Source organism: Molossus molossus, unplaced genomic scaffold (assembly GCF_014108415.1).
Source record: "Molossus molossus isolate mMolMol1 unplaced genomic scaffold, mMolMol1.p scaffold_m16_p_1, whole genome shotgun sequence".
Lineage (NCBI taxonomy): Eukaryota > Metazoa > Chordata > Mammalia > Chiroptera > Molossidae > Molossus > Molossus molossus.
The window spans coordinates 26,265,173-26,337,261 of NW_023425344.1; positions in this window are offsets into that span (position 1 = coordinate 26,265,173).

A 72,089-nucleotide genomic window follows, 5' to 3' on the forward strand; every position below is an offset into this window, starting at 1 on the left:
CAAGACAAGGGATTAAATATTTCTAGACTTTTTCCATCTGATGATCTTGTTTCCTTTTATATTTAAGTCTATCAGTTGGTTTGAGAAAGACTAAATGTTCTAGTCAAAATTTTATGAATCCCTAGGTCCACTGGGTTGTTAATTGGATAGTGTATTGCTATAAAGGAAATGAGAAAAAGTGCCTGGCATAATTGTGTAAAGTTTGTTTTCTCTGCTCCGTGGGAATTCTCAGGGGTTTCATTAGCAGATGGTTACTGAGAGCGGGTATCCTGGAGTCTGGACTGGTGAATATCACTCTTCTTAATTATTTAGCAACTAGCCTGCACAGATCAGGTCTAAAGCACAGACATTAAATTCAGAGAGTGCTGGAAAATAAATTGCCTTATCTTGAATTTTAAGTTTTTATTCTTTTCAATTAAGTAATGCTAGAAGAGTATAACACTAATTAATCAAAGACATTGAATTTTATTTACTTGTGAGTCTCCATTAGGTGAGATTTATAAACTGGGTCTTTTTCAAAAGCTATCTAGTCTTCATGTGTACACGTAACTCAGTAAATACACTAAAATACTAAACTAAGGCATTTCTCCAAAAATCTTTTAGAGACAGGTTCTTCTCCTAGGGTTGACATGATGATTGATTAAATAAATAAGATAAAGCAGCAAGTAAATGGTAGCTATCAGAATAAGCTTCTTGATGCTATTCAAAACCCTAGAGTTCACCTAAACTGATGGGTGTGCTAGACCTACCCCAACCTGACAAGATTATTATGCCTATTGTCATATTCTGACTCTTTATACATAAGAAAAAGATACAATAATTCTATAAATAAAATTGACCATGTGTTGGTCAATGCGGAAATGTGGTGATAGTTACTTAAGAGTTTATTATTCTGTTGTATTTTTTTGTATTTTAAAATTGTTCCTATATTGTCCGGCCAGTGTGGCTCAGTAGTTGAGCACTGACCCATTCACCAAGAGGTTACTGGTTTGATTCCCAGTCAGGACTCATGCCCAGGTTGTGGGCCTGATCCCCAGTGTGGGGCATGCAGGAGGCAGCCGCTCAATGATCTCTCTTCATTGATGTTTCTATCTCTCTCTTCTTCTTCTCTCTAAAATCGATAAAGGAAAAAAAATAAAATTGTTCCTATATTAAGTAAAGGAAAATATATTTAAAATGTATTATATTTATGCCCTGGTTATATAAAATATAAATAATAAATGCAGTAAAGGGTAGTAAATACTTGTGAATGTTGAACATCTAATCCAGGTCTCAGATGTCACATTAGATAATGACAACTTGAGAGTGCTCTGTTCCTGGACCTTAATCACATTGATGCTTAAGGTGGTGAGTCTTTTCAATTGGCATACAACACGGCAGTCCTAAATTCCTGAGGTCAAGGGATTCACCTCTCAGCCTCCACTGTGTCAAACAACTGTACTGCAATCACTTTTACCCAGGTTCATCTGATTGCACCAACTCTCCTGCTTCCCACAAAGCAGCAATCAGCTCAATGATGTATCCTTACATTGCTTATTCCTCTTCCCCTTCCTCATTCACTTGTTCCCACTTATGCTCTGTGGGAGTAACTCCCTAATAAAGAGTAGCACATAAGCTTTGCCTCAGGTACTTTAGACCCTATTCACAACTCTGTTGAAAATTTAATACAGATAGAAGCACTAAAGAAAGTCATTGTTAAAAAATATCCTTTTTGGTATTTTGAGGGGATATTTTGGCAAAGGTTATACTTTATCACCCAGCTATGGAAAGAGAAATAATAAATATGAAAAAATTATTGTGTCTCATTGAGAAAAAACATGTAGTTTCAGAGTGTCATTCCTACTATGGTTTATAAATCGTTACAAAGATAATTATTTAGCAGTTTTTTTCAATATATAATCCTGAACAACATCAAAATAGCCAATATTTCGAGCCATAAAAACATCTTAACCAATTAAAAAAATAGTAATCATACAACATATGTTCTCAAACCACAAAAGAATTAAACTAATAAATGCTCTCAGACAATATTGGAATTAAATTAGAAATAAATAACAAACAAAAAATAGCTGGAAAATCCCAAAGTATTTAGAGATTAAGAGCACATGTCTATGTATTATATAAATCAATTAAGAAATTTCAAGAAGAATTAAAAGCTATTTCAACTAAGTGAGAAGAAAAATATGACATCAAAATTTATAGTGTGTGATAAAAAGCAGTGCTTAGAAGGGAGTTTATAGCATTGAATGCATATATTTAAAAAGAATAAAGATCTAAAATTAATAATCTAAGCTCTAATCTTAGGAAATTAGAAGAGTAACTGAAATCCAAAGTAAGCAGAATAAAAGACTAAACATGAGAAATAAAATTGAAAACAGGAACTTAATAGAGAAAATCTCTAAAACCAAAAGCTGATTCTTTGATAAGAGCAATAAAATAGACAAACCTCTAGCCAAGCTAACTAACAAAAGAGAGAGAGGATATAGATTATTAATGCCAAATGAAAGAGGGGACATCACTACAGATTCCATGGACATTAAAATGATAATGAAGAAAAACTATGAACAACTTTATGCCCACAAATTTGATAGTCTAGATGAAACAGATCTATTTGTTGACACTATCTGTCAAAACTCACAAAAAAAGAAGAGGCCTATATCTATTTTAAAACTTGAATTAATAATTAATACCCTTCTAAAACAAAAAGTACCAGGACCAGATGATTTCTTTGGTAAATTCTACCAAACATTTAAGGAAGAAATTATAGCAATTTTTGACAATCTATTTTAGAAGAAAGAAGCTGAGAAAATACTTTGTAACTCATTCTATGAAGCAGTATTACCCTAAAACCAAAAGCAGCCAAAGAATTACAAGAAAAGAAAACCTCAGACCAATATCTCATAAATATATAGATGCAAATATCCTCAACAAAATATTAGCAAATTAAATACAAAATGTATAAAATAATTATATACTATGACCAAGTGCGATTTATCACATGCATACAAAAGTAGTTTAATATTCTAAAATTAATGAAATCCATTAAATTGGAAATCTAAATAAAAAATCACATGATCATATCAATAGATGCAGAAACAGCATCTGACAAAATTCAACACCCATTCACTATAAAATTTTTCAGTAAACTAGGAATAGAGGGTAACTTCTTCAACTGCATAAAGAATATCTTTAAAAAACCCTATAACTAATATCATACTTAAGTGTGAGAAACTTGAAGCTTCCTTGCTAAGATCAGGAATAAGGCAAGCATGCCCACTTTACCACTCCTTTTCAACACTGTAGTGGAAGTCCTAGCTAATGCAATAAGAAAAGAAAAAGAAAAAGAGGTATAGAGATCGAGAAGGAAGAAAAAAACTGTTTTTGTTTGCAGATGACATTATTGTTTATGTAGAAATTTGGAAAATTAGACCAAAAAAAACCCTGAAACTAATAAGTGATTACAACAAGGTTTCAGAACACAAAGATAATATACAAAAGTCAATCACTTTCCACAGCCAGACAAAGAAGAAAGTGAATCTAGACACCGACCTTACACCATTCATGAGCAATGAATAAATAAAATTGGAAATAAAAGCAAAATACCATTTGTATTAGTAATCCAAAAAATAAAATGTTTCTGTATAAGTCTAATAAAACACATGCAAGATCTATATGAAGAAAACTACAAAAAGTCTGACAAAACAAATCAAATTAAAACTAAATAAATTGTGAGGTATTTCATGTTCACCGATGGCAAAACTCAATATAGTCAAGATGTCAGTTCTTCCCAACTTGATCTATCAAGTCAACACAATCCAAATGAAAAGCTCATCAAGCTAAATGAGTTTTCCAGTTATGATTAAAAATTTTGTTTCTTTTTATGACTTCTGTGGATAATGAAGAAAAATATGCCTTTTTATATTTTGTTCTTTCCAGCATTTACGTATTTAGCCACAATGGAGTTAGTACTTTCTATATGGATGATCTCATTCATTTTTAACTCCCGAAGTAAGTGAAGAGTGAAGTACTCAGGCAGGGCAGGGCGGCGGTGAGAGGGGAGGACATGGTGTAGGCGTGTTGCTCCTTGACATACTGCTCTGATCTTAAGATGAAGACTGCGGGATGAAAAACTGGAGTCAAGCAGTGTAAAACGAAAGCTAAGGACCATATCACAGAGCAGCAGTTTTCCATATTTCATCCTACTGAATCTCTATATTCATGCCTTTATTTCTCACAAGACATCACTGGGAAGTTAAACCCAAAAGTTTTATATCACAGCTCTGTATCTACTGCCTCAGAAAATAATTCTCCCATTCAGCAGGTTTAATGTATTCAACAACAGTCTTCACGCGGGAATTTATCTCACCCTCAACTGTCTCAAGTTTGTCTGTGGTGACAAGTGAGAATAACAAGTGAGTAAACATGCCACTTTCTCAATCAGCCTGCCCCTGAAGGTGTCCTGAGCTTGGCAACACATGGGTATTTTCTGGTTATATGGGATCTTGCCTATACTTTATCAAGGTGAGGGGTATATCTTCTCTTTGCATTTTGCATGTTGTCCAACAGAACCCAGACATGAATCCATATACTCAAGGAATTCTGAAAATTCTTGTGTCCAAAATATAATTGCATATATTCATATTGTCTGTTATTCTATGGTCAATTGCAACATTCCAGAGAGGATATTTTAAAATATATATTTTTTTTTCCTTTATTGATTTTAGAAAGAGAGGAGGGGAGAGGGAGAGAGAGATAGACACATCGATGAGAGAGAACAGCGACTGGCTGCCTCCTGCACGCCCTGCACTGGGGATGGGCCCACAACCTGAGCATGTGCCCTGACCAGGAATGGAACCAGTGACCTCTTGTTGCATGGGTCGATGCTCAATCAGTGAGCCATACTGGCCAGGCTAGAGAGGATACTTTTGATTCTGTTTATGCTTTTATGTCTCTAACCTCGATTACTTATATGAGCACCAAAGGTATGGGGGAAGTAGTGAATAGAAGCATTGGCTCCTATAGACTTAGCTATTCATGCTCTCCCCACTATTGACCCATAAGAATGAGCTTGCCACATCAAATTTGACTTATTAGTTATTAAGTAACTAGTGTTGATTTGAAGATCTTACATGGTAGAGCTTCCTGCTATCCATTGCCCCTGGGGCTTCTCTTAGGAGAGACTTTTCAAGGGTAGGTAATTTTTTTGGATGATAGACATCTTAAAGAAGGGAAGCAGGACATTATCTGTATCCTCCATATTTCCTGTGTTTGCCTGCCTGAAACCCAGGCTGATGAATCAGAATATTCTATCCTGCTGGCCACAGTAAGTAGTTCAGGGATGGGCAGCTAACTTAAACCAAGAAGACGAAATCACGATTTGGCACTTTTTTCTAGACCATTTTCCCTAAGGTATAGGCATAGGTGGATCTCTTCTTACCTGGGGGAGAATCCAGCTTAAAACAAAGGACACAAGAAGGAAAATCAGGGCCAGACATGAGAAGGGAACAGGTTTCTGACATCATTGGGGCATCTGAATCAGCTGTGCAGAAGGGAAATAGACCATTGGAGTTTTCAGTTACTTTATTCAATAAATCCCTTTTTTGTTTAAGCTATTTTGAGTTGGGCTTTTGTCACTTGCCACTAAGACCTGAAATACATAGCACCTACTCTCTCCAGGGATCAAAGTGGGTGGGCACTCAAACATTCCCAACTTTCAGGAGTCTGGAGTTTAGACAGGGACTGAAGATCATCCTGAGTGTCCTGCTGGTGTGGCTTAGTGGTTGAGCGTCAACCCATGCACCAAGAGGTCACTGGTTCGATTCCCGATGAGGACACATGCCCAGGTTGTAGGCCCAATCCCCAGTGGGGGGCATGCAGGAGGTGGCCAATCGATGTTCTCTCTCATTGATATTTCTATCTCTCCCTCTCACTTTCTCTCTAAAATCAATAAAGGAAAAAAAATAAAAAATAAAAAAAGATTGTCCTGAATAAATTTCCCAAGGAATAGCCTCCTCCTATCCCATTCTATCTATGTTCCTCTGATGGGGGAGATTTGATGGAGGGGGGAAGCATCCAGAAATGATGCATGTGAGGATCAGCTGAATACCTGAGCTTCTCCTAAATCATAATATGTAGAAAGGGTAGAATAATAGGTATATTAATAGTGAGGGGGAAAAAAATGACATGAGGGCACTCAAATCCAAATGAATCTTGTCTTCCTGTCAGGTGATTTTGGAAAATGCATTTTTTACAATAACACTTAGTGAGAGCTTTCATTTGTCAAAGATTGTTTTAATTCATTTAATCCTGTTAAGTGATTAAGCAAGGAGGCCATTAGACTGAGGTGGCTCTCATGCCGCTGCAGCCCACATAAACAAACCAAAATCTGTCTGTAAATACCACAAAGTGACAAAATCAACACACTTTGGACAACCAATAACACCCAACTACGCTTTAAGCTGTAGCCAATCTAATAATTTCCATACTTTATATAAGTTGTTTCCCTGGCTTCTGTCTGTGAAGCAACCATTTCTGGGTTTGGAGCTGCCCTATTCCAATAGATTTTTGCTCAAATAGACTCTTAAAATGTTTAACATGCCTCAGTTAATCTTTTAACAATCTTCATATAAATTCTTTGAGATAGGTACTATTATTATCCTCAATTTGTAGACAAGCAAATTAGGGGCTTCAGTAACTTGCTTAACATTATGCAGACAGTACATTGGCAGACTCTGAGTTGAACCCAGTATTGGTCCTGTGTATGAATGTTTTTGTTCTCACTACTAAAATTAATAAACAGGAGAGGCCCAAGCCTTAATATCAGTTGAAGAAAAGAAATGGATCTCAGTATTTGTGTACACACACAAAAAAAGAAATCCTTTAATAATTGTAACAAGTCTATGTCAATGATCTTATATATGTCGTGAAAAACCTATTGAATGAAATTATTTTGCATTATAATAGGAGTATTCACCTTTTCCAAAGCATTCAACTGAAGGGCTCTTTAAAAATATGTTTGCAGCCCTGGCTGGTTTGGCTCAGCAGTTGGAGCATCGGCCTGTGGTCCAGAGAGACCTGGGTTTGGTAAGGGCATGTACCTCGGTTGCAGTTTGTCCTCAGCCCTGGTTTGGTCATGCGGGTGGCAGCTACTCAATGTGTCCTTTTCACATCAATGTTTCTCTCTCTCTCTTCCTCTCTTTCCCTCACACTCTATTTGAAGAAAAAAAAAATGGAAAAATGTCCTCGGGTGAGGATTAAAAAAATATATACATATATGTTTGCAAATGTATTAACTTTTACAAATTTATTTATTTATTTATTTTTTCTTTTTAATTTTATTTTTTATTAATTAATTAATTTATTTTTGTTACAGATGTTTCTCCTTTTCCCCCCACTGATCCCCCCTCTCTCACCCTCCCCGCCCTGTCCCCAGCTTTGGTGTCCATGTCCATTGTTCATGCATACATGCATATAAGTTCTGTGAAATTGGATATAAGTTTTTGGTTTCATTCTCATGGAAAGAAAATCTTAGATAAATGCCATTGACATAATGCCCAGTGAGATATCCTTTAGCCACTGCATTGTAGCTCCTAATAGAAAATAAAAGTCAAAGAGTACACAGTGAAAACTGTGAAAATAAAAGTACAACTCCAACATATTTGTTTCTATTCATTCTTTGTCGGGTTTGTCCTTCTCACTATCATAAAATATTTTTGAGCTGCTGGTAGCATAAGCAACTCTTTTTCCTTTCTCATCTCTCTTCCTTATTTCCCACCTGTATTCAGTTGTTCTACAGACTCCTCCCTTAAAGACTGCTTGCTTGCTGAAAATGACTTAAGAGCGGGTTCTCAGAGAAGGGGCCTAGTCCTTATTGTCTGTTATGGGCTAACACTGTTTCACATGCTTTTTATGTGCTGTATCATTCAGTCCTGTATCGATCCTATCAAGGGATGATTCTCAGTTTTTAGAAGAAGAAATTGTAGCTCAAATGTATGCTGAAGTGACCTTTCACTGATGCCCAAAAATATATGTTGTAAAAATTAAATGGGAAAAATCTATGTAGAGTATTTCATTGGCATGAGGTACATCACATAGTAAACCCTTAATGCCAGCTACCATGTTGACATTCTCTCTTCAACAGTTCTCATCACGACTGCCATCCTGGTGGAGGCATTATCTCATAGGCTAGAGTTAGAACTTGTATGCCTTTGCTCAAAACTCTTCAATGCCTTTCTATTCTACTCAGCCTGAAACCCAATGTCGTTACTATGTCTCCCAACCAACTCTCCAAACCTATTTACCAGCCTTCTTCCCTTTCTCTCCAGCCACACCAAACTTCTTGCTTCTCTTCCATGAATGAGCCAAGGTCACTCTGTACCTCGAGTCCTCTGCACTCAAGGCTCCTCCTTCTGGTTGGCATGCCTTTACCCCAGACATCCGCATTAACACATTCTCCTAATTCGTCAAGTCTCTCATCAAATAATACCTCATCATAGGTCTTGTCATATCATCTTTTCTAATGAGGCAGCTTGTTATTCTCTGTTCTTTACCTGACTTCATGTTTCTTTATAGCATTTATAATACTCAACATAGTAGATAAACGTACTTGCTTATACATATACAGTTATGTCCTGTATGTAGTTAAAGGCAGGTGACTGACAAAGTTCTAGCCCAAATATGTAAACAGTAGTGATCTATACCACTTGAGTCTCTCTACCTCTTTTTCTCTTCCTGCAGGATAGAACTTGGAAATTATGGATGAATCAAATCTGATCCCATGGATAATGAAAGTTAGACTTCAAGAGTCACTTACCAACCTTGGACCATCAGCCATCCTTGCATTTGGGGGTCTCATTTTACCAAAACTTATCAGTACCTTAACAAATGCAGAGCATAGCCCTGGCCAGTTTGGCTCAGCAGTTAGAACGTCCGCCCGCAGAGCAGAGAGTCCAGGTTCGGTTCCCGCTAAGGGCACGTACCTCGGTTGCAGTTTGTCCCTGGGGTCGTGTGGGTGGCAACCACTCCATGTGTCTCTGCCATGTCGATGTGTCTCTCTCTCTTCCTCCCCAACTCCCTCTTGCTCTATCTGAAGTTAAATGCAAAAATGTCCTCAGGTGAGGATTAAAAACAAAACAAAAACAAAACAGAGCCTAAGCTAAGACAGCTTTATTTGGCACGGGAAGAAGGAAACAATAATTTTAGAGTTTTGAGGAAATTGAAATAACAAGACTAGGTGACTGATGGGTTCTGTCAGAAGAGGGAGATGAGAGAGTAGAAAAAGACCCTGAGGATTTTGGCTTAAGAAATGGGATTAGGGTACTGCCATTAATCAAGTGAGAGATGTTTATATCAGGGAGGAGGAGTGGAAGGATGAATCATGTTGTGAATATGTTAAGATGTCAGGGTGAAGATTTCCAATAAATTTTCCATTCCCTGCTTCAACTAGAACAACTACAAGTGGATCTGTGGTTTATACACTGGTCTTCAATGTAAGATTTCACAGAAAAGGTGGAAAGCTCTCTCATGCAATAAAAATTTGAAGATCATAGATGATATATAGAGATACACAGACATGTATCTTAAATTCATATACAAATAGGCAATTCAATAGCTACCCTATTTGCATATAAGATATGTACTTTGCCCCATCCCCCCTTTTTTTAGTGCAGACACTCATATTAGTTTACCACATCACTTGAATAAAGAATGCACATCTTGGGAGCCACAAGCATTTTGAAATGTCACTTAATGTCCACCACCCTGATTATAGGGAATACATAGCTTCCCCCCAAATTTTAAAAATCAGCATCTCTTCCTTTTAGGCTTTTACTAGAGAAATACCTCAACACATTTTAAACTGTTAGATCATGTTTAAATAATTTTCTAAAAGTAAAAGTTTTTCCTTAAGATAGCCTTTTATAATACAAACTTAGTAAAATATTTCTTGCTCCACAGATTTCATCCATAAATATATACATTTGTACATGTATACAAACATATGTGCATGCAAACACACACACACACACACACACACACACACACACACACACACACACACACACAGTATCTTCTGAAGTGCAGGAACTTCAGCCTGAAAGCAATATGTTAAAGTATCATTAACAGGAGAAAAAAGATCTTTGAAAAACGTAATTAAATCTCTCAAAAGTGTTATAATTCAGCATAATAAACCTGAGTTCACTGTAAATTTAAGGAGCCAGGTATGTGGGTTAATGACATTCTTTGTGTGCTACTACACACCTGTTAAAGGAAGAGGAATGATGTCATGAGGGAAGAGAAGGAGGCAACATGGAGAAAACAAAGTCAGGCCAGAGTAGATTTCCCTAGGCTACCAAGACCATCTCAGATGGAAAAGAGAATCTCTATTTCACATATGGGAAATAAGTTGCTTACAACTAAGTCACACCATATTCTCTGTGAAAAGGGTGTACCTTTCACTCCTACAAATGGAGCACAGGAATGCTTTTCTAGCCATTAGGAGTTCTTTTATAACTGGAATTCACTTTCAGTGTTGCAAAGGGTGGGGCCGTTGTGAAATAAAGTATAGCATCCTTCTTTTATTCCTTATGCTATTTTCCAATAAAAATGAAATTGGGTCGGGGTGAACAAGCAACACTGTTTTGTTTTAAATAGATATTTTTATTGATTTTTGAGGGAGAGAGGGGAGAGAGAGAGAGAGAGAGAGAGAGAAACATTGATGTGAGAGAGAATCATCCATCAGCTGCCTACTGCATGCCCCTACTGGGGATCAAGCCCACAACCCAGGCATGTGCCCTGACCAGGAATCAAACCAGGACCTCTCAGTCTATGGGATGACCCTCAGTCCACTGAACCACACCAGCCAGGCAAATTTCACTGTTTAAAGTGATTTTCCAAAGAAAGTCAACAGAATGCACTCAAATACGGGTCATTACTCTCAAGACATAGAGCCTGTTTTCAGAAATTGTAATCATAAAGCACAAATGAATTTGGTAATGCTTGACATATTGCTCTCATGAGAAAGTTTCTTCTCTGTCATTTTACTTCATCAGTATATTGCTTTGTTCACTTTTTCCAAGGTACAAATCTTTCTTATTCCTCACTTCTAAATAACAGACAACTTGACTGCCTCTCACATATCTTCCTGGAAATCTAGCTCATGGAGACATGTTACGTTTGAGATTTGAAATATAAAAATAATCCAAGTTAAGTAAGACAAGTAGTTTCCCCTTTAAAAAATAATTATAAAATGTATTTCAAATCAGGAATATGAAAAAAGGTTCCTCTATTTCTATTTCATTAGTTATGTAAGAAATAGCTATGTGCTTTATATACATTCTTTCTGTTGTTGGAAATCCAATGACTAAAGTTGTAAATTAATCTTCATTTTAAAATAAAACACTATATAGAGCAAGTGCAGAGCAGTTTTTGAACACCTTTGATACTTCAGTCTGGAGTCACTGTCAGCCATGACAGTTATGTCAAGTGCTAGGTCAAGACTGAGGTAATGGGATGTAATGGGAACACCCTTAGGAGGTGCCCAGAATTCCTAAAACTACAAGTCTGGATGAGTTGATAAGGATTTCATCTGGACACTGATATGAGTGTGGTCTTCCCCCTTTGTAGACTATGAAAACTCAAAGCCCTGGCCCTCCAACGCTCGTGTGGCTGTACCACAGGTCATGCTTGGAGTCCTGCTAAACTTCCACCCTACCAGACACCTGCTGCCACTGAAGTCTCTGGCTTGAGATCAATGTCTGCCTCTCCACCTGTGGACTCTGCCACTGAGTGGACTTCATATGGGACACTTGTTCTGCTGGCTTCTCTCATGTAAGCTTCCCCTCTCTGTGTATAGCCTACGAGTGACTCTGCTGGCTTGTGGAGGAAGTCTTCCCTAGTTAACTTGCATTGTGGAAATATGCAGATGTGTGTAAGTGACTTTTTTTGTGGGGGGGGGGGCACTCCCTTGCTCATGACAGATACACAGAGAACAATAATAAGTAAATGATTTCTTGTTCCTTGTCAGGTTTATGTCAAAATTTAGCATCAATCAGCCAGTAATTATTCATTCGGGGGTTCACAACCACCATACTGACAAATGTCAGTGGTATGTTGAGACTGATGATGAGACCACACAAAGAATCCAACTGGCTATGTGTATCAAGGCTTAGTTACTTAAATGTTATGGAAGGAGCAATCAGGATACATGGTCAGTATTTTACACTGTCAAATAGAGTATAAATGTTCAGGTCACCATAAAAGGGGACACACAAATTTGTGAGTTAAGGGTGATCTCAGAACTTCTGGTTGCTCAGTAGGCCTTCTGAGTCCATATCTACATACGTACAAGGTAGGAGCATTTCTGTGTACAGGCTAATCTGAGTATGTTGGGGACCAACTCATTGAGGCCAGTCCTCCCTCATCTATTTTGGGATTATGCAATATACAATGTAACTACAGAATAAACTACAAACATTCAGATAACCCAGTTCTCATTTATCACCCTCAGCTTCCCAGGCTAACAAAGTCTCCTACAAGGACTTACTTGAGCTAAAAGCTGCAGTATTATAGTGAAGGTCAGTTATGAGATATTCTGGAAGTTGTGTTAGTGGAGCCGTTTGCTCACCTTGAGAAACAAACTTGAAAAATAAATACTATGTGGACAGTTATGTGCAACAGGAAAAGCATAAATGTAGGAGCCAGGTCCAAATCTTGGGTCCATCACTTATTTAGCTATATGACTTAGTGAAACATTCTTAAGTTTCCGAGGCTCAATTCTATCATGTTTTAAGGGTCATAATTGTATTCACTACTCAGTTTAGTTGTGGGACTAAAATTATTTAATCTATGTAGAAATCCTGGCAAGAATAAAGTAAGCAAGCCAGAAATGATTGTTCCCTTTTATCGGCAATTTCTTCACCTGCGTTAAGGTGAAGTCACCACCTTTGTCCTCAAGTTACTTACTATCTAATTGTGGAGAAAAGAAGTTTATCTTAATAATGATACTATGTTTAGATGACACCATTACTTAGGAGGTTTTATATGCCAGGCATTGACCTGAATATGAGATATAGAATCTATCATTTAATCTTCACAAAACTTTAGTGGTAGATACTTTTATTGTTTTGGCATTTTATAAATAAAATTTGTATTGTTTAGCTTTGCTATATTAGCAAAAGAAACCCCTGGATTTTGGTGGCATTCGACAATAAACAACAGAGCATTTCTTGTTTACAATTATTGTGTAAGCTCTACTCCACATGTTTTCTCCTTCTAAGAAAAAGGCTGAAACTCAGAGAGAGAGAGAGAGAGAGAGAAATCTGAACTACTCAATTGCTCTTAAAGCTTCTGCTGGAACTTTCATGGTATTGGCAGATCAAATTGTATGGTCAAGCTTGACAATAAGGCAAAAAAATTATACTCCACCTGCAGGGAAATACTGTAATAGGCAGAGAGATTTACTGTCTACCATGAGGTTAAATATATCCAAAGCTACACCCTAAAAAGTGAGAAAGTGTGCTTTAGAATATCAGTGCAGAGCCCCTACTCCTAACTAATAATTCTCAGCATCACATGACTGGTGATAAGTTAGTCCTACAGACAAGAATTTATAAAGAGACTAAAAAGGCAACTGGTCAAGAACTTTTCCCATCACTGTGACTTTTTTTTCATTAACGTAGAGAGATGGCAATACATAATTTTATTTGAACGAGAATGTTATGAAAGGCAGTAATGGAAGAATCAGAAATCCAACCTGAGTAGTTATCCTATGTCCTGTAGTTTCTGGTCAGTTATTGAGTAAGGGGTTTTATTAGCATCATTCTACATCTATCAAAAGAAATGCTTAAGTGACATTGGCTGTAGGAGAGGCATTGTGGTAATTCTCAGTGACACATAGAAAAAACAAAATCCATGTAGCAGAGGAAAGCCTCAGTTATGGTTATTGGGAGATGCTGAATTTCAGCCATTCACCTAATTTGTACAAGAATTACCTCTCTGCCCTGGCCAGTTTGGTTCAGAGGTTAGCGCATCTGCCCATGGTCCAAAGGGTTGTGGGTTCAATTCCAGTCAAGGGCATGTACTTCAGCTGTGGTTCAATCCCTGGCCCTGCCCTGGTCAGGTTCATGCAGGAGGTGGCAGGTTAATGTGTCTCTCTCACATCAATGTTTCAATTTGTTTTAATTTCAAAAACTATAAGATGAATTCTAGTTCTTCAAATCTGGTAATAATGCAGTGGTAATATTCATGTGTGTTCATTTATTTAAATAAATCTTTTTAACTCTTCTATTGGGGCTGGGGAGAAAGGTCACCATTGGTCATTTTCAGCTCAAACAGAAACATTTAAGAGACAGATAATTGGTGAGAACAACTGTGACTTTACGCACAGAAATATCCTTTCAACCTTAACACAGGTCAGTGTAGACACTACAGCCAACTACTTACTTTGCTCCCTCCCAGAGAAGAATTTTCAATTATACGTTTATTCACTTTGATTCAAGAAACAATTGGTATGTAAAGGGCTAAAACTTAGAATGTCTTGTTTTCACAGAATCATGATATTTAGCTGTGATTATCTCTGATTTCTGCATTATTGCCCTAATAAATATGAGACTTCCAAGTTGCAATTAGGAGTCAGTAAGTTATTTAGATCAAGTTTGCTCTGTGGCTCTGTGTTCCACACAAATTCTGTACCGACCTCCTTCCAACAAACAGGGGCAGATAGACCACTGCAGTGAGGGCTTGAGACATTTGATTCTAGAATCAGGCCAATCTGGGTTTCAGGAGCAGCTCTACCAGTTAATAGCTCAGCAGGTATCCTAAGCCCCAGTGTCTCATTTATAAACTGAAATATTAAGAGTATTCATTTCATAAATTTTGTAGCTTTTAATAAAATAATGCATTTTGCTGTGGCAATAATTTCTGATAAAAGCCTCTGTAATCACATCTTTTTTTACTTCTGAGGAAATTTACAATTTGGATTCTTTTTCTAGATAAGGATAATAGATTGAACCATTTCTCTTCTTCATTCAAAAGTCATGGACCAAAGGTCACTGAGACACAGCTGCTGGGGAGGAGGGGCCGAGGCGCCAGTGATCCCTGGCCTTGTGGTGGAGTTTTCAGTCTAGAAGTGAAGTACATTAGAACTGTCTCTGGGATATTGGAGCTGCATTCATGAGCCATAACTTACTTTCATTTAATTAGTTTCTGAACTTGGGAATCTTCATTTTCCTTACAGAGTCTATGCTTCATAGCTCAGCTCTTAATTATACACGTTCATACTAGATCTCAACATTTTCATGAATTCTACTATATTTTTGGGAAGTCTTCATATGACTTCAAGTATGCCAAAGCAATTTCTAGATACTCAGGGAGCACTGACATTTATCTACAAATATAAGAGTAATATAGAGAGTTTAACCCCATTCCCCTCACCATAATCATTATTCATTACTGTTTCAATGTTTTACCCCTTCCAAGCTTGAAACACACAGCGTTTGATCCATTACGTTCACTTGTTTACCAATTTTCCCATGTATGTGTTAAACAAATAGTTGTTGAGTGCCTCCTCTGTGTTGGGCATTGTGCCAGACCCTGGAAATAACATCGGGTACAATGCACAGACAGTCCCTTGCTTTGAGGAACTTTTATTCTACTGAGGAAGACACAATAAAAGTAAAGCCAGAAAATAAAGATGGATTACCATAAGGACTTGGAAGAAAACTAACACACATTTATGATAGAAAACTAAACACGGTAGCGTGGACAGTAATTACATAGGATAGGCAGGGAAAGTCTTGCTGTGGAGAAGGCATTTCTCACTTGAGACCCAGAGAAGACGAATCAGTCATGTAAAGAAACTTCCAGGTTGGCAGATTGACAGGCACAGGGACTCCGAGGGGGGAGACCTTGGCATATCTGGGAACTTGAAGACTAATTAGAATACGCTAAGGAATAAGCAGAAGGTGAGATGAGGGTAGGCAAGCACCATATACCACATGGTGAGGAATTTGGGTGGTATATTCTAAGGGTCTTAGGAAACTATTGAAGTGTTCTAAGCAGTGAAGTCATACAATTATTTTTACAGTTGTGTAAATAATAGCTAACATTTTTGTTGTTGTTGTTAATCCTCACCTGAGGATATTGTTTCCGCTGATTTTTTTTTTTCCTTAGGGAGAGGGAAAGGGAAGGAGGGAGCAAGGAGGATAGAGAGAGAAACATCAATGTGAGAGAGACACATCGATTAGTTGCCTTCTGTATGTGCCCCAAATGGGTCGAGGGATCAAATCTGCAACCCAGGTACATGCCCTTGACCAGGGATCAAACCTGCAATCCTTCGGTGCATGGGCTGATTCTTTAACCACTGAGACACACCGGCCAGGGCAATAGCAATTGTATGGCATTTACCAGAACCAAGAATTGTTCCACACTCTTTTACATATATTATTAACTCATTTTATCTTCCTAAAAAACATTTGAAGAAGATACTATTATTTTTCCATTTTATAGAAAAGGTAATTGAGTTTTTGCAAGATGAAGTACCTCTCACAAGATTGCAAAACTAATAAGTAGCAAAACCGAGATTCAAATCCCAGCAGTTAAACTCCAGAGTCTGGATTCTGTACCTTACTGTGTTGCATTAGTTTGTGGGTCTTGTCCAAACTCAAAATCAGGAATGTTAAGGAAACACCATCTGCCCTGGGATCAGTGAGAACAGCATTCATATTCTTCCCCTATAGCAACATAATGTAGTGTGGCTACTAAAATCATAGGCTTTGTAATTTAAGGAGACTTGAAAATATTTTTATGTGATACTCACGAGTCTCTAGAAGAAAAGCGACTCATCTCAGATTGCACAGCTGGTTACAAAGCCATCATGAAAACTATTGGGCATCTCATTAGGGCAGACATAAATAATATAAGCAATGAACATTTACACATGTTTCCACATTCTTCTGAAAATCAGCTTTGAGTTATGGTAGGTGATCATAATATTATGAGGTCCTTTTAATAAGAGCTGGTTTAAATAATTTGATACTAAAACGATGCTTTGAACTGGGGAAAGGAGACTCAGAACTCCCTTGAATAGTGTACAGTGTGAATTTACAACCAAATGAAAATCCTGAATTTGGTTAAACAGATTATATAAATGTTAGAGAAAATGCAAACAAAGATAAATTATACTCAATTTTCTTCTGAGACCCACACAATCATAATAGGGAAAATGGTTGCTATAGTAGCAAAAGCTCTGCAACATCTAAGACAAGTTTCATGAAGTTAACTGTCAAGACATTGTGAAGCATTTAAATATTTAAAAGATAATTTCTAATTATAAAAATACAATAATGGATGAAAGATTGAAGAACATACATTTATTTAATTATAAACATTAATTAAGCACTTATTCTGAGACAGGTGGCTTTGCCAAAATGTATAATTTGTCTTCTACGGAGTTTTTTATCTAGCCAGGAGAGCCAGTCAAATATAAAATATCAAACAAATAACAAAACATCAAAAGAATATCAAGATAAAAATTGTGAGTTAACAAATATAAAAATCAATACAAATTTTGCCAGCAAAGAATTCAAATCAGTCCTACTCTGGCATTTAGGAAGAAATAACTTCATGGCTTTGAATCTGGTAGCAACTAAACATGGAGTCAATGCAAACAATTAGTCTGCAACTCACTTCAAGAAGCATATGGCACACGCAAGCTGCATTCATCTGTCACAATTCAAAACCCATCTTCATTATCATTCAGTGTCTTCGTAGCAGGCACCTCTTTCAATATGTGGACAGGTTGGGTGTTTGTCAGATTGAAGTGATATGAAACCAGTCCTCAAGAGAGTTACATAAATGACATGAAAAACAGAGAAAATTAACAGCAATGTAAATATGTAACAGAAAATTGGCAAAGTGGAAAAAAAAAGAAACACAGGAAACTATTTGACACAGGCTCTCAGAAAAAAGGCTACAGAGAATGGGGGCCCTTGGGGAGTACGAAAGAATAATGGTGCCTGCCTTTGGCAGTTTGTTCTCGGGTGCATTTTTTACGCTTTGCTCTTCTCTGTATCACAGCATGACTGATCCCTGTAAGCTGCATTTTCCTTGTGTTTGTACTAGGCAGCTCCAGCTGGTTTTAGCTAAAGGGTGAAGCAGGAGAAGACTAAAGAGCTCGTGAGAGGAAAGAAGAGGCCGGGGTATGTTTCCCCTGCTCTCTCGTTGCTGGTGGTGTCTTCTCAGCTCCTGGGATGCTTCTCTGGCTCCAGCTCCTCCTAGATAACTTCATCGTAATTCCGGCTCTCATCAGCGTGCCCCAGCCCGCAGGCTCCATTCACTGCCACTTCACGTAGACCTTCTATTGTAGAAATGTAGCCCCTTCCTAATGTGTCTCTGTGTTGCCTCAATGTCCCTCTTTGGCTCCCCAGCTTCTCCATGACCTATACTCAGTGCCCTGTATCAAATTCTACCTGTTTTATTTTATTTTTTATTTTTTATTTTTTTTATCCTCACCCGAGGACATTTTTCCATTTTTTGTACAGATAGAGTGGGAGGGAGAGAGAGAGGAAGGGAGAGAGAGAGAGAAACATCGACGTGAAGGAACACATCGAGTGGCTGCCACCCGCACGACCAACCAGGGCCGGGGACAAAGTGCAACCGAAGTACGTGCCCTTAGCGGGAACCGAACCCGGGTCTCTCCGGACCGCAGGCCGATGCTCCAACCGCTGAGCCAAACCGGCCAGGGCAAATTCTACCTGTTTTAAAGAGGTATAGTTTTCTTTTGTCTTGCTTGGGCATTGATTCAAAAAAGATGTAGAATACTGCAGAAGAACTCACGTACATTTCAAGTCCTTAGTTTGAATGCTGGTCTGTCACTTGGTCTTTTTAAACTTGGGAAAGAGATATAAATATTATATGCTTCAGTTCCCATTAATTCATCTTTCCCTTCATTCAGCAAACTGCAAAGTGAAAATGATAATAATACCTACATTCTAGGATTATTATGAGGATAACATCAAGTCATATACATGAAATTGTTAGCATTGTGTTTGCAGTAGGTCCTCAGTAAATGATCCTCCATTTCCCTCCATGACTTCCCCTTGTCTCCAACCATCAACAACACACTTATATCTGCAAAGCAGTGGGTCTTACTCTACATACGGTCTTGGCTAAGACCTTCATGTATACATGTATATATGTGTTTATTTAATCATACAACAGTCCTAGGAGGTAGTTGCCTTTATTATATCCTTTTCAGATTAAAAAAAAACACAAAAAAACAAAAAAAAAAACGGAGGCTTAAAAAATGTTAATTGAAATGTCTGAAGTCATATAGTTAGCAAATGGTAGAGACAGAATTCAAATGTATGTCTTACTGGCTCCAAAGTCTGTGGTCTTAACTCTGCTAAGTAACCTTCCATTACTACATAGATAATCATTTCTGGTCCTCAGACACCAGGAAAATGCATGCCTCCCAATATTCCAACTCTCCTGCCCCTTTTGACCTATGCTGTTATACAAGGTCACCTATGGATTTGGAAACTATGCTTCTAATTTTAGAGTGGTGAATAACTTGGCATATGAAATAAAAAAGGCAATATTACAGACTAATCACAATGTCATGAATCCTCTCTACAATATATATAATTAAGAAAAATAAAGCACCTAAGTATAGAACTGTATTAAGTATATTGTAATAGTATATGGAGTTATAGCACAAAGGTATATAGATTTTTTAATTGGAGCAGGCAAAGAATGCATTTATTTTTGAGATTATAAGATTATAGACATTCTTTTGAGTATCAATAAACTATGTATGCATGAAAAATTGTAATTAGGAAGATGGCGGTGGGCAAGACCAGAGGGAGGGTGAGTGTGTGGGAGAGTGAACTAGTGTGTGAGAGAGTGTGAGTGGACGTGAAAGTGGATAACCAAACTCTTGCAGTGCAGAGATACAGAGCAGAAGGTTCCTGTGCTGTGGACGGGAGCAGCCAGCTACCATGGTAAGCAGCTCTCCAGGTTGCTTATCCTTGCGCCACGGGAGGTCCCATCATTTTGGAAGATCCTGGGTTTTCCCTGGGAAGAGTCAGTGGGAGCGACCAGGGCACAGAAACCTGAGCCCACCAGTGCACCTGGCATCATCGAACCAGTGGACACTCTGTGTCAACACAGACCAGTACACAGTAGTGGAGCTGCCAAGGTGCCAGTTGTGGAAAATGTGAATGGCTGAATGGCCTGGAGCCCAGCACCATCCCCCACAGTAACAGTCCAATAAGAGTTGAGATATACTCCCAGTAACACAGGCTGGGGAGCAGACATCCATCCCCAGGCAACAGAAGCACAGATCAGCAGCAGAGAACCATCCCCCAAAACTACAGCAAAGGCTGAGAAGAAGCTGAGCCCCACTGGGGAGCAGCACTTCCCAGCCACCAGCAGCAGGACCTGGAGCTCCATCGAGGCCTGTGTAACACTGCTGCTCGCAAGAGCGGTGGGAAGCTGGGGCGCCAGATGGACCTGTGTGACCCAGCAGTCCACAAGAGTAGTGAGAAACCAGGGATCCAAAGGGACCTGTGTGACCCAGCCACCCAAGGTGTGGGAAGGGAGTGTAGCTCCAGCAGGGCCTGAGCAATATAGCTACAGGGGGCACCAGGAGCAGCGGGGAACAACTTCAGAGGTGCCCATGCATTCCAGCATCAGCCCCTACCAGGACACACCAATTACCAGTCCCCAGTAGTCAATCCTCCAGATTCCACAGCAAGAAGAGGCGACATGCAACAGAACAGTTTGGGAGGCACAGTAGTCTTATTTGATATACAGTGAGCTGCATACACATCCAAACATCCCTCACTGGGTATAGAGCTACCAGACAGCTAAAATGGGGAGACAAGAAACAACACCCAAAGGAAAGAAAAAGAGGAATCACTGGAAAAGGAACTGCAGGAAATGAAAGAAAGCAACTTGCCAGTCCTGGCCAGTTTGCTCAGAGGTTAGAGCTTTAGCTTGCAGTCCAGACAGACCCGGGTTTGGTTCCCACTAAGGGCACGTGCCTTGGTTGCAGTTTGTCCCTGGCCCTGGTTGGGTCATGTGGGTGGCAGCCAATTGATGTGTCCCTTTCACATCAATGTTTCTCTCTCTCTCTCCCCCTCCCACTCTATCTGAGAAAAAAATGGAAAAATGTCCTTGGGTGAGGATAAAAAATTAAAAAAAAGAAAGCAACCTGACAGATAAAAAATTCAAAGCAATGATTTTAAGGGTGCTCAAACAATTTTGTGAGAACTACAAGCAACTTAATAAGAGTTATGAAGGACTCACAGTAAACTACTTCAACTTAAAAAAAGAGGTCCAACTGAAGCTACACATAAAGAGGTAAAAGCTATGCATAGAAACCAAGGGAAAATAAAGAATGACATAGGGGTTACAAAAAATACCGAGAAGGGTTCAATAGTAGATTAGAAGAAGATGAAGACCGAATCAGCGACTTAGAAGACAAGGTAGAGAAAAACACCCAAATAGAGCAGCAAACGGAAAAAAATTCAAAAGCAGGAGCAGAGGTTAAGGGAGCTGTGGGACAACACAAAACATAACAACATTCTGATTATAGGGGTACCAGAAGGAGAAAAATCAAAGAAAGGAATAGAGACCCTGTTTCAAGAAATAATAACAGAAAACTTCCCTAAACTGGTGAAAGAAAGAGTCATACAGTCCAGGAAACACAGAGAGTCCCAAGCAAGATGAACATCCGAAGACCCACAGCTAGACACATCATAATAAAAATAGCAAACATTAAAGACAAAGAAAGAATCTTAAAGAAAGCAAGAGAGAGACAGAAAGTTACCTACAAGAGGGCTCCCATTAGACTGTCAGCTGATTTCTCAATAGAAATGCTGCAGGCCAGAAGGGAGTGACATGAAGTATACAAAGTAATGGAAGGCAAGGGTCTGAATCCAAGACTACTCTATTCAGCAAGGCTATCATTCAAAATTGAAAAAGAAATAAAGAACTTCACAGATTAAAAAAAAAAAAAAAATGCTAAAGGAATTTACCACGACCAAACCAGCACTGCAAGAAATGCTGAAGGGACTGTTGTAAGAAGAAGAAAAAAGAGAGAGAGAGAGGAACACAGGCATAAAATTAAAATGGCAACTAATAACTATCTATCAATAATGACCTTAAATGTAAATGGCTTAAATGCTCCAATCAATAGATATAGGGTAGCTGATTGGATAAGAAAACATGACCCATATATATGCTGTCTACAAGAGACTCACCTCACCACAAAAGATTCACACAGGATGAAAATAAAGGGATGGAAAAAATGTTTCCAAGAAAATGGAAATGGAAAAAAAGCTGGCATAGCAATATTCACATCTGACAAGATAGACTTCAAAACGAGGGCCATAATAAGAGACAGAGAAGGTCACTACATAATATTAAAAGGATCAATCCAACAAGAGGATATAACCCTGGTAAACATATACACACCAAATACAGGAGCACCAAAATATATTGAAGAACTTCTAGAGGACTTCAAAGAAGAGATCAATAGCAATATGATCACAGTGGGAACCTTTAACATGCCACTGATACCACTGGATAGATCTTCTAGACAAAAAATTAACAAGGACATAGAGTCCTTAAAAGACAAACTAGATCCGTTGGACTTCATTGATATTTACAGAACAGTTCACCCCAAAGCTGCAGAATATACTATCTTCTCAAGTGCACATGGGACCTTCTCAAAGATAGACCACATGTTAGGATACAAAGCAATTCTCTACAAATTCAAAAATATTGAAATCATATCAAGCATCTTCTCAGATCACAGTGGCATGAAACTAGAACTCAATTACAACAAAACACATGAAAGCATTCAAACACTTGGAGGCTAAATAGCATGTTATTAAACAACAAATGGGTTACTAACAAGATCAAGGAAGTAATTAAAAACTTCCTGGAAACCAATAAAAAAGAACACACAACAACACAAAATCTCTGGAACACAGCGAAAGCAATCCTGAGAGGGAAGTTCATAGCACTACAGGCCTACCTCAAGAAACAAGAAAAATTCCTATTTGACTTTCTAACCCTACAACTTAAAGAACTAGAAAGTAAACAAAAAGAAAAACCCAGAGCTAGTAGGAAGAAGGAAATAGTAAAGGTCAGAGCAGAAATAAACAACATAGAGACCAAAAAAACAATTCAAAAGATCAATGAAACAAAAAGCTGGTTCTTTGAAAAGATAAACAAGACAGATGGACCTTTAGCCAGACTCACCAAGAAACAAAAAGAGAGAAACCAAATAAACAAAAACAGAAACGAAAGAGGAGAAGTAACAACTGACACCACAGAAATACAAAGGACTATTGAAACATACTATGAACAATTATACGCCAACAAGTTGGACAATATAGGAGAAATGGACAAATTTCTAGAAACACACAACCTCCCAAAACTGAACCAGGAAGAAATAAAAAACTTGAACAGACCAATAACAACAGAGGAAATTGAAGATGTAATTAAGAAACTCCCAGGAAACAACACCCCAAGCCTGGATGGCTTCACAGGGAAGTTTTACCAAACAATCAAAGTAGATCTAATACCTATTCTCCTCAAACTACTCCAAAAAATCCAAGAAGACAGAAGACTTCCAAACTTATTTTAAGAGGCTAGCATAATCCTTATTCCAAAACCGGATAAAGACACTACAAAAAAAGAAAACTACAGGGCAATATCCCTGATGAATACAGATGCCAAAATCCTTAACAAAATATTAGCAAATCGGATCCAGCAATACATCAAGAAAATTATTCACCATGACCATGAGAATTCATCCAAAGAATGCAAGGCTGGTACAATATTTGCAAATCAGTAAAAATGTGATACACCACATAAACAAAAGGAAAGATAAAAATCATCTGATCTTCTCAATAGATGCTGTAAAAGCAATGGACAAAATCCAGCACCCATTTTTGATAAAAACACCCAGCAATGTGGGAATAGAGGAATCATATCTTAATATAATAAAAGCTATATATGAAAAACCTACAGCCAACATCATACTCAATGGGCAAAAACTAAATGCATTCCCCTTAAAAATGAGAACAAGACAAGGATGCCCACTTTTGCCACTCTTATTCAACATAGTACTGGAAGTGTTAGCCACAGCAATTATACATGAAGAAAAAATAAAAGTAATCCAAATTGGAAAGGAGGAAGTGAAAGTCATTATTTGCAGATGACATGATATTATACATAGAAAACCCCAAAGACTACATCAAAAAATACTAGAGCTAATAAATGAATTTGGCAAAGTAGCAGGATACAAAATTAATGTCAAGTAACTGATGGCATTCTTATACACCAATGATGAACTCACAGAAAGAGAAACTAAAAAAAAATCCCATTTACCATCGCAGCAAAAATATTAAGATACCTAGAAATAAACTTAACAAAAGAAGTAAAGAACCTCTTCAGAGAAAACTACAGGTCATTGAAAAAGAAATAGAGGAAGATATAAAATCGTGGAAGCACATGCCTTGTTCATGGATTGGAAGAATTAACATCATTAAAATGTCCATACTACCCAAAGCAATCTCTAGTTTCAAAGCAATCCCCATCAAAATACCAACGACATATTTCACGGAACTAGAACAAACACTCCAAAAGTTTATATGGAACCAAAAAAGACCCCGAACAGCCACAGCAATCTTGAAAAAGAAGAACAAAATAGGAGGGATCACATTACCAGATATCAGGTTGTACTACAAAAACACTGTAATCAAAACAGTCTGGTACTGGCATAAGAACAGACAGATAGATCAATGAACAGAACAGAACAGAGAACCCAGAAACTGACCCAAGACAGTATGCCCAATTAATATTTGACAAAGGTGGCAAGAGCATACAGTGGAGTCAAGACAGTCTTTTCAATAGTGTTCGGAAAACTGAACAGCTACTTGCAAAAAATGAAGCTAGACCACCAACTTACACCATACACAAGAATAAACTCAAAATGGATAAAAAGACTTAAATGTAACTTGTGAATCCATAAAAATTCTAGAAGAAAATGTAGGCAACAAAATTTCAGACATCATACACAGCAGAATGTTCACTGATACCATACCTAAGGCAAGAGAAATAAAGGAAAAAATGAACACATGAGACTACATCAAACTAAAAAGCTTCTGTACAGCACAAAAAACAACTATCAAAATGGAAAAGGATCCCACCATATGGGAGACCATAACTGCCAATGATGCATCAGATAAGGGATTAATTTCCAAAATATATAGAGTACTCATACAACTCAACAGAAGGTAGACAAAGAACCCAATTAAAAAATGGGCAGAGGAGCTAAATAGACACCTTTCCAAATAGGACATACAAGTGGCCAAGAGACATATGAAAAAATGTTCAACATCACTAATCATCAGAGAGATGCAAATTAAAACAACAATGAGGTATCACTTCACACCTGTTAGAATGGCCACCATCAACAAATCATCAAACAACAAGTGTTGGTGAGGGTGTGGAGAAAAGGGGACTCTAGTACATTGTTGGTGGGAATGCAGACTGGGGTAGCCACTATGGAAAACACTATGGTGTTACATCAAAAAGTTAAAAATTGAACTTCCATTTGGCCCAGTGATCCCACTTATAGGAATATACTTTAAGAAGCCCGAAACACCAATCAGAAAGAATATATGTACCCCTATGTTTATAGTAGTATTATTTACAATAGCTAAGATCTGGAAATAACCCAAGTGTCCATGAGTAGATGAGTGGATAAAAAAGCTGCAGTACATGTACACAATGGAATACTATGCAGCTGTAAGATAGAAAAATATCTTATCATTTGAGATGACATGGAGGGACCTGGAGAGTATTATGCTAAGTGAAACAAGCCAAGCAGAGAAAGACAAATATCACATGATCTCACTTATTTGGGAATATAATGAACTTAACAAACCGATGAAAAAACTGACCCAGAGACATAAAGGTAGGGTATAGATTGACAAACCCCAGAAGAGGGGGGGTTGGGGGGGAAGAGATAAATCACAGAACTTATATGCATGTATGCATAACCAATGGACATAGACAACAAAGTTGGGGAATGGGGACAGAGGTGTCAATGGGGGAAGAAGGAGAAACATCTGTAACAAAAACAAATTAATAAAAATAATTAAAAATAAAGAAAAATTGTAATTAGATGGAAACATGAAAGAGGAATGCTCTGTTGTGTGTGTGTGTGTGTGTGTGTGTGTGTGTGTGTGTGTGTACACATACAGGAATGTATATACATACAGAAATGTATATATGTATGTCTATATCTCTATCTATCTATCTATCTATCTATCTATCTATCTATCTATCATCTATCATCTATCATCTATCATCTATCTATATTTCCTTGATATTTAAAGAAAGTATCCCCAGAACAGATTACTAGGGATAGTTATGGGAATTTAATTCAACAGGCTACCACAGCACATTCAACATTGTTTTATGAAGTTTATCTTCTTTGCAAGTGTTGAACATGTACATTGCTGAGACTTATTACCCTCTTTTCTTAGTGTCAACCTCAAAAATAAAATAGCCAGTTTTACCAGCAAAATGAATTTATTCAGGAATAGCAGAGAATTGCAATTCAGAAACAAGCTATGGCAATCACAGGGAATTTTAAAGAGACAAAGGGAAGATTTGCTTTTATTAGATTTTAGGGGAAAATTGGAAGGGTTGTTTTGAAGGAAAGTCTATTTGAGAACAAGAGTGAGGTCATGATGGTTTCTCATTGGCTGTAAGCAGAGATTAGTGGGCTATTGCTGGGCAGGGAGGGAACTTCCTTCCTTCTCTTGAGGAGGTAAAATTCCTGTTTTAAAAATGTCCTCCCTTGTCAAAATAATTCTTATCTTTCTTTTTCCTGCTGGTTATATAGGCTGCAACTTGTGGTAAATGCATGACAGTTCCTCTCTCAGGGTTTTCAGACTCAAATTTTAACGAGGTCTCCTTATTTATTTTCAATAAGAAAATAAATAGAAACTTTAGAATTTAAAAGAAATTCAAAAGCATACTAAGTGTCCTGCCTCACTTTTTAGACATAAAGTGTTAAGTAACCACGATACCAAAACTCAGCATGAAAAAGTTGGTTTCCTAATCACTATTTTTAGTGATTTCCCAAAATTGGCCCAAAAATGATAAGCAGGGTGAATTACTCCTCATTTGCGGTATTTAAAACAAGTGGTTCCTCATTACAATAGAAAATTACCACCAAAAAGAAAGAAAGAAAAAAGAACTCCTTAGTATTTGTTCATGAGAGATTTTAAGAAAGTTAAAGAAGCAGTATTGATAGAGGGAGCATCTATTATTTTCCAAAAGGGGGAAATGCCAGGAAAAGTAAATTCAAACAGAATGTGTGGATCATTGAAGTAGGAAGACTGCAGAAACAGATAAAATAAGGAGGGAAAAGCTGTGGAAAAGCTTCAACTACAAAAATGAATGAATCAAGAATATAGTGAGTTTCTGGTCTATGCTTTGGATGTAAATATGAAAAAAGACCATTATTCCAAACTTACAAGAAAAATTGGATAACCTACAAATTTTCAACTCTTCTTGAGGTTTAAAAATGCTGTGGTTGCCGAGAAACCAACTGATGGAAAATCTAAATAAAGACAAACACTTCCAAAGAGAGATTTGATTACCATCAGCTCTCTGTGTCTATGGGAAATTCGTTCCAGGACCATTCACCCACCCAATATCAAAATCTGCTGATGCTCAAGTCCCTCATATAAGTATATGCATACAACCCACATCATCCTGTATACTTTAAATTATCACTAGATTACTTATAATACCTAATACAGTGCAAATGCTATGTAAAAAGTTCTTATTCTGTATTGTTTAGGGAATATGACAAAAAAAAATCTGTATACACTTAGTACATATGCAACCATTATAGGCCTAACTACATGGTAATAACATAATTAATATATATATATATATATATATATATATATATAAATAAAATATCCTCACCAGAGGATATTTTTCCATTGATTATCAGAAAGAGTGGGAGGGAGGAGGGAGAAAGAGAAACATCGTTGGGAGAAAGAGGCACATCAACTGGTTGCCTCCTGGGCCGGGGATAGAACTGCAACTGAGGTACATGCCCTTGACCAACCCGTTAACTCTTTGGTCAGCAGGCCTACACTCTAACAGCTGAGCCAAACCAATCAGGGCTTAAAACAACATTTCTGATCCACAGTTGGTAGACTCCACAAAAGTGAAACCTGCAGTTACAGAGGGCTGACTACTTGCTCACCAGACAGAGACACTGGGTGACATGCAAGCAGGTAAGAACATTTGGTTACATTTTTAAAATAAATTGCTACAGGCTGAGTGTTGGCTAGCCTGACAGTGAACCACAGGGAGCAGCATTCAGAGGGAAATGAACAACTCGCAGGAATTTCTCCTTGACCTCACTGGGAGCTTATAAAAAAGATTGGGCAAGGTGGGAGCTCTGAGAAAGCATCCCTCCTCCACCCCCCACCCCGTGTATGCAGGGAGGGCGGCAGCAGCTGCTGTGAAAAATGCACTAAGTCCCTTCTAAGATCCACCTCCCTTCCCCCACATTGAGCGAAAGCTTTAACCCTTCATGGTAAGAGCAGCACAATCTGTTGCCCTTAGGGCATGGGCAAAGTGCCCATATAACTGGGGAATATTGGAAATAATAACCAATTATCTTTGAGAGCAGGGAAGAAAAATATTTCAGGTCTACTCTAGACCATCAGAGATCCCATGCTACCAAGGCAGGGAAGAATCGTTAAGAAGGCCTCAGCCTCAGCACCTGTCAAGACTGAGGCTGATCCAAGACTATAGATAAAGCCCACTGCTTTGGAGAGGAAAAAAATAGAAAGAAAAAAAAAATATATATATATATATATATATATATATGAACATCTTCTGTGGGTTCATTTGAGTCTTTCTCTCTCTGCTTTGAACATCAATCAGATATACCAAAATGATACCTTACACTTTATTTAATTGAAAGTTATAGTTATTAGTTGCTTAACTAAATTAAATACTCATTGAGATTCTAATATAACTTTCACCCAGCTAAATCCTCATAAAAAATAACAGAGCAAAAATTCCATCTTGCCTTAGTTGATTTCATATTGGGTCCAGCTCCAACCTGAACCTAAACTGACGAGGTTATTTAGTTGTCTCTTAGCCCTGTTGTCTACTCTTCTCCGCTCTGCTCTGCACTGATGGGGTGGGAATCTGGAAACTGTGTTTCCAATGATCTGTTGCTAGCTGATTTCCTATGTTCTCAGAGAACATAGAAAAACTCAGGGAAGATTAAAAGATTGAGAGAAAGTAATGCTTTCTGCTTCTGATTCCAATAGTATAGCACTTCCTGGTCATTATGGGAATTGTGGCGCCTGCAACAGTGGTAGAGTGATCTTAGGTTCAGCAACCTGTACAGAGGCAGTAGTACCTTTTTAGACATCCCATCCTTGATTGAAGCAGCACCTACTCGGCAGATCCAGAATGGCCGTGACAATGTATTCAACAGTGTGGCAGCAGGGTCCTGCACTCCAGTCCAGGGTTACCAGCCTTTTACTGCATTTTTTTTTAACCCTCACTCAAGGGTATGTTTACAGAGAGGAAGGGAGTGAGAGACAGAGAAACATCAAATTGATGCGAGAGAGAAACATCCATTGGTTTGCCTCCTGCACACATCCCAACCAGGGATCAAATCCACAACCCAGGTATCGTATCCAAAACTTTTTGTTGTACGGGAGGACACTCCAACCAACTGGGCCACCTGACCAGGGCCACACTATTGTCTTTCTTCTGTAGCCACATTCCTTTTCTATTTTACATTTTAGTTCTTCAAACACCTTTGTAGTCACTTCCTTAAATTCAACTCCTTTGAAATTCCTAGAGTAGTTCTTTATTTCTTCCTCGACCTTTACTGATATTTGTGTGTCGTAATTTATAGACATTTAAGAGAAGTAATGAAGCAGCTGGGTCATCATGCTGTGAGTCACCTGTCAGCAGAGGCAAAGAGCTTTGTGGCTGATATATTATCTGACAGAGCAAAGTTCTAATTGCACTTGTGCCAGATTCCATTTGAAGTGAAAAAGTAAGTGCTGATTTATTGATGCCGTTTAGTAGACTGTTGACCTTCTCTTATTGATCAGTCATCAATAAAGCAAAATTAATTTGGCGACTCTGTAATGGAATGAACATTTTCCCCAAATGTTTGAAGAGAGAGATGCTCTTACCCGTATCTGGGCCTTTGCACAGGGGACTTGACTCTCTTCCTTCTCCTCCCCTTCTGCCTCAAGATGAATAGGCACTTCCTCTGCCTTTTTTGGCTTACCTTTTTCTCTATGTCCTTTGCCTATGCCATGAGCTTTTTTATACACTCGACTTCCCCATCAGAACTAGCTTCATTATTGTTTAATTTACTGTCTTCTCAGATAAGTTCCACGAGGGCAAGGACACTCCTTCAGTTTCCTATCATCCTACAGTCACACTCGTCACTGTGGCCTACAGAAGTGTTCCAGGAATGATTGTTCAATGATGGGATTACTTCTGATACCCATTTATACCATATTTAACAGTATAGGAAACACAAAGAGTGTAGAAGATAAGTTTCTAAGTCCTAAAGAACTGACAACTGCCTGTGAGGTTGAGGCGTAGAGAAAGGAGACTGGGACAGCCGTCGTGTAAGGCTCTTGGGGACATGCTGTGGGAGTCGCAGCCCTTCACGGACCCAGATGATTCTTACATGGGTAACCTCTCCTGACCTTTCCCTTTCACAACGAGAGACCTGGACAGAGGACGCCAGGTTTCATGCAAACTGCCTTATCTGCAGATTTTTCTTTATTCCCAAGAGGAGTTTGTGCAAACATGCCAGAGGTAGTTTGTCACCATTGATATTTGTATGACAATATCACAAGCAATACATTTTTATTTTCACATACACAGGAACTAATTATATATTTTCCTTCACCATTAATTTTTCCTTTCCCACGTTGATACATGCTGTCACAACTGCCCTTTGGTCTCACTATGGCTTACCGAGGCTTGTCATATTTACATTCTTTTCCTAAAATATGAAACAACGGGCAGGAAGATTTCAAACCACAAAGGAAGAGAGCAGAATGTCTTTCTCTTACAATCTTTTACCCAGTGACAAAAACATTTGCCAGAAGCCATTTCCAAAAGACAACTCTCGCTAAATGTAGTGAAAAGTATAAATATAAACTGATTTTATTTTGGAAATTGACACATGCTTTTTACATAATTGCAGGTAGATGAAATGGAAGCTTTAGAGATTTGAAATTCCAATCAAACAATCTGATCTGAAATAAATGTAAATCCTGCAATAAATGAATAAATTGCACATTTACAAAATGATAAATGGCAGTTATTGAATTTGACTAAGCAATATCAACCAATACATTTTGAACACATTGAGAAGGGAGAAATTACATTTGATTACCTATCAGCAAATCCTGATGGGGGGGCAGATTTTTTTTTAAAAGGTTACGGAAATTTCATGGCATGTTAATTTATGGATGGAAATGTATTTCTTACTTGAATACTTGGTTTCTCTGACTTCTTGTTCATGTCAAACTAGATTTAAACTCAAAGTTGTAGTGTACTAAAATCCACCTCCACAAAATTTATGACAGGCTTGTCACTTCTGATGATAGTTATCTTCTACAGAAATGAGCCTTTCCACTAACCTTTGGCATGTGACCTGTAAAGATTTACATGAAATTTAGGTATTTTCTGTTGTGGATTCTTTAACAGTCTTGTATTCTCCAGAAAAGTTTCCTTTGGCATAATAAAAAGAAACAAAGGGAAATTCCTTAAATTAGAATGCTCTCCCTTGATGCAAACACTGCTTGTTTGCAAATAGTTCTCAAAAGCATAGTTGATTGATCTATAATATTTTTACTTTGCATTATCTTGGTCAAGGTCATGCTTTTGGATTATACAGTTTATGAACAAGAATATTTGGAATTGTAACTCATAAAGGACTAAAGATATAAATACAAATGATTATTCAATGTGTTTAGTCACTGACATTCATTCAATGAATATTTGTTCACACTTCTTTCATGCAAGCCTCTGTTTCAGATTTTTACTTGATATAATGAACCAAACACAATCCTTAAGGAATTTACAGTTTATCAGGAAGACGAGACAGGAATGCAAATAATTTCAATTCCTGACAGAACACGACAATCCCCTAAGTGACATCAAGATGAGGCCACAGCCGAATTCAGGTGATGAAGAGAAAATTTTTTTGGCTGAGAATCAAGGGAAACGCCTATAGCAGGTTGAATTGTGTCTCTAAAAAACGGTATGTCCAAGTGCTAATCCTCTGTACCTGTAAATGTAACCTTATTTGGAAATTTTGTCTTTTCAGATATAATTACATAAGTGCTGTTTAGATGAAATAATTTTGGAGTTAAGGGGAGCCCTAATCCAATGACTGGTGTCATAAGAGAAAAGAGAGAAACATTTGAGACACAGAGACAGAGAGGAAAAGACCACGTGAAGATGAAGGCAGAGATTAGAATGATGCTGCCTTTAGCCAAGAAAATGAGGAGCCCCCAGAAGCTGGAAGAAGCAATCAAGGATTCTCCTCAGAGTCGTCTGAGAGAGAGAGTGGCCCTGCCAATACCTCAATTTTGGATTTTGGTCTCCAAAATTGTGAGAGAATGAATTCCTGTTATTTTCAGCTACCATGCTTGCAGTACTTTGCTATAGCAGCCCTAGGAAATGAATGTAATACCATTACTGAGCTGGTATTTGGGTTGGGTCATGAAGGATAGACTGTATTTGGACATTCAGAGCCTATCACGTGGCAGGTGCATGGCATTCCTTGCAGAGGGAATACCCGAGTAAAGCTTTGGAGTTGGGAATGCTGGGAGGGAAAAGGAAGTGAGTTTTGTTCAGTATCCTAGAATGAGAAATGAATGATGCAGGGAAGTAAGAGAAAGCAGAAGAGATTGGGGGTGAGGTCAGGGGTGGGGAGAGAAGGAGAAGGAATTTTGAGACGGAAGAAAAAGGTTGAAAACCGTTATGGAAGCCACTGAAGAAGGAAATGGAGAAGAGTGATGGAAAATACTACTCCGGTGGCTGAGGGACATGCGACCTAGGGAATGGGATTCCTGGTCACTGTTGTCCCCCTGAAGTACAAACATTTATGGAAGAATATTTTTGAAAGAAAATAGTCAGTCACTATATCTGCATGCATAGGTGCTCTAATAATATAAGAAATATATTTTCCTTAAGATTTTGCACAATTTTGAAATAAGAAAATGAGATGCCTCTAGTTTTGTTCTTCTTCATCAAGATTGATTTGGTTATTTGGGGTCTTCTGTGGTGTCATACGAGTTTTAGAATTGCTAATTCTATTTATTTAAAGAATGTCGTGAAATTTGGAAGAAAACTGCATTGAAAATGTAACTAGTATGGAGATTTTAACTAGTATGGAGATTTTAACAATCTTAATTCATACAATCCATATAAGAATCAGATACATACAAAATAAAACACATTAGAAAAATAAAAGACATGTATAGATAAAACTAAATAAACCAGGACAACCAATGGAAAATAGTATAGATACTCATATATGCCAACTTTTTTTTTCTAGAATAAAAATGTTATTGAAATCTATCATGAGAACTGTTACTTGGAAGACATTGTGAGCAAATGAAACATGGAAACCAAATTATTTTCTCATAGGTATTAAAAAATAGATCATCTTACATTTACTCATAACTCAGTGAAAGAAATTTTGTTAAGACTGAGGTAGAGTCAATTAATAGAAATTTTTATAAAAAAGAAATAAATACACCTAAAGTGTAATCCAACTCTTATACTGGCCTCAAGTATGGCATGTCTTACAAACAATTTTTATCTAAAACAAATTACAATCCACCCTTGCACAGGTCTATTATTAGGCTGCTATGCTATATTGCTCAATAAAGTGATAGGGACAAGCTATAATACAAGACATAAAAAGGTAAATGTTACTTTATATTTGGTAAGCAAGAAAATATGGTTGTTCAGAAGATAATCGGAACACTTTAGCCCAGTAATGAGTGACAGAATTTCTCATGAGAAAAAAACTATTATTTTCTGGAATAAGCTTGGACATTTCCCCTTCTTATCCACCTCCCCAAACAAAAGTCATCATTCCATTAGTTATTCATGTATTCATGCATTCATGTATTTATTCATTCATTCATTCACTCACTCATTCTTTCAACAAATAATCTGTGGCCTGGCTGGTGTGGCTCAGTGGTTGAGTGTTGACCCATGTACCAAGAGTTTGCCAGTTCAATTCCCAGTCAGGACACATGCCCAGGTTGTAGGCCCAAACCCCAGAGGGGGGCATGCAGGAAGCGACCAATCAATGTTCTCTCTCATCAATGTTTCTGTCTCTAAAGTCAATAAGAAAAAAAAATTAAAAACAAACAATTTGTGACTAAGTACTATAGTCCAGGTATCATATCAGAAGCTGATGATAAAGTTTGCAGTCTAATCATAACATCCTAGAAAGAAGGAAATAGTTTTCACTCAAAGGAAGACTATATTACTTTAAATGGAAAGTAGGGCACTTATCTGATTGGATTATAATTTAAACTATCGTTGCTCTTGCTTCTTGTTCCAGCCATCCCAGCTCGGCCGGAGGAGAACCATGACCTATCACCTTGCAGATCAACCAGTACTTGGAGTCTGTTAGTTTGTATATTTCAGCCCCTACCACCTTCCCAAACCAGAATGGAAATGAGGGCATCTCCTCAGCTATGGTGCTCATTCAGTCTGCCTGGCTGTTGTCTCTGGAGACATATTAACAAGAATGTCAGTTTCCTCCATCAGCCACAATGCCCTAAGAATGTCAAGCTTTCCACCTATTTGTCCAGGAGCCAGAATGCTTTGCACCTAAGTCAGCCCGAACTATGACTTCCTCTACCTGAGGAGGTCATTTCCTTGTGTAATTAACTTTGATCTTTGGGTGCCACCGAATCCCTCGTGGCTTTGGGTTCCAGCTGTGCCAGTTTTGATTAATAACACATCCAGATTGTATTGTGATAACCTGCTGTGATCAGGATTACTTTGTAAGTACACAGAAAATTCATCAACTAATTGCATAATACCTAAAAAAAATTAAATGTGGTTTTGCTCTTAAAAAATAAAAAGATCAGATATATGTAGAATCATTAAAAATAATATCAAAGAAAACCAAATTAACTCAGTCTATAGGAGGCTCATTTAAACAATCATAATAAGGTTCAGTGATGTACAAAACCAGCGCTACACACAAAACACTCTCTTAAATGGTGGTTCTAATGACCTACAAACCAATCATGGCAAGATGCCTTCTCTAAGCATAAACCGAGACTTACCAGTTCACGAGTAGAGTTTGGGGAATACTTCTATTGTGTTGAATCTTCAGCAAGAGATCACGCATATTTGACACTATTTTCTTTAGAGAGGTTTTTATCTAGAAGGAAACAGAATCGCTAGTAGTTAAAAATATGGCTCTAAAAATAAAATGCCTGGATTTTACTGCTCTGGCACAAACAAGTGTGTAACTCTGGGCCAATAACTGGCATGTTTCCATGCTTCAGATTTCTGTTGTTGTTGTTTTTAAACCTCTAAATGTGGGTACATATAGACCATGTTTCATAGATAACTGTAAGGATGAAATGAGTCAATTCCTGTAAATTAGTTAGAGCAATAAATGACGTGTTGTAAAGACACAATAAGTGTTAGCCACCTTTACTATGATCTGAGGGTAGCTCCTCAGATCATGGGTGTGCGAACTGTGCTAAAGGGCCCAGGCTTGGTTTAATACTTCACTGTTGCTGCCTTAAATGTCTTACTAGTACTTAACTAAGGGGCCCTATATTTTCATTTTGCACGGAGCACCCCAAATTATCTAGTCAGCCCTGGTCTCTACCCTAAGGATCTGGACAATTATCAGAGTGATGTTATTTTCCGGCCCCAGTTCTTCCCTTCTTATCACCAATCTCTTTCCCTGTCTAGAATCCAAGGAAAACAGACTGCTGAATGAACTTCTACAGATTATAGAATAATACATTCATAAGGCCAACCCCATGGGCCCTCAATTCTTATTTTCTTATCTTTCTCTGCTGTTAGGGATAACACATTCTGGTAGTCATTTCTGATTGCACAACTTTGGTTTATCACCCAAAGGAAAAGAACATTCAAGGCAAAAGAGCATTTTTAACATAAGTTGTTTGAGGAGCAGATGTATTTTTCACATTTCACTTAAACTAAGAGATAGGTTTCCATGTGATCCAATCTTTATGTTTGGAAAATCTAAATATGGCTCTAATATAGTTCTAATTATGTAATACTATGTATCAGTGTATGCTAAGTCATAATGGTGACAGGTACCCCTTTTTTTCAGTGCCATCCAGGTTTTGGGGGGGGTGAGGGGCATGGGTGTTAAAGTATGTGTGTATGAGAAAGGTTGGGGAGAAAGGCACAACTGAGCTACAAAAAAAGACTATTAGCTGAATATCCACTAAACTTCCTTTTAAGGCATGAGCATTCAATATGAGAAATCTGTTGTCAAGCAATCTGGAGTGAGATTGTCATAAACAAGGACAGGTGTGAGGGCTTTCTCTCCACACAGATGCATTAGGGATACAAAATATTGTGAATCTATTTATTTCTGTTACAATGAGCTTTAATTTAAAATGTCGACATTGACCGGCCGCTGTGGCACAGTGGTTGAGCGTGGACCCACGCACCGAGATGTCACTGGTCCGATTCATGGTCAGGGCACCTGCCCAGGTTGTGGGCATGATCCCGGGGGGGGGGGGGCATGCAGGAGGTGGCCAATCTATATTTCTCTCTCTCTCTCCCCTTCTCCCTTCCTCTATCTCTAAAAATCAATAAAGAAAAATAAAATAAAATGTTTACATAAATTTTAATAAACAATCTATAAGAAGACTGTTAGATATTAAATTACAAAATGAAAATGAAAGGAAATGTCAAGTTCTGACATCTTCCTGATCCTAATAAATAAGTTTTATTTCTCACCCAAATTAACTCTGAACTCTAACTTTCCTTCACAGTGCTACCAGTAATTGAATGGAAGCCCTGGTTTAAGAGTGACAATAACGCCGCGACCACTGCATTCTGCGTAATGGTCCCTCTTAACATTTTTTTTTCTATTTTGTTGATTTAATTGTAGCTCTTTATCATATTTTAGGCACTGTTGTAGCATGGTAGATTAGATATATGATAGATAGATAGATAGATAGATAGATAGATAGATAGATAGATAGATAGATAATAGACAGACAGACAGATAGGTAGATATAGATAGAGCTTGCTTTAACAAAGTACCACAAGCTGAATGGATTTAAAAACAGAAATGTATCGTCTCACAGTTCTGGACGCTAGAAGTGTAGTGCAAGTTCCGCAGAATTTGTTCCTTCCGAGGGTCGGGAGAAGAAGCTCTGCTCTAGGCCTCTCTCTGGCTTCCGTACATGGCTGCCTTCTCCTGTCTCTTCCCGACGCCTTGTCTCTGTGTGTGTCTACAGTGTAAGCCCTGAGAGTTGCCTTTTGTTCTTGCACCTGATTAAAGCTTTGAGGCATCCACCTCAAAGAGTCCTACACTTCAAAGTTACTTCTCAAGTAACCATATTGCCAGCCACAAAACTAGATTAAAAGGCAGCTGCCCCAACCCTACGCGCCTTTGTTTGAAAGATTTTGGTTGATTTTGGTAACTGACTATTTGGGTAGCTTGTTTTTTTCTGTCTTCCCATGTTTCAAATCCCACTTTTATATTTTAAATTCACCAATAAAGAGTGAGCTCGAAAAACCATAGGTCCCCACCCTTGGCCCAGTTAAAGCAGATCCCAGGCCTGTCCCTGTCCAACCTCTTTGTGTGGCCCTGGGTGTGCCACATAATTTCTAGCGCCTAAAAATAATAAGTCTTTTTTATTTTTTTTTCAAAGTTTCCTGCTGGTTATTGATGAGGACGTCCTTCAATCATAAGAACCACAAGGGCTGGTCCAGCAACAGTATTGGTTTTTGATAGGCTGAGACTGGCACAAAACAATGTTTGTGTCCAAATTTCCCCATTTCGTGATGATATCAGATTAGATCAGAGGTTCACCCTGCTCCAGTATGACTTCATCTTAACTAATTACATAAACAACAAATTTCCAGACAAGTACACATGCTGAAGTAGTAGGAGTAAGGATTTCAGTGTACTAGTTATGGGAGACACCAATTTACCTATAAAAAACAAAAGGAAGGAAGGAAGAGGAGACGGAGGGAGGGAAGGAGGAACAGTCTCATTTAATTCCCAACAACAAGCCTGAGTTTTAAGGAGGTTCGATAGTATGCTCAACAGTATGACGCTTCTACGACCAGGAGAAACCTCATGTTTAAGCCGTGTGCTGTAATCCATTGATTCATTCAACAATTATTTAATGAGCACCCACAGGCAGCAATCAATTGCTATTTACACTATTTTCATAGTAATATTAATCCAACTAACCCAAATTATAGCTAGAGACTGAGTCAAGGTCCACACTGGAGAAGCAACTCATTCCAGGCCTCATACCATGTGGCAGAATCATGGATAGATTGCTCTTTCCCAAAATTTCCTTATTTTTCAATTTATGAAGGGAGAAGCAAATTAATTCTCTTTTCTACACCTGTTACTCTCTTTTCTGTTCCTCTTCCAGTCGTCCAGCTGCCCTCCGGCTTTCTTTGAACGCATAAAATACAATCTGCTCAGGAGGACAGTTTATCTGATAAACAAAAGTCGAACAAGAAACGTGTGTGATGACAAATATGTGATCAAAGTAGTGCAGGAGTGTAAAGGGTTGAACAATCAATTGTGCTTCTTAAAAGAGAAAGAAAAGGGTTCGCAGGAAAGGTAACAAGTGAGCTGGGACTTACAGGATGGGTAGAAGTTTGCCAGCACAAGAATGCAGGGAAAACATTCTAGGCATAGCCTAGAGCATGCGCAAATCAGCGAATTATGAGAGTACTTCCCAAGGAGGGCATAATTACATTGGCTTGTATCAACTCGATGGGTCATGTAAAGGGAGAACTGTGCTGGAACATCACTCTCTCTTCTGATGCTACCTCCCCAGACCCCGAAGCACAAAGCTGTGGGTCCCTTTAGGAAATATGTTCCCTGACATGATCACAAATTGTGATCACTTTGTAAATTAGATCACTGATTATTAATTTTCAATTGGTTTTCTCTGCTTCCTGCATGGTGCCTTCACTTCAAACAGACAAGCCTAACCATGATCTCCATTAAGTCTCCAATTCTGTGGAAAGTTGCTTGAATTTATTGGCTGGTATTCTTGGAGTGTTATATTCACAATATAGACAGGTGGCACTGTTTGTTTAGATTGTAGCTATCTAGAGGGCAGAATCCCTTCTATTAGTAGATTTAGATGCCACATCAAAATATCTTTTGCAAGCCAGTGCACCTAGCCCCCAGCCGAAGTAAGTGTTGGCTCATAGCTGCTGCTTTTCTAACAAATGATCTCATGCAAAATAAACCCTCCACACCCACACAGGGCTGGCCTCGGGCCATGAGGACTGACACAGGGCTACCATGATCTGCCCCTTGCCTCAAGGTGGGACAAAGTCAATGGCACAAGTCATGATCCGAGCTTCCCTCAGGTCAGACCCAAGCCAAGCGAGGCCCAAACTGAAACTACTTCCAGGCTTAACTTTCTTCCTTTGCTCTATCCTCTTGCCTCATTCCCTTCCCCTAAGAACATCTGAACAACAATCCATGTCTCAGGCTCTGCTCCTAGATAATAACTTAGCACATGACATGATTATTTAAGAAATATATATTGAACTGAAATCCAAAGCATAGCAATTATCAAAATCACTGCTTTTAACAAAAAGCTATCTAAAATAACACACACACACATATATATATACATATATATATTTGCCATATTTTATTTTTTTTCTATCACCATTTATCTCCTCTATACCCTCTTCCACCTCTACCAACCCCCTACGCCCCTGCCTACTGCAGTCACCACGCTGTTCTCTGTGTCCATATAGTTCTCTTAGGATCATTTTACAAAAAACCTGATTTACATTAAAATTAATTATGTTTAATGATCTTCCCACAGTTAATTGAAATAATTTGTCTGAAAACAATGGGGCAAGTAATTCACTTTTCTTTCCAATGAAGGAAATTAGTGCACTGTACATTGCCAGAAGGCATAAAGTTTGATGCATGCTTAAGCATACTCTCCCTACCTTCTACAACATTTACTGTACAATCAATACCTTAACTTATAGCAACTGGAATTGATTTTCTTATATTAAAATATAGTCATTATAACTAGTTGAAACAATTAAAAAAGAAATGAAATATAATTGGATTTTGTCAAAATCTTATTCATTAATTTTTAGCAAATGAAATTTGCTCAGTTCTATTACTGGACATTATTATAGGAAAGATCAGTAGAATAACATGGTCTGAAATTAATTCATACCCAAATCTTCAGTAATTTTTGATAAAGAAAATGGTAAAGAACAGACAGCCTAAAGAATCAAGATTGATTTTTTTAATACGACTACTCATTGTTTAATTATATTCCTGGATGAAAGTTATTAGTACAGTGCCAGCACCATGTCCAGCAATTTCATCGTACAGATCTACGCCAAGGACAAAAACAAGGATAGTAACAAAGAATGTTTCCTTCTTTCTCTGAACATTTTTTTCAGTAGTTAATCTGAATATAACATGTAGCACTGGCTTACGTACACTGCTCTATGACTGTGTGAATAAGAAGAAAAGATGTTTCTCATGGCAGAGACTTTGCCTTAAGACTCTTGGTCATTTCGTGTCCTAATGATCCTGTAGAAAGAAACTCGGGTAAGTAACTGAGCAATTCTGTTCCTGATGCTCACATGAACATCCACATTCTCACGTGAAAATGGGCATAGGTCAAGTCTCTATCCAGAGTTATTGAATGAATGATAGATGTAAAAACTCACTGTAAATTCTAAAGTGAAAGACAAATACAAGTCACTACTCCTCATCACTTGCTCTTCTTTAACATTATCAAATTGCCTCTCTTTCTAAACCAGAAGGAGATGTATGTAATCTGGGACTTTCCCTCCTTTTGTTGTTGACACATTCCAAGCCAGAGTCTTTCCACAGAACTTTCTAAACAAACATGTGCTTTTATTATACGAATTATTATATAAATAAATAATTTATATTATAAGTCCTGAATCACTATGTGGACGAAAAGGGGCCACATGCTAACTGGCAAGCTCAGGAGAAGCCTGTGTGACAGCCTTGCAAACTCAAGGACCTAAAATAACCACACAGGATGGTCTGAAACTTAAAGTTTTTAACTAAAAGCAATTTATGGCAAGTTAATCATGTCCTAGGCCAGCATCTTCCCTGACAAAGGTCAATTTTTACCTTAATGGAGCCAGATAATAGACCTTTGGAATGTGGGGTAACTTCCTTTTTTTCAGACCTCTGAGGGTACTACCTATGCACCAGGGCAGAAACCACAAATCCCCTCATTATTATTGTCATGTTAATTGTTGACTGTTTACTATCCTGTACCCACCTATGTAAAAGAAGGATGTGCCTATCATTTTATTTTTATCCAGGCCCAGAGATTTCCCCATTTTGCTTTCTCCCAACTCCCTAATCTATCACCAGTGGATTTCATGTAACGCACTTCCGTCTACTCTTTAGATTATAATGTATAAATTAAGGTGCACAACTGCCCTTCTCCAGAATGTTCTCTCGATCCATTAAGGTTTTGCTTCCCAGCATTTGTCAACAGTTTGGCTCAAATAAACTCCCAAAATTCTTCACAGGTTTGAACATTTCTTACATTGACAACTATGACTTTTTCATTTTAACTCCAAAAACTAAATAATAGAGCTATTTAACCTCAAAACTTCTATGATCTCCACAAAAGTTTTACCCAAATGTTGACATCATTAGAACACATCCGTGCGGGTCACTTCCAATTAGTTTACCAGAAAGCTAGAGTTACTATATACCCTCTAAAGGATTAATTAATACCAGGAAAGTAAGCTACATTTTGATAAATTCAGTCTTGATCACCTTATTGTGTAGAAGCACACACAGAATCATTAGAGTGAATATTAGAACTGATTTCTCTTCTTCTAGAAAATCCCTTTAAATCAACATGAAGTATGACTTTAACATGAAGCTTGATTTTTTTACTAAACATAATACATTTATACATTTAAATGATTACCATCCTATCTATGAAATTTTGTGACCACCTTTTCTTGATTATACATAACTACAACCTTAATATTATTTTTAATATTCACCTTTTGTTCTAGACATAACTTTAATGATGGTGAGATTTGTTCAAGCCATTTTAAGAACTGCTTCTTAGAATTGACTTTTTTACAAAGTGCCACTACTTTATTATATGAAATGCATTTTTAAAATTTGTAAGTAAATGTGTTTAACTCAATAATTATAAAGCTAACATCCATAATAAATAACTCCATGAACTCCCATATTTTCACCAGCAAAATGATGATATTATAATCTAGATTAAGACAGAATACTTCCATTGATATAATTCATTTAAAACCAGTAAATGGATCTTATACTATGGATATTCTTTGAGTTCTGATTCTTTGGCTCATCTTAATTTGTGAGATCCATGTGCTCTAGTTTTGTTTTGATTTCCTCATTTTCATTGAAGTGTAAGCATACCACAATTTATTTATTCATTTTAGTGTTAATGGACATTTGGGTTGTTCCCAGTATTCATCTACTATAAGCAATGCTTCTATAAACATTCTGTTTGTATCTTCACATATGCAAGAGTTTCTTTAGGGTATATATGTAGGAGTTGTAACTGCTGTTATCACATAAAATTTATTTCAATTTTACTAGACACTGACAAATTGGTTTCTACATTGGTTGTTCCAATGTACAAATCTTGCAGATGAAGAAAGTGAAACTCAGGATTGATAAACTCTGTAAATTTGATAACTGTAAATCTGATGTCTTTCCACATCAATATATTACCAATCTCTACTGAAAGTAATTTGATGACTAAATCCAGCTCAGTAATGGGCATATAATAATCACAAAAGCAATAATTTAGATGCATGTCCATGTTAGAACGAGCCCCAAAGGTTGCCGCAGTTTCCAGACAACCCGAAGGAATCCCAGTACAGGTCTTTATCTAAGAACCACAATCCCATCCACGAGAAGGAAGGTCGCCACGGCAATTTCAATTGATGATGATGGTGATGATAATTATGACAAAAGAAACACCAGTTATTGAGCACATGCTATTATGAGTTCATTATTAGCATCGTCTTCTCCACTCCATTTCTATGTTTCCTCCTTGCCTTTTCTCATTCCTTTTTCTGTATCCTTTCTCCACACTGAGAAATGTGGCTCTCAATAATGTCAACATTTACTCATTGTTTCATCCTTCAATACAACTAAAATAATTTCAGAATTGCTTCACCATACCACTAAAGCAAAATGAATCCACTCAAAAGGGTCCAGGTTTTATTTGCTCTTTTTCTCCGACTGCAAGATTGAGTATAGTCAAATTCTGTGCAAGAAGCTAGGTGGGTTAGTCCTTTTATATGTTTTCCTTCCCTCTGTGATCATGTTATTCATTTGGAAAATAGCGGGGTTCATTTTTTCATGCTTACTTTCTGGATTTTTTCCCTGTCTTTATGATTAAGAGTTATTTTGGGAATATATAGCACATTAACATGCTTCCTATACAGAAGTATACTGAAGTTATATTCAGAAATGTGTTAATTCCTTGCCTATCCCTCTACCCTGATCTCTCATTCCCTGTGGGTAACCACCTTTATTGTTTTTTTATGTATTCTTCTAGGGTTAATTTCTTTAAAGATAAGGTTTCTTATGTGTCTACATTTATTAAACAAAAGATAACTATTTTATATACTTCTTTGCACTTTCCTTTTTTCACTTGTTCTTTACTATCTCCTATTTTACTCCTTTCAGAGCTTGCTCCTAACCATTGCAATGCTGGGTGAGATGTACAGGTGGAAAGCTTAAATGTTGGGAAGAAAAACATGATAATTTGTCATTTTTCATCAATAAGGCATTTCTAATACTTTGTACTCATCCAACTCTCTTATTATTTTCAACACTCTTAAACAGAATTTGAAAGAGTGCCATTTGCTATTTATAATTATTATTTAAAAAGGCCAGGGGGAGCCTGGTTGGTGTGGCCCAGTGGTTGAGCGTTGACTCATGCATCGAGAGGTCACTGGTTCGATTCCCAGTCAGGGCACATGCCCAGGTTGTGGGCATGATCCCCAGTGTGGGGCATGCAGGAAGTGACCAATAGATGTTCTCTCTCATCGATGTTTCTAGCTGTCTCTCCCTCTTCCTTCCTCTCTCAAAAATAAATTAAAAAAAAATTTTTTTTAAAGGCTGGGGTCAGGGAGCACAGGAATGGGGTTGAGGGCGTCAATGTGGGAAAGCAGAGGTGGACATCTGTAATACTTTCAGCAATGAAGATACATTAAAAAATAATAAAAAGGCATTTTAAAAATAAGGAAGCTAAATATGGTACATTTAAAAAGTAGGCTTTTCACAATTTGCTATCATCTGTCCACATAGCAAACAAGAGTCCAGAGCGGGTGTTAATAGGCTTCAGGATTTTAGTATAAAGCTAGTTCCTATTTAAAGTGGCTACTGGTGGCTCCAGGAATAAATAGGCAGAGCACTGGAATGGCAGTCCCACTGGATAAAGGGTTGGGGCCTGTCATTCCATTTGTATAGTTATCATTCTGTTCTAGTCCATATTGTGATTTTTTTTGCCTGGGTCACAGAGATCATGGTGTGGGTGAGACCGCTGAGAAGACAGCTTCGACGCCATCCTCCTCAGCCCACACACGTGCCCTGAGTACCATCACTAAAGCTGGCGGGTTCCTTTGAAACTCTGGAACTTAGCAATCAAGGTGAAACAAGGCCAGGGCAATGAGCAATCTATCATCGCGATACTGCTGTTGTTTTCAGCCACAAGTGAAAATGTTCGTGCTGTTCCACTTGGTCACCTCGGGACAATGTTGCCACTCCAGCTGTATTCTTTCATTAGACTATAAACTCTTAGAAGGCTGTACTCATCAGGACATTTTGGATTGCCAGTGACAAAAAGCCAATTCAAATTAACTTATGGTAAAAGAGAATTTATTGTCCCATATCCCTGGGAACCCTAGGAGTGGACACTTTAACAATGCAATTCTCCACTTGAATTCATTTCACATGAAGTCGAGTTGGCGGGCACGGTAGCTGTTGGCAGTGCCAGGCGCACAACATCTAGTTTAACAATCACAATAGAAAATGCTTCTTTATTTTTCGTTCCATGTGCATCACTGAAAAAGACTTTGTGTGACCTTGCTTGGCTCACATACCTATCCTTGGCTCCATCCACGGTCATATACCAACTCTGTCTCTTGAAAAGTGATTTCCCAGGGGAGAAGAGGCTGGCAGACATGGATAAGAGGCTGCCAGACTTGAACAAGAGGTCTACTTCAAAGACTGAGGCAAAATCTGAGTCATCTTTGCATGTCCCACAGGTCTGTGACCTACCAGATTTTCAATCAATGGATGCCAGAGGAGCAAAGCAAATTTATTACTGATGAATTTATTTCATATAGAAAAAGGCCAAGATAATTTTCTAGGAAGAAGGAGGTACAGTGGAGACAAAGAACATTGGCAGATAAGAGAGTGGATGAGAAGAGAAGGAAAAAAATATACAAATACTGGAAAATAAGCTGAAATGTGTCTTCACTTTGTTCTATATAATTATATAAAGAGTCAATAAAAGCCATCATAGCTTTCTTCATGAGGGGAAAAAAAAAATTAGAAGGCATGCATAATTATTGGGATCACTTTCAGAGTGCCTTTATAAAATGCCAGGGAGTTTACCTAATTCCGCTCATGGCTTGGTTGTTAACTGTGGCATGTCTGTTACATTGTTATATAACCACAGATATTTTCATGGGCAATCCCAGTAGGTTTTGTGAGCATCTGCTAACTATAATTACTGCTGTTTTACATATGAAGATCCTGAAGATAATTAAATTGAAATGCCAAGGTTATTTAACAATTATGGGCTAGAATTGGTAGGCAAGATTTCCACCACCAATTTCATCCTCCAGTGCCAGAATTCTCTCATCCCCATCAAAGGAAATATGCATGAACACTGAGGATGTAACACACAGATGGCATCTGTGACCTTCTCCACCCAGACTGATCATTTTTAGCCTCATATCCTCCAGGAGAGGGAACAGCAGGCACACACATACACATGCACTCACATACATACATCCACTAAAGCAAAGCATCACTAAACAAGAGAGAGCTGATTGCCGACTTGGAGACTAAAAGATATGTCACAGTGCACAATATATAACATTCTACTGGTTTGCTTGCTCCCTCCTTCATCTCTGTCTCTTTCTCTCTGTTCCATTTTTTGCCTCAAAATTGCTGAATTTATTTTGCTAGAGAGCTGTCATCCTTCAAAGCTTGGGTACCATCCCTTATATGCCCTGAGGCATAGGTCTATCACCCAAGAGGCTTACCAAAAATATCTCAGAAAAAGCTAATCTTGCAAGCTACAAGAGATTTCAGTACCTAAGCAAAGGGAATACAACTTTCACAAATAATAGCAATAAATAGTAATATCTCTCATTTACTGAGACAACCACATTTATGGCCCACCACTAGTATTTCATAGGCTTACTACATTTGGTTCTTAGACTATTTTTACAATGTTAGAATTTTTATCTTTGCTCTCAAATGCCCAAGATCACAACTTAAATGGCAGTGCTACAATTTAAACTATAGTTTGAGCTAAATTCCATGCATTGTTTTTTCTTTTTTGTCCAAAGCAGAGTGCTTTTGGGTATATGGGCATATGTAATCTACAAATATACTTTTGGAAATCTTCATTTAATATGGAATATGTTTCACTATGCATTTCAAATATTTTGGTTAAAGTTTATAAATGGTAAAAGACCTAGTTTCTTAATGGCTAACTTTTCATTGCAATATTAATGACAAACATAGATATGGCCAAAATATTTTAGACCTGTAAAGAAGGCACTTTTTTAGTGCATTTTACTGGAGAATAAGTGAGGACTGGATCCTCAGATTTCTAAACCACAGTCATTTTATTTAGCCACAAATGTTTAACTAGTTGAAGTTACCCACTGAAGTTGAGAGATAGGTATAAAAATTCACTGAGGGTTGCTCTTATAGGTACCTCCTAAGTCATCAAGAGGATTTATACTTCTGCCTTAATTGGATCAATAGAACATATGGGGAGTAAGGACTGGAGGATGAACAAATTAAAAAAAATTCTCAAGAGCCATGGGAAGCAAAATAAGTAATCTCTATTCTTTTAGCATGTGTAAGCCTCCTATTTCAAATCTGTCTCACCTGTATGACTTGTGGGTAAGGAGGAGACATATATTTGCTTCTCGGTCAAAGAATGGCCAACCCAGAGCTATTTAGAAAAAAAAAGCTTCTACTCTTTTATGTTTGGGGCAGGAGTTGTTTCCTTATTGATTTTTCTTTTCATATTGCTTCATATTGACACTTAGAAGTATTTATGTTTTTCAAGATGAAAAGAAACAAGCAAAAGCAACTAAAACTTTACTCTGTTATTAAAACAAAAGCCTTAGTCAAAACCCAAAATCCTTCTTAAGAGAACTACCACATTTGGCATAGACATGTGACTTTTTATTATACAAAAGAATTTTAAGATGTATCCACATTTAGAAATTGGGAGATATTATATCTAAATCTTAATTTCTTGAGAAATTAAAAATTGCAATATCTTGCCAGCAACCATCTACTCAGGTAGAATAGATGACAGCCTTTTCAATAGGTTATATGCGTGCCAGTTTCTCTAAAGTCCCCTTCATGTCTTTTGTTGTTGTTGTTGTTAATCCTCACGCAAGGATACTTTTTCCATTGATTTTTAGAGAGAGTAGAAAGGAGTGGGGGGAGAGAGAGAGACATCAATGTGAAGGGGTGACACATTGATTGGATTTCTCCCGCATACACCCTGACTGAGCCTGTGGTTCAAACCTGCAACCCAGGTATGTGCCCTTGACTGGGAATCAAACCCAGGTATGTGCCCTTGACTGGGAATCAAACCCAAGACCCTTCAGTGTGCAGCCAACGCTTCGCTCCAACCACTGAACAGCATCGGCCAGGGTGCCTTCATTGTTTCATCTACACCAAGGCTAACTTTTCATTGCAATATTAAAATTTTTTTAAATAATAATATTGAAATATCAGAACCATTCATTCATTTATCCACTCATTCCCTATAGGCATTTGAATTTAAGACCTTGAGTTTATGTTAAAAGAAAAATATGTAAGTGAATCAGACACGTTCTGACCACACTATATAAGATTTAACATAGGAAATGTGGGGGAAAGTTTCTGATTAAGACCTTAAGCATAAGGCTCCTTGAAGGAGCTGAACACACACAAATTTCACCACCAATGGGACAATACCCATCCACAGGGACAGGTGGTATTCCCTCCCACAGTCAACACCCAGCACCCTGGCCGTCCTCTGCCAGCCTGTGGACAAGCAGATCACCTGGTCTCTCCAAATGTAAAATCACGTGTGTACACCGAGCTTATGGGGGTTGCATACTTTATATACACAGTGGATTAAAAAGCATGGACTAAAGTCATTTAGGCTATTTAAAGATTCAGAATTTTAGTATCTTTTCTCTGCCTTTTTCATTTTCCTTACTGTCTTCCCTCTTCTTACTCTTCACTCTCTCTCAGCCCAGAAAAGGAAAATTGAGTGTCTTGTCCAATATCCTTCAGGGCTATGACTGAAAGAATGGATTTAAGGTGTCCAGAGAAAGAGTAATGGACCTGTCAGGGGCTGTAGAGTATCTGAATTAGGAGGTCATAGCACACATTTTAGCATAAATTAAGAAACAACAACATTTTAAAACCAGTGATCAAAATTCCCAACTGAGAAAATTTTTTAAAAATTAAAGCCAATGAAAGGAGAATGGAGGGAATTATAAAGATTTGACCAAAAATCAGTGAAATGAATGATAAATGTTTTTAAAAAAGGCAAAATTTTGTTTGTGAGAGTGATAAACTTGTGGAAAGACTAATCAAGATAAACAGAGAAAAAAAACATATTACTAAACCAGGAAAGTAAAAATGAGATGTGAATTCAGATATCATTGATATTAAAAAGTTAATTATAGAATATTATTTTAAAGTTACGCCAACAGCCCTGGCCGGTTTGGTTCAGCGGTTGGAGCGTCGGCCTGCGGTCCTGAGAGACCCGGGTTCGGTTCCCGCTGGGGGCATGTACCTCGGTTGCAGTTTGTCCCCGGCCCTGGTCGGTTGTGCGGGTGGCAGCCACTCGATGTGTTCCTTTCACTCGATGTTTCTCTCTCTCTCTCTGTTCCTCTCTCTCCCTCCCACTCTACCTGAACAAAAAATGGAGAAATGTCCTCGGATGAGGATAAAAAAAAATAAAAATAAAAAAATAAAGTTACGCCAACAGGCTGGCCAGTGTGATTCAGTCATCCCATGGACTAAGAGGTCCTAGTTCAATTCTTGGCCAGGGCACCAGGTTTCTGGTTCGATCCCCAGTAGGGGGTATACAGGAGGCAACTGACGATGTTTCTCTCTCACATCAATGTTTCTATCTGTCTCTCCCTTCTTGTTTCTCTCTAAAAAAAAATAAATAAGTAAAATAAAAACATATTTTCCAGTTTTTTGATAAATTTGATAGCTAGGGTGAAATATTTTAGAGCCTTTAAAATTTTATTAAAACCAAGACAAGAGAAGGTAGGTTACCTGAATAGTCATATACCTGTTGAAGAAACTGAATCTGTAATAAAATAGACTTTTGTACAAACAGCATACCAACTGAGATTGTTATTATTAATGAATCCTTCCAAATATTTAAGAAATATAAAAAACAAAATCTTTTGCAAAACAGAGAAAGAAGAAACTCTGAATGTGATGCCAGAACCTAAGAAAGACATTAGAAATAACTACAGACAGTGCAGAGTGCAGAAGCTACAAGAAAATATTAACATACTAAGTCTCAGTTTTATCTCAGGAAATAAGGCAAAATTACCATTTGAAAATCAATCAAGTAATTTACCACATTGACAAAAGAAAGTAGGAAAAGATGATATAATTAACTAAACAGATACAGAACCAATACAGGATAAAAGTAAATGTTTGTGAAGAACTGGGAATGGAAAGAAACATCAAACCTACAGCCAACACCATACTTAACAACAGAATGTTGAAGACTCTTCCTTGAGATCAGGCACAAGAGAAGGTTGTCACTATTGTCACGCCCGTCAACATTGTACTAAAAGTCCTAATCAATGCAATAATACAAGAAAAATAAATAAAAGGTATAAATAGAAGAAAAAAAAGTTTTATTTTCAGATGACAGTGATTATAGTACAAACAATTTTTAATTCTATAAAATATTTGAATTTATAACATACCAGGATGGTCAAAGGATGCAAAATTTAATATTTCTCTATTCTAGCAAGAAGGAATCAGAAAATAAAAATTAAATATTATTTATAAGCACAGCAAAAAAATAAGTATCTAGACATAAATATTTTTAAAATATATGAACGATTTCCCTGCAGAAAACTATATGACATAGCTGAGTGAAATAAAAGGAGACAATTAAATGGAGAGTTGCACCATGTTCAAGAATTGGGAGATTCTACATGGTTAAGATGCTTATTGTCTGACATTGACCACTACTTTCTCCATGTTGAGAATCAATACAGTGAAAATACTATCACAGCAGGTCATTTTGTTAAAATTTATATCCTGCCTGGCTGGTGTGGCTCAGTGAATTGAGCATCATTCCATGGTCTGAGAGGTCCTGGTTTGATTCCCGGTCAGGGCACATGCCCAGGTTGCGGGCTTGTTTGATCCCCAGTAGGGGATGTGCAGGAGGCAGTCCATCAATGTTTCTCTCTCACATTGATGTTTTTATCTCTCTCTCTCTGTAAAATCAATAAAAACATATTTTAAAAAATCCATATCCTGATTCCCAATGTATATAGAAGTGAAGAGAACCTAGGGTAGTAAGACCATCATAAAGAACAAGTTAGAGGACATATATTTACTAGACTTCAAGACATATTCTAAATCTTCAGTAATAAAGACAGAAAAAGAGTAGCATAAAAATAGGAGAGAAAAAATGGCGGCGGAGTGAATGGAGCTACACAGACCATCTCCCAGGACCAAACTGGATTTACAACGAAAATAAAGGCAAATCGTCAGGAAGGGGCAACTGAAAGGCAGCTTGGAGGACCACATAACCAGGGACACTGACTCAATCCTGGTAGGCTTGCGAGGACGCGGGAGGGGGCCAGGAGCCCACGGTCCGCAGCGGCCTGGGCGGGGACCAGCAAACTCGGCTGGGACCAGGGGACTCGGCTGAGACCCGGGGACTCAGCTGGGACCAGGGGACTCAGCTGGAAGCTGCGCCCTTGTGGCCTTGGCTGGAAGCTGCTGCTGCCTCAGCTGGGTCCGGCAACCTTGGCTGGGTCTGGTGACCTCGGCTGGGACCAGCGGCCTCAACTGGGACCTGCTACAGCCTCGGCTGGGTCCTGCGACCTCAGCTGGGTCCTGTGGCCTCGGCTGGGACCAGCAGCTGCCTCGGCTGGGTGCTATGCCCTTGGCTGGTGCCACAGCCTCGGCAGCCCTTAGCGGGGAGCAGTGCCCTTGGGTTAAAGTCCCAGGCGGCTCCATGATGCAGAGCCAGGACAGAGGCTAAATTGGCAGTAGCCACTCACCTTGGGCTCTGGCAGAGGGAAGGCAGACGACTGGAACTGTGTGGGGACACTCGGGATTTGGAGGGTGCTCAGAGCTTTTGCTGAGTGCAGCCACACAGGACTGTGGTCATCTTACTCCTTCCCAGGGCCCTGGGGAGAGGCAGTGGCCCCTCCCTCGGAGATTCAACCCCACTGGGTGGCCATAGAAATGCTAATTGAAGCCCATTAAAAACCAACATCTGCCCCACCTTTTGGAAATCCTCTTACACTGAGCACATGAGGGAGTTTTTCAGGCAACTCAGAAACCAAGCTTCTTCAGGTGACCTCTACTAATAGCCTCCAGGCCAAAGAAGCTAGAGGATAACTACCATTCCCTGGGCTAACGACATTAACTAGGAAAGCTAACACTTGACAGTGGTGTTTAAAGCGGGTCCTCCCTGCCTCATCCAAACCCAGGAGAGGGAGCCACAAACAGCAGAACACCAACACCCACAGGGAAAATTTGGCAGACTCCAAAGCCCACTGTGATAGCCAAAATGGTGAAAAACAGAAACAAAATCCAAATGAAAGAACAAGAGACCTCTACTGAAGATGAGATAAATGAGGTGCAGTTAAGCAAGTTAACAGAATTAGAATTCAGAGCCATGATCTTGAGGAAGCTCAACAGTATGTGTAAGGACATGAGCAACATGAGTAAAGACATAGAAATGTTGAAAATCAGATGGTGGAAATTAAAAACCACCAAGAGGAAATAAAGAATGACATATCAGAAATGAAAAACACATTGGAAGGTCTAAATAGCAGAGTAGAGGAGGCTGAGGACCGGATCAGTGAATTAGAAGACAGGGTAGAAAAAATCAACCAATCAGAAAACCAAAAGGAAAAAAAACGATTAAAAACCAGGAAGGCAGCTTAAGAGAACTGTGGGACAACTGGAAACATAATAATATTTGCATCATAGGAGTCCCCAAAGAAGAAGAAAATGAGCAAGGGTTAGAGAATATACTCAAAGAAATAGTGACAGAAAACTTTCCTAATTTGGTGAAGGAAGAAGTTATTCAAGTTCAAGAAGCACAGAGAGCCCCATGTAACAAGAACCCAAACAGACCTGAACCAAGACACATAGTAATCAAACTGCCAAAAATTAAAGACAGAGAGAATCCTAAAAGCAGCAAGAGGGAAGCAACAGGTTACCTAAAAAGGAAACCCCATAAGGCTCTCAGCTGACTTCTCACAAGAAACACTACAGGCCAGAAGGGAGTGGCATGAAGTGATCAAGGTCATGAAAAACAAGGATCTGAATCCAAGACTACTCTATTAAGCAAGGCTATCATTCAAAATAAAGGTCAAATAAAGAGCTCTCAGACAAAAAAAGGCTAAGGGAATACATTAGCACCAAACCAACACTGCAAGAAATGTTAAAAGGACTGCTGTAATTACCAGGAGAAATGGGAAGAAAAAATATAACCACATTAAACAAAAATGGCAATAAATAAGTACACATCAATAATCACTTAAATGTAAATGAATTGAATGCTCTCATAAAAAGACAGAGTAGCTAATTGGATAAGAAAGCATGACTCATCTATATGTTGTTTACAAGAGACCCACCTCTCAACAAAAGACTCACATAGGTTGAAAGTGAAGGGATGGAAAAAAAATCTTCCACGCAAACAGAAAGGAAAAAAAGCTGGAGTAGCAATACTCATATTTGATAAAATAGACTTCAAGATGAAGGCCATAACTAGAGACAAAGAAAGCCACTACATAATATTGAAAGGATCTATCCAACAGGAAGATATAACCTTGATAAACATATGTGCACCCAATATAGGAGCACAAAAATATATTAAAAATCCTCTGGAGGAATTCAAAGGAGAAATCGATAGCAATACAATCATAGCAGAGGACTTCAACACCCCGTTGACATCACTGGATAGATCTTCTAGACAAAAAATTAGCAAGGAAACAGAGCATCTAAATGAAGCACTAGACCAAATGGATTTAATAGATATCTACAGAGAATTACACCCCACAACTACAGAATTCACATTCTTCTCAAGTGCACATGGGACATTCTCAAAGATAAACCACATGTTAGGGCACAAACTAAGTCTATACAAGTTCAAGAAGACTGAAATCATATCAAGCATCTTCTCAGATCACAATGGCATGAAACTAGAAATCAATTGCAAGAAGAACATACAAAGACATTTGAACAAATGGAAGCTAAATAGCATGTTATTAAACAATGAATGGGTTACCGAGGAGATCAAGGAAGAAATTAAAAACTTCCTGGAAACCAATGAAAATGAAGACACAACAACACAAAATCTATGGGATGCAGCGAAAGCAGTTCTGAGAGGGAAGTTCACTACAGGCCAATATCCCTGATGAACATAGAAGGCAAAATCCTGAACAAAATGCAAGCGAAATAGATTCAGCAATACACAAAAAAAATTATTCACCACGACCAAGTGGGATTCATCCCTGTGATGCAAGACTGGTACAATATTCGCAAATCAATAAACATGATACACCACATAAATAAAATGAAGAATAAAAACCACATGGTCATATCAATAGATGCCGAAAAAGCCTTCGACAAAATCCAGCATCCATTTCTGATAAAAACGCTCAGCAATGTGGGAATAGATGGATCATATCTAGACATAATAAAGGCCATATATGAAAGACCTATAGCCAACATCATAATCAATGGGCAAAATCTAAAAGCATTTTCCTTAAGAATAGGAACAAGGCAAGGATGCCCACTTTAGCCATTCTTATTTAACATAGTTCTGGAAGTCTTAGCCACAGCAGTCAGACAGGAAGAAACAATAAAAGGGATCCAAATTGGAAAGGAGGAAGTGAAACTATCATTATTTGCAGATGACATGATAGTATACATAGAAAACCCCAAAGACTCCATCAAAAATATACTAGACTTAATAAATAAATTTGGAAAAGTAGCAGGATACAAAATTAACATCAAGAAATTGATGGCATTCTTATACACCAATGATGAACTCAGAGAAAGAGAAACTAAGACTACAATCCCATTTACCATTGCAGAAAAATAAATAAATAAATAAATAAATAAAAATTAAGATACCTGGAAACAAACTTAACCAAAGAAATAAAGGACCTATTCACAGAAAACTACAGGTCATTGAAAAAAGAAATAGAGAAAGATATAAAAAAGTGGAAGCACATATCCTGTTCATGGATTGGAAGAATTAACAACATTAAAATGTCCATATTACCCAAAGCAATCTATAGATTCAATGCAATCCCCATCAAAATACCAACGGCATACTTCACAGAATTAGAACAAATACTTCAAAAGTTCATATGAAACCAAAAAAAGACCTCGAATAGCCCCAGCATTCTTGAAAAAGAAGAACAAAATTGGAGGGATCACATTACCAGATTTCAGGTTATACTACAAAGCCACTGTAATAAAAACAGCCTGGTACTGGCACAAGAACAGGCATATAGACCAGTGGAACAGAACAGAGAACCCAGAAATGGACCTAAGGCAATATGCTCAATTAATATTTGACAAAGGTGACAAGAGCATACAGTGTAGTAAGGACAGCCTCTTTAATAAATGGTGTTGGGAAAATTGGACAGTTACATGCAGAAAAATGAAACTAGACCATCAACTTACACCCTACGGAAGAATAAACTCAAAATGGCTAAAAGACTTAAATGTGACTCAGGAATCCATAAAAATCCTAGAAGAGACTGTAGGCAACAAAATTTCAGACATCATACGCAGCAGAATTTTCACTGATACATCACCTAAGGCAATAGAAACAAAGGAGAAAATGAACACATGGGACTACATCAAACTCAAAAGCTTCTGCACAGCGAAAGATACAATAATCAAAACGAAAAGGCAACCCACTGTATGGGAGAGCATAATTGCCAATGATATATCAGATAAGTGATTAATTTCCAAAGTATATAGAGTACTCATACAACTCAACAATGGAAAGACAAAGAACCCAATTAAAAAATGGGTAGAGGAGCTAAATAGACACCTCTCCAAACAGGACATACAAATGGCCAAGAGACATATGAAGAAATGCTCATCATCAGTAATCATCAGAGAGATGCAAATTAAAACAACAATGAGGTATCACCTCACACCTGTCAGAATGGCCGCCATCAACAAATCATCAAACAACAAGTGTTGGTGAGGGTGTGGAGATAAAGGGACTCTAGTACACTGCTGGTGGGAATACAGACTAGTGCAGCCACTATGGAAAACAATATGGTGTTACCTCAAAAAATTAAAAATTGAACTTCCATTTGACCCAGTGATCCCACTTCTAGGAATATACCCTAAAAAGCCTGAAACACCAATCTAAAAGAATAGATGTACCCCCATGTTTGTAGCAGTACTATTTACAATAGCTAAGATCTGGAAACAGCCCAAGTGTCCATCAGTAGACGAATGGATAAAAAAGCAGTGGTACATATACACAATGGAGTACTATGCAGCTGTAAGAAAGAAAGATCTCTTATCCTTTGAGACTACATGGAGGGACCTGGAAAGTATCATCCTAAGTGAAACAAGCCAAATGGAGAAAGACAAGTATCATATGATCTCACTTATTTGTGGAATATAATGAACATAACAGTCTGAGGAATGGGGTAGTCCCAGAGATGTGGAAGTGGGGTACAGACTGACAATCCCCAGAAGAGGGATTGGTGGGGGAGAGATAAACCACAAACTTATATGCATGTATGCAAGAACAATGGACATGGACAACAAAGCTGGGGACAGGACAGGGAGGGAGGAGGAGGAGGGAATCAATGGGGGGAAAAAAAGAAACATCTGGAACAAAAATTAATTAATAAAAAAAAAAAAAAACAGTGAAAAACAAAAAAAAGAGTAGCCTAAAAATAAATAGAGAAGAGAACAGAGAGGACAGGACAGTGTGTATGTTCTGTTGTGTAGTAAAGATTATATGTATTATATTGTCTGTGTGGCCGCTGATTTGCCACAAATTCAATGAGGAAAGAAGTCAGTTGTACATTTTTGAATACCTGCTATGCATAATGTGCAGTAAATGTACAAGGAAGCTAAATAAGTCATAGTCCCCGATTTCAAGGAGTTTATATTTTAGATATATCTACCTATGGCATAGTAGAGTAATATAATAAGGCATGTAAAAGATATACCAGTTTATCTAAGGAGCATCCTAGAAGACATAAACCAGATAATACTTTTGAAATGGTGAGTAATATTGTATCAACAGAGAAGCTTATTTTCTATATAAGCACAATCAAATATAAATTAAAGCTGCCTTTACCTGGTGTTGGTTCTGAGTAACATTAGTTTTAGAAGTGTGTGTTTCAGAAAATGTGATTTAGAAATCAAACACTAGAGTATGTGGCTAGTGAAGACAGATTATATACTACCACGGCTATGCAACTTAATTTACTGAAATGAAAATATGCAGTTTACTATAATACTTATTATAGATGTGCACAGTAATTTTTACTTAATAAATTGCTTTCTCTTTTTCATTCAGGCTCTAGCTTGATATGTTTTTATTGTTTGTGCATTACTTGGATTCATATTACCTTTTGGGAAGTACAATACTGTGTGACTCAATCAGAAAAGAGTAACAGATGGTATCCGTGGTATTGAAAGCTATTTGCCAAAGTCATAATTTTATATTAGCAAGATCTGGAAGGTAGATTAATGAGTCATTACTCTGTTGTTTTAAAGTTCCCAGAGGCTGCTTTGAAATGAGTTTGCCTAAGTAGTCCCAGTGAAAATTAAATTTTACCAAGACATTCTCCTCGCATCAAAATAAAAATAAATCCAACACATTTTACTAAGCATCTACTGAGACCAAATCCTCTGTGGTTAATGTCAAAGAGAGAGCACCAAGTGCCCGTGAGGATCCAGGATTTAAAAGAACCTCTCGATCATGTTTCCTTACTTGTAAAATACAGCGACTTAACTATAGCAGTCTGTACCCCTTACTCGCAGGGGCTGAGTTCCAAGGCCCCAGGGGACTCCTGAAGCCACAGAGAGCACCGAACACTATATATCCTGTTTGTTTTCCCTAAACACACATATCTATGATCAAGTTTAATTTATAAGTTAGGCACAGTAAGATGCACACAACAATAACTTAATGAAATAGAACAATTATAACAATACACTTAATAAAAGTTATGTAAATGTGGTTTTTCTCTCTCAAAATATCTTATTGCATTGTATTCACCATCCTTCTGGTGATGATGTGAGATGCTAAAATGCCTTAAGGTAAGAACTTTCACCTTTTCGCTTGAAGGAAGCACCTGAGGGCTTCTCCTTGCCATATGTGAATGGCCAGCATCACTGCTCTTGCACTCTGGGGCCAAACAAGGGCTACTTGAACAAAGACATACCATGCAGGGACAGCGCCCCCACACCCCGCACCCCACACCCCGCTAAGTGGCTGACCGGCAGAGCCACGGTGGCTGAGGATGCTGGACAAGGGATGATTTACGTCCCGGGAGGACGAGCAAGACTCGCGAGATTTCCTCATGCCACTCAGAACTGCGCACAATTTAAGACTCAGAAATGTTTTATTTCTGGAATTTTTCATTTAATATCTTCAGACCACAACGGACCATCAGTAATTGAAACTGCAGAAAGTGAAACCACAGGTAAGGGGGAACCACTCTAAAATAATCCCGAAAGGCCATGTCATTACTAAATGTCTTCCAAGTCTTAACCTCGTTTACAAGCTACGTTATATTTCTGTGGGAGAAAAAGAGAGAATGACAAAAATTAATTTTTTATCAGATATGTGGGATAATGTAAGATATCAGACACCGAAAAAAAAAAGTACTTTTTTATTAAAAATAAACATGGCATGAAGTTTAGACTCCAGGCAAGTCAGAGAAACAGAAATGAGTTTGAAAGTCAAAGGCTGAAACAAATCTATTGAGAAAGCTGTATTTGAAGAACCAAGCTCTCCAGAAATTACCTCTCTACTAGCTGCATTTGTCCCTTAAATAACATCACCCCATTAACCACCCCCCTTCCTAGTAGGCATCATTCTACTCTCTGTTTTTATGAGATTGTATATTCTGAGTGTGAAACCACTACAGTCCATTCAGTATTTATCTTTCTCTGTCTGACTTAACTTCCTTAGCATAATGCCCTCAAGACCCATCGTGTTGTATGGCAAACAGCAGGATTTCCTCATGGCTGAATTATATCCCATTGTATATGCCAACTACAGCATAGTGACTGTAGTAAGCAATGATGTGTTATAAATGTCAAGGTTTCTAGGAGATTAGATCTTAGTTGTTCTCACCACAAAGATGAAATGAGAAGTATGTGATGTGATAGATATGTTATATAATGTTACAGAGGTAATCATACTGCAGTACTTAAATGTATCATCAACACATTGGACACCTTAAACTTACACAGTTATGACAATTATATATCACTATAAATAACAAAAATTAAATTAAATTTTAAAAAGCTCCCCCAAACCAGCACTTAGTAAGATTGTGAATGAATAGGGATGCAAGGATAAGTAAATTACTACTCATGAGCTTTTGGCTTGAGGCTTGGGCTAGCAAGTTCTTGGATCATATGGGACAGTGAAGAATAAAAATAATTGTCATGGAAAATGTGGAGGGTATAATATTTTACATATTAAGGGAAGACATGAAGAAGAGAAGAGCATTTTATAATGGGAGACAAGGATCAAGAAAGGACAAATTTGTTGCATTTAAAGTGACTGCAGATTATCCCAGTGGAGGTATTCTATTCTGTAAATCAAATCTGAGATGAATAAACATAAAGGTGAAGACTGTAGAATGAGAAGCCAGATAGAAATTAGTTCCGTTGTCAAGTCTGTGCCATTCTATTTGTGTGTCCTTGGGCAATTTTAACTAGAAACACACCTGGATTATAATAAACGCTGCAGATACTATACTTACTGGTGAGGAAATAGTGTGGGAGTGATAGAGACCATGAAAGTAAGCTGGCAGAGGGGCCAGTTCCAGGCAAGAACTGTATGGGTCCAATGACCAAGCTCTCAAGGATGTTCAAGAAATGAAAAAGTACAAAAAGAAAACACGTAAGACAGATGAGAGGATTACTGAGTGAGCAAAATGTTCGGGAGTCTATGGATATAGGGAAGCAAAGGGAAGGGAAAGAATCTAGAAACTAAACCTGAAAATAATATTGTGAGTTTGAAGAAGAGAACACACTCAAAATGACTAAAATATTATTGTGATTATTTTAATGTATTTGAGAGAAGAGACTACATAATTCTTAGTTAAAATGTAGTGAAAGATAAAGAAGTGGAAACTAAAATCTACAGTATAAATGTAAGGGGGTCAGGCCAATAGCTTAAGCTTAGACTCTTGGGGGTTACAAGCATCTGAAAGACACCTAGTATTTGTATTGGTGTCACATTCCTTTTTCTATTAATCCCCACCTGAGGATATTTTTTATATGTCTTCAGATAGAGTGGGAGGGAGAGAGAGAGAGAGAGAAAGAGAGAGAAACATTGATGTGAGAGAGACACAACTACTGGTTTCCCCCTACATGGCCCTGGTCAGGGCTAGGGACAAACCGCAACCAAGGTATGTGCCCTTGACTGGAATCGAACCTGCGACTCATTGATCCGCGGGCTGATGCTCGAACCACTGAGAAAAACTGGCCAGGGCAGTGTCACATTGCTTTCATCATTATTTTCTGGGCTTCAGAAAGTTGGTGGTACTTCAAGGTAGCATAATTTATACAAATGGGATATTTGATATGATAAAATTTTTTCCTAAAAGGGGCAAAGTGATAAGGAAAACTGACAGTTTTTGTTCGCTTCCTCTCTGTATGGTAGTCACGTTATTCACTTCGGGGCACCGGTGCCCTCAGCTGGAAGCATAGACTCCTGAGCCAGGCTGCCTAGGTTGGAAATCTGGCCCTGAAACTCTCCAGAGGTATGCGCTTGGCAACGTCAATTTAGTGTCTCAGTTTTCTCATCCTAAAATGGGAGTGATAATAGTACTTACTTTATAGGATGTTCAGAACATCCTATAAGTGAGTTAGTACACATTGAGCACACAGTAAGCTCCCAGTAAATGTTACCGATTATTACCAGATACTTCCTGTCTTTCTGGTAATTGTTAGGCTGTAAGGGTCTTTTAACTATTTCAAAGAATGTCTGTTTACAATTTTGATTCAATGTATCATGTAAAGAAGCACTTGTTTATATATTTACAAATCACTCTTTAATTTGTCATTAAATTTGTTTGTATGAACACTGGCTAAAGTAAATCTAAATATACCATAATAATCACTATATATACTGTAATAATGAATCACATTAGTTGTAACCTTCTAATATAGACTGTAAATGATGGCAGTAAATACAAGTTAGGTTTGAAATAATTATCTGAAATAGACAAGTGTGAGACATACTTATATATGGGTGCATGTACATACAAATATACATATAAATCACACTACTCAAATAAACGGACCTTTATTCATTTATTTATGATTGTTATAGGCCCCATTGCTTTGAAGGTGCATGGATCTAGTTGATTGGAATTTCTTGTATAAAGGTGAGCACCATTTAGGATTGAGCAGACACCTGGAATTCTTCTTCATAATGAAAGAAGAATGTGGTATTTGGACACTTGGAAGAAAGTAGAAGAAAGGGTACAGTATATAGATAGGAAAAGAAACAAGAAAAACAACAACTCAGAGCTTATAAAAAGTCTTTCATTCTGCAATGCATGCTCTCCATGACCCTAATACATTGTTAATTTATATCTTTATTCTTGTGTTTCTAATTAAGATTTATTTGCAAGCAAAATTGACTCTGGGTAATTTAATTGGAAAGAGATATTCTTGAAACACTTTTAGGTAGTTTATAGAATCTCTGGGAAATCTGAGGAAAATGGCTCAGAAAATAGGCAGGAAAAAAGGGAAGCTGAACAGACAGAATCACAACCAAACCACACCACAGAATCGAATCCTTCCCCTGCTGCTTCCATATACCAATCAATCCTGCTTCCGTGCATGTGGCTGTCACCACTGATCCAGGGCACCAGAAACTGCAGTGGCAATGCTGAGCCTCTGACTGGGTGTCACTACCGCTGTTCCTAAAATAAATGCAAGTTCTCCACTGTCTCTACTTCTTTGTGCCACTAGGTCATAAGTAAACATAATGGACTGGGCGACCCTATATTTTATACTGCCCACACTTTAGTAGCCAGAAATGCTAGTAAAACTAGTAGATGGGAATTAAGCTCTTTGTCAAATAAAGGAAAGAGTTCATGTCCTGGGCAATATACAGAAATGTTCATTAGACCTTTCTTAATTTTGCTGAAGACACGTGGAAAGGGAACTCTGGTGTAAATGAAATGGAGTTTGCCAGAAACATACGTGACCATGAGAATGTCCCTCCTGGGAATCTCTGGAAATCTTGGGAAGGACTTTGGATTCACCAGGTAGCAGAATCGAAGGTTCAAAGTAATTCACTAGATAGCAAGTAGTAGAGAGGGTCTTACTGATATTTGGCATGCACGTAGAGGCAAGCCACAGGTCTCCTAAACAAGCGGGATCTGTAAGGTGCAAGCAGAAGGTAGCATCATTCATTTCCATTTCCTCCTACGTGGATCTGTCCCCCTCTGTGTTTTGCGTGAATTTCAAGGTTTCCATCTCTTTCCAACTAACTCTGAAGTAGTAAAAGGTTTAGTCCAGTCTAATATCAAATCTTCACCCTCTTATCTAATATAAAGTCTTTATTTACTCAGGTTGGACCTATCTTAGGCCCAAAAGCATGTGGGGGGGGGGGAAGAGGATTATGGAGGGTTTCTCCCCTGTGTCTTCACCTGACCTGTGTACCTCAGTAGCTACTGATGCAGGACCATCTAGCATCAGATTAGACAGAGAATGAAAACATAAAACTCATGAAATAAATCTTACCATCTGAGTTAAAATCTCATAGTGGCACCCTCTGGGTGTAACATATTTTTAAATATTGGTTCTTTCTTGCAAGGATGTTGTATGGCCCCTTAGGGATCTCTATGCCCAGGGACAATATGAGACTATGTGGATCTAATTCCTTTGATGCTTTCTCTTCCGGGACACCTAAGAATACCCTACAAGGTTGCTTCGCTCCTTGAAAGAAGGCCTGGTTCTTACCAAGGTAGCTGTAGCTGGCTTGCTTTCATGGGGTCTGCATATGATTAATTTCCCTGCTGCAACTGACGACAAGCCCCAGCCTCACATACTAAACTTTTCTAGGTATGAATCAGGTACCAGATGCCATGTCCTGTAATGTACCTGTTTGCTTAGGATGGGTTCCTTAAAACAAAGCTTGAGTTTAGGAACTTGACACATTCAATTGATTCAGAGCATCTCTCAGGAGAAAGGGAGTAAGGGGAGCAAGATGGTGTAAGAGAGGACATAATTTTAGCTGAAGTCTCGTTTCAGCTGATCTCATAAGGGTTCCTGAAGCAAGAACAGAGTTGGTCCCAATGTAAAGCAAGGGAGCTTGCATTTTGTATTGTTACCATTGCTGCAGGCCACTTAGCTAGGAGCTGAGGGTGACACCCAGTTAAGGAGATCTGAGCAGGATGCTAACAGCGTCTACTACACTTGAGAAGCTATCGCTAAGTTTATCTTTCTAGACTTTCGGTGGAGTGGAAGCACTGACATCCTTTCTCCCTGTGCCTAGGGGCTGAGAGACACAGCATACTTGTCTCCAAAGAAATTCTTACTCTTGCCCTCTTGAATGTTCTAATAAATCTCTTGTCTTCTCTTGACTCAGCCTTGAGGTGGTTGATAAGTCAATATTAGTAGAACTTCACAACTTCTTAGCGTGGCCCACTTTGATATTTAAGCACCTTGACATGAGAACACTTAAGACTTATTGTACTGTTCTTGGCTTTGGCTGAAACTCTGAAAAACGACAAAGTTACATTTGTCCTCTTCTTCATACTACAAACTCTTGGAAATAAGGAATGTGAAAATCTGCTGCTCTTGGCATTACGTTGGCAAAGGGAAGCTTAGAGATTTGTCCCTAGTCTAAGAGATTTGTCTCTGGTTGTTTCCAGTAAACCTCCTTTGTTACATAAAGCAGAGAGCCTTGTGTTCCAATGTTGACGTCTGTATTCTTTTAGTGTTTCTGTAGTTTTGTACAGCAGCTAATCTGAGTTGGAATTAAGTCATTCTGTAACAATTAAGGGTGGGGCTTTGTTTTTCTAAAAGCCTTATCATTTCATTGTACTTTCTGCAGAAACTGAGCTGAATCCTCTTCTTTTCCCAGTGGGAAGTGACCACGATATTATGGTCTGAGCCCAGCACAGGCATAAACAGCACTCAGTAATTAACAATGACACTACAGAATTTCTCCTCATTCTACCCGTTTTCTCTGATCAACCTCTCCCACCATAATAGTATAAGAAATCTTGCTTTGCTAAAATGTTACTTTATAGTTATTGACTAGGAATGACAAAAGATGCCTTTGCACCATGTGCCTCAGTAGCCCTCAGGAATCTATGTGCCAGGGGTAGCACCAGAGTGATAACTCTGATCATGGCTTGTTACAGAGGTGCAGAGGCCTTTCTCTAAGAGAGAAAGTCGTTTGAGGCCATTTCCTGTTTAAAGGCACCTACTGAAGAATAATTTGCTGGTGCATTTTCAGTAACATTAATCTATTCTCACTTCTTCAGTTCTTTGCAGTTGGCAGCCAAGAAATAATGCATTGCAGAACATTCCCAGTTTGTGGAACATGTATATTGGTTTTTGATGAAAATATGACAGGCAGAGAGATTGCCTCAACACTGAAATCATTCATAGCTGAGTAACTAGATCTCTCCAGGAAGATGGAGAGTAATTTGTTGAACATGTGGATAAGCAAAAACAAACTTGCAGCTAGAAGATGGATAAGTTCTGGAAATCTAATGCATAGCATAGTAATTGAAGTCACCAATACTGTATTACAAGCTTTAAAGTTGCTAAGATACTAGATCTTAAATGTTCTCACCACACAAGAAATGATAATTATAGCTCTCTCTCTCTCTCTCTATATATATATATAATATATAATATATAATATATAATATATAATATATAATATATAATATATAATATATAATATATAATATATTTATTATATATTTATTATATATTAATATATATGGCCAAAGAAGAATCACTGCCAAACTCTGGGATTTTTAAATTTATAGATATCATTGCCTTTACCAATTAAAATAAGAATGTCTTAAAAAGTATTAACTTTTGTATTTAATTATAAATTTTTAGCAATTTTAAATGAATAAAGCATATAAACAACCTGGAATTCAAATATCTGTATAATTGCACAAATATCAGTTCTACTTAGGAGAAAAAATGCGATCCTAGAAGCCTTTCTAATTAAAAACTAGCTGAAAGGAAAATGTCGTTTTCCTCAAGTTTTCTTTCTATTCTGTAAAAGATAAACAGAGACATTTGGACAACTGCTCCTTTATTTCAGGACATACAGGAAATTTATAGAAGTGGAATATTGGCAATGAAATATCATTTAATAAAGAAGAACTATGTAGTAAAACATGGAGAGCAACAGAGGAATCTTTATGTGAGGAAAGTTAACCAAAACTATATATTGCCCTCCAGTTAGTAGTAATAAAATAAACATATCACACCTCTCTTATGGCTAAAAATGTTATTAACAAGCATTGAAAGATACAGACACTAAGGATGAATTCCATTAAAATTTCATTATAATAAGCTAATTATATCACACAAGTTAAAGTACCTTTGTAAAAACTTAGCCCACATTTCCACTCTGCAGAGACCCTGGGAAGGGCCGTGAGTATACATATGTTCAGCATCTTTGAATTGGCACTGAGACTGAGCACCAAGATGGACACCACTTAGTGCCGTGTCATTTGAAGTAAAGATAGATAGTTCCCGTAATCTTTCTAACTTTCATTAGCACTTCAGTAGACAAGATAAAATCCAGTATTTTTCAGTACCAGATCTCAGTTAACTGGCTCAGCATGTGCCAAGGAGTAATGAGGGAGAAATTTAGAATATGTGGTTCAAAAATTTGTATTTATGTTTTCTGGAGGAGGATGACCTTAGCTGATAAAAAATGATTGATAATTCTTAACACAGAGGAAGTTTGCAGGAGGCTATGAGGGTCAATGGGTGGGAGTAGGAGGGTGGAATAAAAACAGTGCATCAGCAGGTTGTAAATCACTGTCAGAAGCTTCTTGATTAGGAGCTCAAGGACTGCCAGGTGCAGCCAAACCTACTCTAGCTGTTTGCAGGGGACATTTTCGTGGTGAGCAGCCAAGGAGTGTGGACCAACTTGGGGCTTAATACTTTTAAAGACACTAATCTAATTACTTACACAAATAACTGCGTGTGTCTTCCTACTTGAGCCTGGGGCGAATTATCTTTGTTATGAAAATGATCGATCTGTGTGCTAGAGAGAAAGGAAAAGAGCTCCAGCAAATTATTGAAAAAGATGAGGAGCTCAAGGAATGATAAAAATAAAGTAGGTCATGCCAAAAACAACCAAATAATTGCTCGGGAACAAAAGAAAAGTAAAGCTAGTAAGACTATGTGACATGTAACAAAGGAGGAACTACATGCTACTGGAGATTTAATAACACAAGAGGACTCTATCCTGACCCTATTATGTCAGACTTGACCTTCTGAGGAAGCATGACAGAACAAAAACAAAAGTTCACAGGAGGAATGCTGGGCCTTGTCTTTGGACGTGGAGATGGTCCATGACAGTTTACTGGCCACATGATTTTGTGTCCAAGGATAGTCACGCGTTCTTACTGGAGGTGCAACTTCTTCCTAAAGCAGCACTGACCAAAAAAAAATAAATGTATTGTGAGCCACAGATGCAATTTAAAATGTTCTGACAGCGTCATTGTAAAGAAACAGGTTAAAGCAATTTTAATAATATTCTATGTAACCCACAGGTGGCCAATGGTTACCATATTGGACAGGTCATTCCTAGAGTGTGAATGGAAATGATGGCAGCAAGCTGGAAAATGACTTTCTAATTCTTAGTCCCTTGATCTCACCTCACTCTTCCTCCTCAGCAACCTCACTCAAGCAAATATTTTCTCTCTCTCTCTCTCTCTCACACACACACACGTGTATGTGTGTATATATGCATGTAAGTATGTATGTATTTATACAAATATTTGCCTTTTGCTGGCTCTTCTTCCTTGGGTTGCAAAAGAACTCAAGTCTCTCTTATACTTGAATGTACAGCAATTATTTTCAGTTCCTCATTTCCCTTGCTTTGAGTCAGTATAACCAGGTTTCCTCCGAGATATAGGCTCATTCTTTTCATTTTGTCTTACCTCATTCACTTCCCAAACCTGAGCCAGGGTCTCGCACAAGCCAAGGGTCCTCATCCCCAGAGAAGACAATAGAAAGCTCCCAAAAGCTCCACAGAGCTGATTTTACCACAATAATAACTTGTTTATTGCACAATGTAATGGAACACTTTAGTTCTCCTTTAATCATTCAGCAGTATCTGTTCTCCTCCCTGGGTTTTCTTAATATCTCCTTCCCTTGGTCTTAGTCCTCCTTCTCGTGTTGTTTCTTCTTAGTCCTTTTTCAGGCTTACATCTGGCCTCATCCTTTACATTCTAGTGTTTCTCTTACCTCTCTCCTAGTCTCACATTCAAAACTTTTACGAGCTCTTTTATACACTCTCATGTTATCAGCCAATACCTAGTCTTGAAAATCTGTATTTTTAACCCAGAATTTAATCCCTGGATGACAAACTATATAGCCAGCTTCTTAATGTACATCTCTGTTTAGATATCCCTTGGGATTTCAAACTCAACATATTTAAAAGACATAATCTTGCACTCTTTACAATAGCTAAGATCTGGAAACAGCCCAAGTGTCCATCAGTAGGCCAATGAATAAAGACGTATACACAATGGAGTACTATGCAGCTGTAAGAAAGAAAGATCCCTTATCCTTTAAGACGACATGGAGGGACCTGGAAAGTATTATCCTAAGCAAAACAAGCCAAGCAGAAAAAAGAACAAATACCACATGATCTCACTTATTTGTGGAATATAATGAATATAACAGTCTGAGGAACAGGGTACACCCAGAGACAGAAGAAGGGGTGGTGGGGAGGGAAGAGATAAACCTCACAACTTATATGCATGCACACATAACCAATGAACATGGACAACAAAGTTGGGGATGGGGTAGAAGGGATATGGAGGATAGTGTCAATGGGGAAAAAAAGGAGAAACATCTCTAACAAAAATAAATTAATAATAAAAAAAGACATAATCTTCCCCATCAGGAATACTGCTGAATTCCCTATCTAATCAAGAGTACATCCTGGACGTCTTAGCCACAGCAATCAGACAGGAGGAAAATAAAAGGGATCCAAATGGGAAAGGAGGAAGTGAAACTGTCATTATTCTCAGATGACATGATACTACATGTAGAAAACCCCAAAGTCTCCATCAAAAATTTACTAGACTTAATAAATGAATTTGGCAAAGTAGCAGGATACAAAATTAACGTCAAGAAATCAATGGCATTCTTATACACCAATGATGAACTCACAGAAAGAGAAACTAAAAGAACAATTCCTTTTACCATCACAGCAAAAAATTAAGATACTTAGGAATAAACTTAACCAAAGAAATAAAGGACCTATTCACAGAAAACTACAGGTCACTGAAAAAAGAAATAGAGGAAGATATAACAAAGGGGAAGCACATGCCTTGTTCATGGATCAGAAGAATCAACATCATTAAAATGTCCATATTACCCAAAGCAATCTATAGATTCAGTACAATCCCCATCAAAATACCAATGACATACTTCACAGAACTAGAACAAATACTTCAAAAGTTCATATGAAACCTAAAAAGACCTGGAAAGCCACAGCAATCTTGAAAAAGAAGAACAACGTTGGACGCATCACATTACCAGACTTCAGGTTGTACTACAAAGCCACTGTAATAAAAACAGCCTGGTACTGGCACAAGAACAAACATATAGACCAGTGGAACAGAACAGAGAACCCGTAAATGGACCCAAGGCAATATGCTCAATTAATATTTGACAAAGGTGACAAGAGCATACAGTGGAGTAAAGACAGCCTCTTTAATAAATGGTCTTGGGAAAATTGGAGAGCTACATGCAAAAAAAAAAAATGAAACTAGATCATCGACTTACACCATACAAAAAAATAAACTCAAAATGGATAAAAGACTTAAATGTGACCCATAAATCCATAAATCTCCTAGAAAAAAAAATGTAGGCAATAAAATTTCAGACATCATACACAGCAGAATTTTCACTGATACATCACCTAAGGCAATAGAAACAAAGGAGAAAATGAACACATGGGACTACATCAATCTCAAAAGCTTCTGCACAGCAAACAATACAATCATCAAAACGGAAAGGCTACCCACTGTATGGGAGAGCATAATTGCCAATGATATATCAGATAAGGGGTTAATTTCCAATACATATAGACTGCTCATACAACTCAACAAAAGGAAGACAAAGAACCCAATTAAAAAATGGGCAGAGGAACTAAAAAGACACCTCTCCAAACAGGACATACAAATGGCCAAGAGACTTATGAAGAAATGCTCAACATCACTAATCATCAGAGAGATGCAAATTAAAACAACAATGAGGTATCACCTCACACCTGTCAGAAGAGCTGCCATCAACAAATCATCAAACAAGTGTTGGTGAGGGTGTGGAGAAAAGGGGACTCTAGTACACTGCTGGTGGGAATGCAGACTGGTGCAGTCACTATGGAAAACAATATAGTGTTACCTTAAAAAATTAAAAATTGAACTTGCATTTGACCCAGTGATCCTACTTCTAGGAATATACCCTAAGAAGCCTGAAACACCAATCAGAAAGAATAGATGTACCCTTATGTTCATAGCAGCACTATTTATAATAGCTAAGATCTGGAAACAGCCCAAGTGTCCATTAGTAGATGAATGGATAAAAAAGCTGTGGTCCATATACACAATGGAGTACTATGCAGCTGTAAGAAAGAAAGATCTTTTATCCTTTGCGATGACATGCAGGGACCTGAAAAGTATCCTAAGCAAAACAAGCCAAGCAGCGAAACACAAATATCACATGACCTCAATTATTTGTGGAATATAACGAACATACAGTCTGAGGAACAGGGTAGTCCCAGAGACATGGAAGTGGGGTGCATACTGACAATCCCCTGAAGAGGGGTGGGGGGAGAGGTAAACCACAGAACTTATATGCATGTATGTATGAACAATGGCATGGACAACAAAGGTGGGGATAGGGTGGGGAGGGAGGGGAAAGGGGGAATCAGTGAGGGAATAAGGAGAGACATCTGTAACAAAAATTAATTAATTAAAAAAAGAGATATTATGAATACCTTTATGCCAATAAATTAACTTAGATGAAATGAACAAGTTCCTGATAAACATAACTTAACTAAAGCTGATACAACAAAAAGTAGAAAATATAACCCTGGTCGGTTTGGCTCAGCGGTTAGAGCGTCGGCCTGCGGTCCGGAGACACCCGGGTTCGGTTCCCGCTAAGGGCATGTACTTCAGTTGCAGTTTGTCCCCGGCCCTGGTTGGTTGTGCGGTGGCAGCCACTCGATGTGTCCCTTTCACATCGATGTTTTTCTCTCTCTGTCTCTTCCTCTATTTCCCTCCCACTCTATCTGTACAAAATATGGAAAAATGTCCTCGGGTGAGGATTAAAAAAAAAAAAAAAAAAAAAAAAGTAGAAAATATAAACAGCCCTAGATCAATTAAAGAAATTGAATTAAAAAAAAAAAAGAGTATATCCACCTACTCATGTCACTAGGATCAGACATTCAGTCACCATTATATATTCTTCTGACTTCCTTAACTTCACAGTTATTCAACCATAGTAACCTGTTATGTTACTGACTTTATATTTCATTTCTTTTCTTGCCACTCTATTTAGATCATCATCAAAGAGATGCAATGGAAGAAGCATCTGGTTTTGATACAAGTTTTTTGCTAAACATTGCTTACCTTATATCATGTGTGTGACAATATGTAAGATAACACATAATGTACACTTGATATTTTACTATTAATAACTCCTCAAAGGAACCTCTGATCTTCACAATAAATATAAATAGCACAGCGTGACCCACAAAGACATTTATGATTTGGTCCCAGTTTCAAAAGTTTCACTTTAAAAGTTTCTTTTTGTTAATACAGACCAACTTATTTTTTTGGAAGCAAACCGTGTGTTTTGGCCCATCTTGCCTCCTATCTCTCGAACATGCTTCACCGTAGCAATTCCTCTGATGGCTGCCTTATCATTTGTTTCTATTCCCAGACTTTGCTGAGATATAAACTCCTGGACGATTCTTTACCTTGACACCACTCTTCTCCTCAGCATGTATATACCTAATCATAGCATTCAGTTAATATAATTACATGTTCAATTACTCATCTTCAAGGCCTTATCTTAGTGGTAGCAAGTCTCTTCAATGTAATAGACACAAGAATATATGAATGAGTAAATGAATAAAGTAATGACTGGAGGTGACTATTCTGGGAATGGCACTAAAGAATTTGGGAATGCAGTTGAACGTCATGGCTTTGAAAGTAAGGAAGGCATAAAAAGGAAAGACATAGTTATATTGATGACATTAAAAGATAGGAATTTGGTATTTCTAAACCAAGATATATTATAGTACAATGATGAACAGATTCTTGGCAAGAATCGAAGAGGTTCTCTGAGGAATTGGAGGTACATACTTGATGTATACTCATAAAGAAAAGTTCAAACTAAAATTTAAAGGAAAGAGAAAAACTGACTCAGGAAGAAATGAAAGAACAGGGAAAACTAACAGACTAATTGCCATTGTTGGGAAAAGCTATGTATATAATAAATATCTAGGGACAATAATAGGCAATATGTTACTTACATGTAGTTATGGGTTGAGAAATAGATTGAATAAATTGATAAAGCTTAAAATTAATTTCTGGTATTACCTTTGGATGCTATTGTGATAAATTATAATACACTTAGAGATTTCTATTAAAACAAAAGAAGGTCGGTATAGCAGATAATCTGAACACATAATTCTCTAGATATAAAATAA